General features: G+C 35.7%; 1 protein-coding gene across 4 annotated transcripts; it reads left to right on the top strand.

Moving 5' to 3' along the window:
• The first annotated feature begins 15,618 nt into the window (after positions 1-15,618).
• LOC146999233 (thymidine kinase, cytosolic-like) lies at positions 15,619-61,713 on the top strand. 4 transcript variants are annotated; one of them, XM_085820243.1, is made up of 8 exons: positions 15,628-15,721; positions 15,822-15,864; positions 15,958-15,989; positions 17,926-18,039; positions 30,075-30,168; positions 40,106-40,195; positions 43,806-43,925; positions 61,379-61,713. In XM_085820243.1, exons 3-8 carry the CDS (start codon positions 15,973-15,975, stop codon positions 61,469-61,471), a joined length of 528 nt encoding a protein of 175 aa, XP_085676369.1. In that variant the 5' UTR covers positions 15,628-15,721; positions 15,822-15,864; positions 15,958-15,972; the 3' UTR covers positions 61,472-61,713. The 4 variants fall into 4 exon arrangements, with proteins under 4 accessions (XP_085676356.1, XP_085676351.1, XP_085676369.1 ...); XM_085820235.1 differs by having other exon boundaries at positions 15,648-15,721; positions 15,801-15,864; XM_085820225.1 differs by having other exon boundaries at positions 15,620-15,864.
• The last annotated feature ends 10,376 nt before the right edge of the window (positions 61,714-72,089 follow it).

Raw genomic sequence — 72,089 nt, 5'->3', positions numbered from 1 at the left:
GTAAATTTTTCCTCGTCAAAATTTTTTAGCATATTTAACTTAAATCTGTAATAACTACCAAGCATAATGTGAACATAAAAAGTTATCATATGTTAACTTTAATCTCCGTTATCAATCTCAAGACGGCTAGGGGTAAATCGGGCTTTCACTTTTCATTCAATCGGGATAACTCTTGCATTTTATAAATGCTTTATTGTTACAACAATTATATACATATCATTACGGAACATTCTTAACGTTAATCCTAATCTCTCGCTTCCCGATTCTCGATTGATATCGTGCACCCCCTATCGGCGGCTTTTCTACAATGCCATCTATCGGCTGATAACATTCGGTCACTCTGACCTGACAATTGTCCCGATTGTTCGGAGTACAAATCAATTTTATAATTAATACAATTTTCTACTTCGACTCTTATACACAATACTAAACATACATATTACTAACACACTAAGAAGAATAGACATTATACTAAAATTTGATATGATAATAAACTTACTAAAATATTTTCACATACATAAATTCACATATTTTTATACATTAGCATAATAATCGAAAATTTTCTGTAAATTATTACTAAATACGTAATATATATGAAATAACTCAATTTTTTTTCAGTCCTAAAATGATTCAAAGCAAATGCATTAGCATGACTTTTAGCTAATGTTCAAAAGTTCAAAGTCAATTAATGTTCAAAAGTTCAAAGTTTCTAAAGTTTTCTATCAGCAAACATACGTAGATAAGCACACACACACACAGAAAAACGGAAAGATCTCACCTTAATCACAGGGGAGAGCAGTTCCATCAGTCCTTACGAACAGATCTGATTGGATTCTGTCGAGAAATCAAGCTTGATAACTCGTCAGTATCTTCATCGTCGCCGTCGTCATCATCATCGTCAGAGCTGGGGTCGCACCTCCATGGCTTCAGCTGGCTCACATAAGCAGTGGTAAGTAGCGACTTCAATTCTTCGCTTCTAGTTGAGTTATTATGTAGGTGTCTCTAGGTAATATTTCCGTTATTATAAATGGCCCTCGATATTTCGGCTGTGTTTTGGTAGGTTGACCTGTAGCCTTAGGAGCCCATCTCCTCACAACTATTTCTCCTTGCTCAAATATTAGTGTACGACACCTCTTCCCATCGAATCTCTTTTTCATTTTCACTTGCTGTTCCTCAATTCTTCCTCGCGCTTGCTCTTGGATTTCTCGCGGATCCTTCCATGCATCTGAATCTTCATCTGCTAACTTCCTAAGCATTCCATCATTAAATCTGGGAAAATACCCATATAGCATTTCAAATGGAGTCTTATTCGTAGTTTTGTTTACCATGTTATTAAGATTTCTTTCTGTCTCTTTTATTTTTGAATCCCAATCTCTGTGTTTTTTATCCATCAACTTGTGATTATCATTTTTAAAATTGTTCTGTGTACGCGCTGTACCATGCCATTGGCTTGGTGTTTGGTAGAATTCAAAGTATGATGTATTCCGTTATCTGTATAATACTGCTTAAATTGGTGAGAAGTAAAACAAGGTCCTCTATCACTTATTATTCTTTCCGGTAGTCCAAAATCATTCACAAAATTCTTCAAAGACTGTAAAACATTTTTAGCACTAGTGTTCTTAACTGTAAAAATTCTCTCGAACCTAGTCATGTTATCAATTATCACTAATAGTTCTTGATTACCTCTCGAACTTTTTACGAAAGGACCCAAGTGATCCATTTAAACAATAGCAAACGGTCTTTTACCAGGTTTTATGGGATTTAATAGTCCTTGTTGCTTGCCACCTGTCGCTTTATTCATAAGGCACTCAATGCATGCTGATATGTGTCTTCGTACGTATCATTTCATGCTTGGGAACCAATATAATTCCTTAATTTTGCTAACTGTTCTATCCACAGAAAAGTGACCAAATAAATCATGAAGTTTCACCACTACCACTCTTCCTCATGCTTTTGGAATCACATAGAGTAGTCTCTCCTTTCCATCCACTACGGTTTTCCCAAACAGTCTGTTCTTCTCAAACACGTAATTCATAATTATTTTTTTCTCCTCAGCAGTACGTTCCTCTTGTTTCTTCTTGAAAATTTCGATAATTATTTTCAGGTCTTTGTCAGCATGTTGTATCATTAGTATTTGCTATTCGTCGGTTAGGGACTAGCAAACTTCAAAATTTTCAGCTATTCTCGTCATCGTGTCATCAGCTTCTGATACAGGACCTCTGCTCAAAGCATCAATATGTGACAGTCTTTTTCCTGACCTATGCTTTATCTCAAAATCGTATTCTTGAATCAAACTACACCAACGGGCTATTTGAGGATTTGTAGTCTTCTTAGCATTCATATATATTAGAGCTTGACAGTCAGTAATAATTGTAAATCTTATGGCGATTAAAAACTGCCTTAACCTGTCCAACGTCCATACGATGGCCATTAACTCCACTTTGCTGGAATGATAATTTCTCTCTGCTTCTGTTGTTTTCTTACTGATGCAATAAACAAGATCAAACCTTCTGCACTTGCATCACAATGGACTTCAGTATCTGCATGCGGTTGATAGTGAGCTAATATGGGCTTATCAGTCAGTTGTTTCTTCAATAGTTCGAACGACTTCTTTTGTTCTTGCTTCCACTCGAAGTCTCGACTCTTCTTTGTTAATCTGGTCAATGGTTCGCTCTTTAACGCATACTTTCAAATCGTCTGAAAAATCCAGTCAGGCCCAAAAAGCTTCGCACATCGTGCACATTCTTTGGTTCTGGAAATTCTGTTATGGCTTTTATTTTTCTAGATCCCGGTCTAATACCATCTTCGTTTATAATAAAACCTAAGAAATCTACTTCTCTTTTCCCAAATTCACATTTAGATAATTTCAAGGTTAAATTTGCATTTCGTAGGCATTCTAATACCTCCTTTAATTTGAAAATCATCTCTTCCCGAGATTTTGCAGGAATTACTAAGTATATCACCCATATAACACAACACCTTAGTATTCAACAAGGGGCCTAGGACATACGACATTAGGCGCTGAAACTCAGCACGAGCATTTACTAACCCAAATGTCAACCTTTCGAACTGTCCTGTTTCATCTGGAGTAATGAACGCCGTCTTCAATTTAGCTTCTTCACTTAACGGTATTTGCAAATAGCCATGGGCTAAATCCAGAGTAGGGAAAATTTTGCATCCTTCTAAACATTCTAAAACATCATCTATTCGAGGCAAAGGGAACTTATCCTTTATCATCCGACTAATAAGTCTGCGGTAATCAATTACTAGTCTGTATTCCCCTGTTTTTTTCTTTACTAGTAACACTGGACTAGCGTAAGGCGATCTAGTTTCGGAAACTATCCCATTATCTTTCCATTCCTTAACAATTTCTTTTATTACATTACGTTCAGCTGCATTCGTTATGTATGGGCGAGAAGACACAGGCTTACTCCCGTCAATTTCTTTGATGTGCATTTTATTACGTTCGTGCAACCTAATTCATTTAAATTAAGAGCAAAGCAATCCCTAAATTCCTTTACTAATTTTAAGATATCAGTTCTTTCACTATCTGTAGTTGCCTCATCAAATTTTATATCATCTATCTTTATTTGGTGAATATTTTGAGAAATGGAAAATACATGGTTTTGTTCTTCATCTTTGTTTATATTGGGAGTGTCTACTTCCTTTAATTCCCAATCTTCTGTTATATCTATTACCCTGCTGATACACTGATTTTCTTTAAATCTGATGTTATTGTGTCCTATGTTCATAACTGGGACTGTTACCCTACCATTTGTAACCTCCATTACTGAGTCCGGACTTATATGCTTGCTTTGAAATAAAATCAGTCCATTATTTATATCTGGGGTTACAGAATGCACAAAGTTCATCGTGTTACATTTTATTTCTATTGGTTTCTCAGAATAAAACTTAACGTGTTAACGCTCCGTTTCGTTTATCAATTGCGCGAATGGAATTTTATTAGCATACCATATATTAAACGAACCCCTATTTTCCGATAAGCCAACATCTGATCGTTCAAAATATCTCTCCCAATAATTAGGTCATACGGCTGTACTTCATCATTTACTATAAACAAATTCGCGGTTGTTTGGATTTCGCCGATTTGAAGTGAAACATGAACTTTTTCCAAGGTCGTTGTAGATGCGTGATTTACGCTCCCGATTCCAAACAATTTTTTTGTTTCCGTTTGCACTAGTAATCGTAATTTCGAAAAGACCGAAAATCTTAATAGACTGACAGCGCTTCCAGTATCAATCAAACATTCGATCGGTTCACTGTCGTTAATTATTGCTTTCTTTAAATACTTTAAAACGTCAGATAATCCATCATGATTCATCGCGACACTATTTTGATCTTTCATTTTGTCATTCTTCATTTCTTCGTGACTCTCTGTCTGACGCGGGAGGCATTTGGCATCACAAATCAAGCTAGAATGTTTACGCTTACATGTCATGCAGCGCTCTTTTGATTTACATAAGCGGACCACGTGAAATTTTTGGAAGCATAGAAAACATCTCCCGTTCCATTTTAAACTTTCTAATTTCTGTTCGCGTTCCTTATCACAATTTTCGGAACTGTGAGCAGCCCACCAGCGGCCGAGCGGTAAAGTCGCTGAACACTGGTAGTTCGGTCCGAGGTTCGAATCCCGCTAACGGGCTGGCTGCATGGGTGTTTTCGTGGTTTTTCCCATGTGTAACGTGTATACGAGCCAGTTCCCCTTAGAAAGTCCTCCACGAAGGCAATCCTTCCCTTAGGCAGATAGCCCACGAGACTTTGCCATAATCACACACACACACACGGAACTGTGCTCAGAATTATTGCAAAAAATGCAAATTTTTTGAAATGTGCTCAGTGCGGTTGCGTTAGGAATCGAATCTTGCTGCTTCCCTTTAAACTTCTGAAATCTATTCCCCTTTTCCGAAAATTTATTAACTGACAGTTTATAGTCCACGCTTTTAACGGATTTATTATTTTCCCTAGTTTGTCGAAACAGAAATGTTCGTTCTCACTTTTCTATTTCTCTTCTAAGAAATTTTAATAATTCTATTACATTCCAAGAATCGTCTTTTTCATGCTGTCTATAAAAATCTAGCACAATAGAATCTGGAATACGTTTGATTAGAAGTGGAAACAACAAACTTCCATATAAATTCATTTCGACACCAAGAGTTTGTAAACCCCGTACTTGGATTTCTATCGTATCGTATAACTCCCTTAACTGTTTCAAATACGAAGCTGATTTTACTGCATTTAAATTTAACAAATGGTTAAGATGAGATCTTACAATAATTCCTTTTTTCCCGTATCCTTCTTTAAGCAATTCAAGTGCTAAATCATAATTATTTTCCGATACCAATAGTCCTTGAATACTACTTAAGGCTGGTCCTTTCAAGAAAGCTTTATTTTATTATAAAGCTTTATTTAAAGATTTATTTATTTATATTTATCTACTTTAGATAAGCGTTCGTTACTGTGAATCGCATTATCAAACTGTGACCAAAATTCCTGGAACTTCTCTAAATTACCCTCAAACGGTTCTACACGAAGTTTCGGCAAATTTATTCTTGGTTTGTCTGGTTCACTATTCGAAATAAGTGAAGAATTATTGTTCAACGAAAAATCTCCCTTATTTCTATCTGAATTCTGAAGATAATTCTTGACTTTCGATTTCGCGTAGATTATACGTTCTCTGTATTACTGATTATTCTCGACTTCTGTTTCCAGATCAGATACTTCAGGAATTAAATTCTCAATTTCTAGATCTAATAATTTAAATATCTGATCTGATTTTTTTTTTTTTTTTTTTTTTTTTTTTGTTGTTGTTGATTCATATCACATTCTTCTAATGATTTTGTTATCTACAATATCCTGTTCCAATAGTTCACATATTCTGTTAATTACTTATGTTGTTAACCTTCTTAAAGTTTTACGTTTCGTTTTTGTTTTATCTAAAGCTTTCTTTGTATTCTCATCCATAATATTACCTAATAATATAATTCTATACTTCTAAATTTTGTTAGAATTATTCTACAGTTCGCATGCTTTCAAAACATTAAAAACGAAACTTACCCCTTCTTCGACGTTCTTCGTACGCGAGTCATTCAATGCGTGCTTGCATCAATCCATCCCACTTCTGAAATGTTAACTTTAATCTCCGTTATCAATCTCAAGACGGCTAGGGGTAAGTCGGGCTTTCACTTTTCATTCAATCAGGATAACTCTTGCATTTTATAAATGCTTTATTATTACAATAAATATATACATATATACATATCATTAAGGAACATTCTTGACATTAATCCCATTCTCTTGCTTCCCGATTCTCGATTGATATCGTGCGCCCCCTATCGGCGGCTTTTCTACAATGCCATCTATCGGCTGATAACACATAATCCTTTATTATTTAATTACTAACATAAAAAAAATTGTTTAGGCATGAGTCATTATTCAAGTTGTCATGTTTTGATAAATATGCAGTGTTGAAAGGAAAGTACAGCACAAAGTCCGAAATCCGGACTGTTCGGGACTTCGGCGAGTCTGGATTTGGGATTTTTCCGGATAATAGATCATCAATTTAAATCTGGTAAGATGGCATACAGAAATTATAAAATTAAAAATATGAAATCGTAATTTATGAAATAAAGAACAATTATGATCTAAAGGGTATCGAAATTTACAAAAGAAAGTATGGTGATTTCCTATATGTTTTTACCACCAATCCTCGAATTCCATATCACAGATTATGTTCTTACTGCATTAATATAAATATTAACAAGACATAGTGCACAATAAAAATTAAGCTTTATTTCGGAACTTCGCGCACACTGCCCGACAGCCTGCCTGTTTCGCTCTGCTCGCTACTCGTATAAGAAACTTCTCCTCTAGGGTTGCCACACTTATCGGAGGGCGCAAGGCGCGCTCCTTATCGCCATCACCACAGAGTTCCCCCCCGTTCCTTTAATGGCTATTCAAAGGAACGACATAGTTATGAAATTATCTCAGAGGATCCGTACTGTCGGGTATTTTTTACATGATTACAAAATTAGAATATAAAATTAGAAAAGATCAAAATTCAATTCAATATATAACAAGGTATTGACACATATAATAAACATGAAATAACAAGAAATATGTTAAGATATGAATTTTAAAAAAAAATGTTTTAAATTGTTATGTAAGAAGCAAGTTTCTTAGGGAAGTGAACATGTCTTCCCGATCTGGTGACAGTTTGTGTCTTAGAGAGTTCGTTTGCAGATTTATTCTGAACTGTCTTTAAGTCTTTATTTGTTTTCAGTTCAGGCAAATTAGAGTCCGAAAGCAAATAGGCTGGTTTCACACGGTCTATAGACACAGTAGATTTCAGACCGTTAATATCAATTGTGAAAGTTTTGTTCGTTCTAGAAAGAACTTTATGCGGACCTGTATCTGGTTGGCACAGAGGTGGCTTTACTCGATCGACACGTAAGTATACATGCGTACACGACTTTAAGGTAGCACTTACGTAACACTTTTCTTGGCAATGTGCAGATGTTGCTATTGGATTGGATTGTTGCATTCTATGCCGAAGATTCGTGATAAATTGAGTGTCATACGGAGATATCTTAGATGACGTTATCATATCACTAGGCAGCTTGAGAGTTATGCCGTACACCAGTTCAGCACAAGATGAGTGTAGATCCTCCTTTACGGCTGTCCGAATACCAAGCATAACAACTGGTAGTGTTTCAGTCCAATTATTGGTTTCGTGAGACTTGAGAGAAGATTTTAAATGTCGATGAAATCGTTCAACGATGTCGTTAGACATTGGATGATAGGCTGTTGTTGTGATTCTGTTCGTACCCAAAATGCGCGTAAATTCTGCAAAAAGTGCGGATCTCATTTGAGAACCTTGGTCTGTTGTTATGATCGATGGGCAACCAAAACGAGATATCCAACAGTTGAAGATGGCTCTGCAAATGGTTTCCGTTTTCATATCCGGGATGGGAATGGCTTCAGGCCATCTGGAGAATCTATCTATGAGAGTTAAAAGGTACACATTGCCTTCTGATGGAGGTAACGATCCGACGATATCCATATGGATTTCTGAAAAACGTGCATCAGGAAGAGAGAATGTGCCCAGTGGTGCTTTAGTATGCCTAGTAATTTTCGAATTTTGGCAAGATTCACAGGATTTCACCCAATTTTTGATATGACGTTTCATATCGGGCCATACATAACGAGAACAAATAAGCTTCGTAATAGCTGCAATTCCTGGATGTGACAGATTGTGCAGATGATTAAAGATGAGTCTGCGAAAGGAATTTGGAACAAATGGACGAGGAATGTCCATTGATATGTCACAAAGAATATTACCATCAGAATATTGGCACGGTTTAAATTCCAGTTTCAAAGATGATGTGTTGTTTTTGAGAATGTCTTGTACCTCCGGATCATGCTGTTGAGCTTCCGAAAATTTTTTAAAATCCAAAAATGGAGATTTTGTTATGGAATCAATTTCGATTCTTGAAAGAGCGTCAGCAACGATGTTTTTTGAACCTTGCACATGCCTAATATCAGTAGAGTACTGAGAAATAAAATCTAAACGGCACAATTGTCGAGGTGAACATTTATGAGGGTTCTGTTTAAAAGCGTATATTAACGGTTTTTGATCCGTATAAATTATAAAATTTCTGCCCTCTAACATGTATCGGAATTTCTTAATTGCAGAATAAATTGAAAATAATTCCCTATCGTACGCGAACCATTTCTGTTGACTTTTATTGAGTTTCATAGAGAAAAATGCTATAGGTTCTCATGTTTGTTGAGACAACTGCATAAGTGTGCCGCCTATTGCGACGTCTGAGGCATCTACCCAGATGCTTAGCTGGGCTGCGGGAATAGGGTGTCTCAAAAGGGTAGCCTGAGCAATGGCATTTTTGGCAGCAATAAAGGCTTGTTCAGCATTCTCGTTCCAATTTAATTGTGGGGATGAATCCTGAACACGAGAACGAGATTTCTTTTTATCAATATAGCCTTCTAACAATTTTATTAAAGGAGAAAGAATATGTGCTGCTTTAGGTATGAAACATCTGTAAAAGTTAAACATGCCTAAAAATCGGCGAAGCTGAGTGAGAGTAGTAGGTTGAGGAAAATCTAAAATACATTTGACTTTGTCAGGAAGAGGTACAATTCCGTTTTCACTAAGGTGAAAACCTAAGAAATCAATAGACGTTTGACCAAAGGTGCATTTTGAAACATTTATGAAAGTCCATATTCCTGAAGTTTGGAAAATAAAGCTTTCAAATGCCTGCAATGTTCCTCAGAATCTTTAGAGGCTATGAGCAAGTCATCGACGAAAGCGTAAACACGTTCTAAATCCCGCGTGACTTCATCTATAAAACGTTGAAAAGTCGCGGATGCATTGCATAAGCCGAATTGCATACGGGTACTTTCGAATAAACCGAATGGTGTGCATATGGCGGTTTTGTGGATGTCGGCTGGGTTAATTGGTATTTGATGGTATGCCTTAATCAGGTCAACATGACTAAAAATTTTAGTACCGTGCAATGCAGCAGTAAAATCGGCTAAGCATGGAATAGGGTATTTGTCTTTTATTGTTTGAGCGTTCAATGCTCGATAATCTCCTACAGGTCTCCATTCCAGACTTTTCTTTTTTGGAACCATGTGAAGTGGGGATGCATAATTGCTGCTCGAAGGTCTGAAATGCCCCAATTGCATCACAGTTTGAAATTCTTGTTTTGCTATTTTTAAGCGATCTGGAGCTAACCGACGAGGTTTTGCAACCACAGGTGGACCTTTAGTTATGATATAATGAACGGTATTGTGTTTAACAGGTTGGTTATGATCTGGTAATCTAGTAATTGAAGGAAATTCTTTTAAAATTTTGTGATATGGTGTATCACTAAATACAGTTTTTACTGAATAAATGCTTGCATTTTTCACGCAGCCGACGGTTTTAAACTGCGTTTTTAAATCTTTGAGACATTTGTTTCTGAGATCAGGTACCAATTCAAAGAAATGGAGAAAATCTGCTCCAAGAATGGGTGTACTAACATTTGCTATAAGAAAAGTCCATGTAAACTGTCGTCTTAATTTGAAATCCAAAGAAAGTGTTTTTTGACCATAAACATGAATAGTAGAAGAATTAGCAGCGAAAAGTGTTTGTTGGGACTAATTCCGTTTTTGAGAATTATTTGCTGGAAGTAAGGACACGTCAGAGCCGGTATCGACCAAGAATGAAAGGTTTGTTCTACGGTCATGAATGAACAGGCGACGTAAAACTTTAGGCAAAGAATAAGTCGCCTCTATTCTTTGCTGGTTTCGTTTCCCGGCCATGAACAAGGTTTTGTACATTTGTCATCTCTACACTATGATATCAGCAAACAGAATAATCTCTCCTTTTGGAATTGCTTCATTCCTTATTGCGATCTCCGCGATTTGGCGAGCGACCTCGAGAAAGAGAAATGCGATCAATACGTTTGTTTAATTTTTCTATTTGTTTAAATAATTTATCCTCAAGAGACTGATCGACTGTGCGAGAAACGGCACAAGTCCCTGGGGTTGGATTTACTTCTAAAATTCTGTCGGCAATTTCTGCAGCTTTATCTATAGTTAAATTGGAAACCGCTACCAAAATAGACTGAACAGTCGAAGGCAAACGTTGAAGGAATAATTCTAACATTAAGTTATCAGGAACATTTAAAGATTCTGCTCGACGTTTCATATTTCTAAGCAAATCGGAAGGTTTTCGAGAACCTAATTCCTCTCCAGATAATAATTGGCGAATTTCTTGCTGAGAAGATTCTCCTGAACGATTTATTAACTCAGTTTTGAGCTTTGTATATGGATCAATAGGGTCTGGTTTCATAAGTAAATCCCGTACTAGTGATGCGATATCTGGAGGAAGATGAGAAACTACATAATTATATTTAGTAATGGATTCTGTGATAGGTTTGGGGGTGGCAAGAGCAAAGGTACTTTCACACATAATAAACCATAAAGATGGGTCTGATCGGTTATAAACCGGAATTTGGACGGCATAAACATCAGACATTGTGCAAGGTTTTTAAGCCAAAATAAAAGCAAAAATTTAACTAAAGAAAATGAAATTAAATGATAAGTAGAACACAGAATTATAAAATGATCTATAATTACTACTCATCTGTGATTCGGAGGATGAAAACCGATGTAATCCATTACTTCTGGTTTGGAGATCTTGAGTGATGGCTTGTAGTCAAAACCGAAAGTGCTTGAGAACTGTTCATACGGCCTGATTTAACACAGTCCAGGTTACCATTATGGTGATTTCCTATATGTTTTTACCACCAATCCTCGAATTCCATATCACAGATTATGTTCTTACTGCATTAATATAAATATTAACAAGACATAGTGCACAATAAAAATTAAGCTTTATTTCGGAACTTCGCGCACACTGCCCGACAGCCTGCCTGTTTCGCTCTGCTCGCTACTCGTATAAGAAACTTCTCCTCTAGGGTTGCCACACTTATCGGAGGGCGCAAGGCGCGCTCCTTATCGCCATCAAAGCTTAATATTTATTTGTTTACTTTATTAAACATTTCTTTCAGTGTAAGTTGTTTAAGATGCTTCCACAAAAAATTCAAAAAGTTCCTTTTTCTTTTGTCATATACAGTGGACTTTCCAATGCCGTAATCCTCGCATAATTTTGAGACGGATACGACTTTATCCATTTTTTGCAGCAATTCCACTTTTTGTTTTAAATTTAATCAAAACATGGTTTCGCTTTGTAGATCCTTTGGCAACTCCAGAATTGTAAACTCTTTTTAACATAATCGAAAGTTCAAACTTAGTTGTTATAAAATCGCCATAATAATAACAGTCTGCAAAAGATAATAAGCTGGATTAAATTAGAAGATCAGGGAGCAGCACAGTCTGCTACATTAATTAAAATGCCTTAGAATCAGTAAAGATAATTTTAGTCTAACTTAATAGCATCCATTATACATTATTGGCTGTGTATCACAAGATTGGCGATGAAAACCAAGTTCTTTCGCTAAATTTTGTCTTGCTCCTATTGCGTACTGAATTAAGCTTGAATTGTATTAGTTTAGTTATTTACTATACCTACGTTTATTTCTTGCACATGCTTCAAACTAATCCGAGTTCTGAATAAATAAACTCCTACATATACTTAAGGCTTTATCTAGGGCCGGCGCTCGATACCGCCTGGTGCAGTCTCTACGGCTCTTAAATTCTGCTACAAAGCGCTTTTCTAAATTTTCATCGTGCCTCAACTTTGGATCCCACTGCGTTCCCTAAATCATAAATGCTTCTCATCCCTTAATTTTGCCGCTCGGTGCTTCCCCAAATTCAAAAAATTTCGTCGTCCCTAAATTCTGCTGTCCGATGTCAACATATTCTGTCGCCGCTTCTAGGTTTATGGTGAATAAGAGTTATTCTTAATTAAAATAGCACTGTAATCTTTTGGCCTGTGAGTTTCATTACCAAAATCTATTTTTAGCATATGAAAAGAAATTTTTGTTGAATTTTTCCTCGTCAACATTTCTTAGAGCATTTAAAAAGTCTATAATCATTGCCAAGAGTAATGTTAGCATAAAAGGTTGTCACACACTTGTTATTCGATTACTAATGTAAAAAAAGTTTAGACATCACAGCATGAGTTATTACTGAAGCTGCCATGAGCTATATGTCAAGTAGAAACTCAGCTACAGAGCCAAATTATTAATCTCAGAAATTTATGCTTACATGATTGTTTTTCCATGACGAGGCATTTTATTTAATGCTTAATGGAAATTAAGAATCAGAATTTTTAAGTGAAAATCTCCACATGTTTTATTATGGAAGAAAAATCAAATGCGCATGCGTAAAGCATTAATATAAAAAAATGTTTTTGGCTTTGAGGTCCAGAATTTAGATCATTCCGGATAATGGACGTCTGGATTATGCACTATGTACTGTATAATAAACAATGATTTGCCAGGTTGGCGTCAGATCAACAATGTATCTATCAGGAATGTTTTGGTTTGAGATGTGCGCCAAGCAGTTATGCAGCAACGGAGCCAAATTGCTGATCATAAAATTTATGCTAAATAATTGTTTCTTCAAAAACAAAGTATTTTATTTAATGCCGAAGTGAAATTAAGAATCAGGATTCTCCAGATTGTTTATTATGCGTTGAGGGGTAATCAAATGCGCATGCGTAAAACCTGCGAGAAAAACTTTGTTGATGGTTTTGAGGTCCGGATTTTAGATCATTTCGGATTTTGTACTGTATTCAAAAGTATTCATTTAAAAATATTCCTTTAGATGCATTTCAAAGATAACATACATATAAAAATAAAACTTTTGATTTTTTAAATTTCAGATAATCATTATTTTTGCTACTATAACAAAAGATTTAACTACTATTTTTAGAATTTGAATATTACACAAGAATACCACAATATACTTTCATTTTAAATCAAATGGAAACAAATATATAATTTATGATCAATGAAACTATTTTAAATAAATGCTACTTTAAATAAATCTTATGAAATATATTATCGGCCATTAAACTATCATTCAAAACAATTACATACATAAAGCAAAATCATATATATTTCAGTAACTATTTAGAAACGACAGTACAAAGTCTTTAATCCGGACTCGTCGGGAGTTCAGCGATTCCGGATTATAGATCATCAATTTAAATCTGGTAAGACGGCATGCAGAAAATTATAAAATTAAAAATATGAAACCGTAATTTATGAAATAAAGAGCAATTATGATCTAAAGGGTATCAAAATTTACAAAAAAAAAAGCTTAATATTTATTTGTTTACTTTATTAAACATTTCTTTCAACGCGCGCATGCGTAAAGCATACATTACGCATAGTTGAAATTAGAAAATTGCAACCAGAAAACTATTCGACATGTATTCGTAATATTTATAATGACGAGGAATTTGATTTAAATTATATCAAAGACGGAGTACATCAAGATGAAATACTACATTTAGTAAGGAATTATAAGCCGAATAAAATAAAAACATCTGCCCTGAAGATAAGGATAGTGCTAACAGATCAACTTCCAGTTCATTGCGTGCCGCGACGTCCCCCCCTCCAGCAGAGCAGCGTGAAATTGATAAACAGATTTTGGAATGGTTAGAGAAACAAAGGATATGCCTTTATCCATTTTTTTGCAGTAATTCCACTTTTTGTTTGATGGACATCGAAACATGCTTTCGCTGTGTAGATGCTTTGGCAGCTCCAGAATCGGAAACTCTTTTTGACATAATCAAAAGTTCAAGCTTACTTTTTATAAAATTGCTCTAACTGTCTGCAAAAAAAAAAAAAAAAAAAAAAAAAAAAAACCGGATACAATTAGAAGATTAAGGAACAACGCAATCTGCAACATTACCTGAAATAGATAATTAGATAATTTTAGCCTAGCTTATACAGTCCATTATATATTAAACGTGCATGCGTAAAGGTATTATGAGCATGCATAATGCTCAGAAAGTTTGTAGCTTTGATGTCCGGATTAAAGACTTTATACTGTATAAAGTTTAGGTTACATTTAAAGTTTAATTTTAAATCTATATACCCTCTTTTAAAATATGAATGATCCTTAGAAGGATCAGTAATCATTAGTGGTTGGACCAATAGTTTTTCTTTTTTCCAATCTTCTCATTTCAGAATTAGTTGGATTTGAAATTCTCATCTTTTGTTTCTTAACTGAAAAAACAAATGCATTTTTGATCAGTTAACAGTTTATTTCCAGGTTATAAATTGTTTTTAGTTGAGGTTTCACCATGTGTGTTTGGGAATTGGACAATCTGCAATAAATGTTCAATGACATTTATGTGTTCCATCATCATCTGTCATGCTGTTAATATGCTGAGCAGAATTTAATTTTGAATAAAATGAGTTGTACTTATCAATGACTTCATCTAAAGAAACAGAATTACTTTTGCTTACTTCTAATGAAATACTTGTTACAGGAGTAGCAAAAGTATTTTGTTTAAAGAGCCTGTATAATCACACTGTTGATTTTCTGGGATGACAACAGCATGTATATATTTGCACGTGTTATTTGAAATTGTGTAATCAAAACAAGTGCAGTTATATGCAGAGAAACAACAATAACATTCTCTACAGGAAATTATGCATTTGTCATTACAAGTGTGATTTTTATGAATATTATAAATGATTTTGCCATTGCATGAGTGACTTTTATGAATGTTTGATTCTGAGACTTTTTCCCAGCTGTTACTGGAAAATTTTTTTACAATAATTTATGACACATTTGACACTTTTATGTTGATTTCATTCACCTTCCCTAGTTGAAAAAGTCAGAATTTTTTTTTCCCATCAGTCTTCAGTCTATGATTATTACGACTTCGATATTCATCTAATGACAAAAACACTGTAAAACAGTTATCAACTGCAAATCGAATTGTACCTTTTCATCTGATACCATGTATACCAACAATATGTTTCTGAAGTTGCTTTTCATTTTCGTAATTTTTTTCGGAAATATTGCAAATTATCCTGTCGCCCTCATCACCAGCCTCGGCCTCACGCGTTTGGCGCGCAAAAATGCCGTGGGAAATATATGTATGTGCAGGACCGAGGACGCGCAGGAAGTGTGACGTCATGGGATTTGGCGGCAAACTTGTCTGGTTTTTCGATTGTACTAAATGAACTTGTAGATTGTGTTCAACCATACCGTAAGCACATTTGTTCTATACATTTCAAACATTTAATAACTACTATACTTTATCATTTTCTAACAAAACGGCTTTTTAGTAAAATGCTGGATTTTTGTAGCGACCGACCAAACTTTCCTCTGCGGTCTAACGGACATATACAGGTATAAAAATAATACTTTAAATTGAGAGTATTTGTAAATTTTCAAATTAAAATTTTTTATGCGAAGTAAAAGTTTTTATTATTATTATTGTAGGTTATATTCGGCCCAATGTTCTCTGGTAAAACGTAAGTTAATATATTTGTAAATTTTCTTGTTTATTTTAAAATGTGGAAATACTGTAATTTTGATTTTCACAGATGTAAACATTCACCTGAATTGCCCCTTTTTTATTGACACTTGAAAGAAATTATGTAACTTACTTAGAAAATTCTTAAAAGATATTATATTCAATAACTCAGTTATTAATTTTTCATGTTTCTAAATTTAAATAAGATGATTTTCACTGACCGAAGATCTTCGACTAAAATTAGTAAATCAATTGTAATGACTGTGATGTAAAAGAAATATACCTTCATTTAGCATACAAGTTACAAGATAAATATTCATAAATATACCTTCATTTACAAATTACAAATGTTTACATCCTGAAGTTTCAAATTTTTAGTGTACGAGTAATGGTATTTTACAACATTACCAAAATCTTTTATATGTGTGCAGCTTGATTAAATGCACTTATTGGTATATTAGACAACAGAAGGCACAATCTATTTACTATGAATTTGAATGTTCTTTTTTGACAGAATGAGTTACTTGGAATTCTTTTTTAATTCCTGGTTTATTTTCATGCCATTAATTTCATTTCGTTATGATAAGAATAATTCATAAAATGAAAGTTAAAGTTACAATTAATTTATGGGATTAGTAATTTCTGAAGTAAACTAATTTATAAAGCAGGATTTTGTAAAGTATTGTATTATTATGTTTAATTTTTAAGATAGCTTTGTTATGGGCATATTATGCTATGAGATAATTATTTTTTTCTTCTTAGGGGGGGCAGTTGGAAAATATTTTGCTTTTTAAATCAGGATTCTCAGTTTTATAAAGCAAAAGTTAATAAAGTGAAGTAAGATTGTGTATTTGTATGTATATATACATATGTATGTATATAAAAAAAGAAATTCACCTTTTATGGAATTTCATTTTTTATACTTTTTAAAGAAACTAAGTATAATATTTAATTAAATTCTTCATTAATTCTTAGCAACTTTCTCAATGTTATTTTGTTTATTCTCGGGAGGTCTTTTATTACGTATTTTTCAAATCTTCGTAGCTCTAAGTAACTTCTTTTGTATACGCTTTTTTTGTATAACTTCAAGCTTTTTCGGCAGCCTTTTATTAATAATCTTTCTGGTTATTTCGATTCGGCCCTTATTTTAGGTTTTAAATGCTGCTCTTATTTGTTTTGCTCAGGGTTTTCCCTAGTTATATATGAACATAAGTAGTTTGTTTGGCCTATTTTTAGGCATTTTCCACATTTTAATTTTTCAGGTTCTTGCCTAAAAATTGTTTTTTTCAGCTTTTACTTGAATTCTGAATATGTATTTTTTTGTGTTTCTACTTATGTATTGTAATTTTATTGTATAAGGGTTTGTGAAAGCATGTAGGTCTGAGCATTTGAGAGCCACTGAAAATTTGAGAGTTAATTTAAATTGAAAATGTGTTTCGAAAATAATAGTTTTAAATCTCAAATGTTTCAGAGGAATGAAACATGTATTTGGTACTCCTTAATCAACTTTGTTTAGGGCTTCAAAACACTTTTCCCTTGATAAGTTCTGTTTGAAGCGTTGAACTGAGGAGATTATACATCAATTTTATTTCTTTTTTGGGGGGGGCATTACTTTAAGTACAGTATCAATATTTGTAGTTTATTATTTATTTTTATTAGTACAAACTTTAGGTTTCACTTTCTTTAAGAAACAAATGGTTAGGGCTTTGCTAGGAAAGAAATTGTAAACTTTCATTCAAGCTCTGACTTTTCCTATTCGTTTAATAATTGTATATGTATGTATATATATATCTTAATACTTCATTAAAAATTGGTAAAGTTAAATAATTCTCTTGCACCAATGCTGCAAGGAATGAAATATGAATTTAATAAATACAATATTATAATCTTATAATATACAGAGAGATTGAATTTGTCTTTATATTAATTTCTAGAACTGAACTTATTCGACGCTTGAAGAGATATCAAATTGCAAATCATCAATGCTTAATAATAAAATATTCGCATGATTCAAGATACAGTGACACAGGAATTGCTACTCATGACAGGTAATCAAATTTATGCAAGAAATTAACTGTTAGCTAACTTATATTCTTGAACTGTGGAAAATAATATATTCTACATTTTTATTTATTTATTTATTTATTGCAATTCTTGGAACTTCTTTGTTATAGTGCCCCGAAGCTGAATCGCTAAGCAATCGAAATATCTCGCCAAAACATGTTCTGGAAATATATATTTCAGGGTCCCCATGGGCGATTTTTTGGTGTCATTCCTGTTTACTTGCAACGCCCTCCCAAGTGAAATGGCATCCAAAACATAATTAAAATATGAAAAAATTACAGTCTTTATAAACTGCATTTTAAATCAAAATAAAACAAGGAAATAACATAAAAATGGAAATACATGTTATTTAATCTGTGCAGCACAGAAGAATTTTCTTTTTTAGAAATTTCTATGTCTTCGATGTGTGACACCCAGAATTCCTTAACAGCATCCAAAAACTGTTTAAAATTATCTGAACTAGAATCTGTATACTGCCGTGGCCACATAAATTCACAAAAGTAAAAACTGAAAATACCCTCTGTAGTGCCAGACTGTCAGTGGTATTTCTTTTGAAAATCTTTTTTTTACTGCACCCCACATATCTTCGATAGTGTTAATATGAGCTCTGGTTTCCGGATCCTTAAATGTCTTTACGTGATTTACTGAGAGGTGAACAAAGTCATCATCAATATATTATCACTGAGAGGACAATTGTACAACTTCCAGCAATCGTATATGATGTTGTTCCAGGTAAGATTTCTTCTGTCCTCAACACATAAAAAAAATACCTTCGGTCCCCTTTCTGGTTAATCTTTGGATTATGGTAACTTGGCGATTTTTTGGCTAAAATTTGGCGACCAGCCCTGCTACAGCAACCTGCTGGTTTTGTTTTGGACGCCATTTTGTTTTCACGAAGTAAAGGCATGGTTTTATTTTTTTACTCAACATTTTTTTCCAACAATCTGCTAGCCGAATTACGCTTATGCTAGAACTTTTATGGAACAAAAGTGCTTAATCATGACGAAGATTAGGTGCGAAATTGGGAGAAAGTGCAGAATCGCCCACTGCTTGCTGCGTGTTTAAGATTTGCACATACACGGTATTCATGTACACGTCGACCTACTTTCACTTAAAAAAACATCCCAGAATTGCAAAAAAATGGCATTGCGCACACTCTTGACGTTATCCATGTACACTGCTAAAGTCCTAGCTAGTAACCTTTATTGCCTCACTAAAATGTCGCCAATCTACCTATTACCATATTCCAAAGATTAGCCCCCTTTCTTTCTGTACCACCAAACACCCAGTTTACCACTGGCAGCCATTTTATGGTGTAAAGCACAAAATAAGCAACCATAATTAGGTACTCCTATATTGACCATTTATAATAAACAAGAACAACAGCGCAGGAAAGTGGGATTCCTTGAAAAAGTAGGCATTTATCTTTCATATTTTTTGCTTTTTAAATTTTATTGAATGATTGCTCCGTTATGGAATTCTTAGTACGGTGCCATTTTGAAAACTGTTGTTGCCTATCACTCATTAGCTTGAAAAAAAAAATTATTTTCTAACAAGGCCATGAATGCTGTTCAAATTTGTTAACAAGTTCACAACTTTTCAGTAGAGATATGGATTATTGGAAAGTTTCATATATTGTTTAATCTGGGCAGTGTTGAATTTGTACAATTCTGTGATGATTTTTTAAGTGAAAGCAGATCTCTTTTGTACATGAGAAGAATTGGTGTTTTTCCTGGGTACACAGCAGTCTGCTTCACTTTAATCAACAGAAATTCAGCACTGTAGCGCAGCCTTGTTGTTGGGCACATTGAACACTGCACTGTTGATGTGATAAAAAAAGGCTACATTACACACATTTATTACATTTGGTGCCTGGTGCTCTGTTAAAAGAAAAGAATCCTCCTCTTTTTGTGTGTGTGTGTTTTCTTCTGAAGATATAAGTTTTACATCATCTGGCAAATAGCAAAGGAGGTTGGGAATTTTGTCAGACACAGCCCAGTTAATCACAAGTTGACTGTATCATTAAGTTAGATTAGGTTATTTGAAAACAGCAGTATACACAATGGCTATCTGCATAAAGGGAGGAATTGTGGAGGATTTTCTAAGGCAAACTGGTTTATATACATGTTACACACAAGGAAAACCATAAAAGCTAACTATGCAGCTAGCGCGTTCACCTAGAAACAAACCTAAGCTGAATTCCCGGTATTCAGTGATTTTAGATGCTGGGCCATAAGTAGGGTAGCTGTATCTTGAATATTATAGAATAAATAATAATAACAATATTATGGAAGTGTAACTTCTAGGTTTAAACATCTAATTGAAAATTGCTTATAATTTAAACTAAAGGCTACCCTTGAGAAGTTATACCTAATAGTAGGCAAGTATTGCATAGTATTAATGCACAAGAAAGTCTCATGGTTAAAACTGGACAAAACTTTCAGTCATGACTGGCAGTGGAAATACATATAAAAATAATTATGAACTTTCACTGAATGTCAACAATAAAAACTTCCTGTAACAAGCTGAAGTTGCAAATGTAATTACCACAAAAGAAAAAAAAAAAAAAACTATTTGCATCTACATGTTTTGTTGGATTTCATTTAAATTTATTTCCTGAAATTACATTAACTTAACTGATAAAGGCAACTTGAAAATGATATCAAAAACCAGAAGTATATATATATATTTGCTAAAGAAATATTGATTATATTATCTCCTAATATAAATTTAGTAGAAGCATCAAAAAAGAGTGAACCCATATGTAGGAAGTTTAATTCCGAAAAATTGTGTTTTAAAGTAACTTGAATGTAAATTATTAAAAACGTTTTACGGGGACTTGAAATAAATCATAAATAACAAAATTTCAAACTTTGAAAAAGAAATTAAATTAAAAGCAAGTAATTATCGCTATTGATCGGAAATTAGTTTACTTTTCAAGGGGAACAAACCAACTCCCGTTCAATGAGCAATAATTAATAAATACGAAGGTGTTTCGTCTTTTACTTAAGTAAGAATGGTTATGCCAAACTGGCAAATTAAGTTAGGCCAAATAGCCAAATTTTAAATGAATTGCTTTTCACTCAAAATTTGTATGAGCGAAAATGCTTAATTCAGAATTTCTTTGGTACTCTACTTTGGTTCTCAATCCCATCACTTCACGGAACTATTTGGCCTAACTTAATTTGCCAGTTTGGCATAGCCATTCTTACTTGAATAAAAGACGAAACACCTTTGTATTTATTAATTATTGTTCATTGAACGGGAGTTGGTTTGTTCCCTTTGAAAAGTCAACTAATTTCCGGTCAATAGAGATAATTACTTGCTTTTAATTTAATTTCTTTTTCAAAGTTTGAAATTTTGTTATTCAGGATTTAATTCAAGTCCCCGTAAAACGTTTTTAATAACTTACATTCAAGTTACTTTAAAACGCAATTTTCGTAATTAAACTTCCTACATATGGGTTCACTCTTTTTTTATACTTCTACTAAATTTATATTAGGAGATAATATAATCAATATTTTGTTAGTAAATAAATTATTATTATCTTACTTAGCAGCTATTGCACAAGTATTAGAAAACTTGTTTTCGAACTAAGTGAATTTAAGATCATACAACATTTATATATATATTGTTACGAATTGGGTATTTAAAAAGCTAATGTTAGTTCAATTAGAAATTAAATGGTTTTATTTCTCGCGCAGTGCAGCGCATGACGAATATTAAAAGAAAGCTAAGCCGGAAAATTGAAAATACAAGAGCGCGTGCATTAAATAAATAAATATCTCTTTTTGATTTCGAGAAAATACTGGAAAATTCTAGCGCGTGATTTTAAAATCTTATAAAAGGAGGAAAACATCTCAGTTTGTAGTAGTTGCTTAGTTTGTTGTTGTTTAGAAAACTACTGTTGTTGATTGTAGCAAATTCGCGGATTAGCGTTCTTTAGCTGTTTTGAATTACGTTCTATTGACATTTGAGTAGTTAAAAGAAAACTACTGTGAGATATTGTAATACTGCACGAATATCATAAGAAATTTAAGCATTTTTGTTGTGATAATAATAAATTTTGTTCATTTTTCATCGGACTTGTGCATTTATTTCATAATGAACCCGTACGCACGCAACAATTTTTGGTGTCAGGAGTGGGGTTTGAATGTCAATAACAAGAGCGATGGAAGAGCAATTAAGGCAGTTGATATCAGCCTTTGCCTCGTTTAAAGAAGAAATGAAAGAAGAGATGAAAGCAAATCAGGAAAAGATTGAAGCGGGACTGGAAGAAATGAAAGCGGGACAGGAATTCGTTAAATAGAAAATGAAATCTGTTAAAGAACGAGATGAAAGCAGGTCAAGAGGAAATGAAAAGAGAAATTACCTGCGTAATAGAAAACAAATTCGAGGCTATAGAAGGTAGAATAGACTCGGTCGAAAGTAAGGTTGGAGAAATTGAAGAGTCTCCTCCGTCAAAGAACAAATAGAAAGAAGTGTTTCTGCTGTGGAGGAACGAATTGAAGGAAGCGTTTTTGCCGTCCAACACCAAATAGAACAACAAATTGATGATAGGGTTTCTGCAGTAGCCAAAGAAGTGGATATTTTAAAGAAATTCGTTGCGACGGATTTTCTGATAATTTGAGAAAATTTAAGCATTTTTGTTGTGATAATAATAAATTTTTGTTCATTTTTCATCGGACTTGTGCATTCATTTCATAACGAACCCGTACGCACGCAACAATTTTTGGTGTCAGAAGTGGGATTTGAATGCCAATAACAAGAGCGATGGAAGAACAATTGAGACAGCTCATTAGTGCTTTTGCTGCATTCCAAGAAAAGATGGAAGCTGGCCAAGCATCATTTAAGGAAGAAATGAAATTGGGCCAGGAATCCGTTAAGGAAGAAATGAAATTGGGCCAGGAATCCGTTAAGGACGAAATGAAAGCCGTTCAAGCTGGTCAAGAAGAAATGAAAAGAGAAATTACTTGCATAATAGAAAATAAATTTGAAGCTATGGAAGGCAGAATTGACGCAGTTGAAAATAAAGTTGGACATATTGAAGAAAGAGTTTCTTCGGTGAAAGAAGAAATAGAAGAGTTTCTTCTGTAAAAGAACAAATTGATGAGAGAGTTTCTGCAGTTGCCAAAGAAATGGATACTTTAAAGAAATTCGTAGCGTCGGCAGGGAGCAGGAGTGATGATTTTAAATTCTTACCAATGCCTGCTCGTCCACCTCTGAAGCTATCCACATATGATGGGAAGACCTCCTGGCAGGTGTATAAGACACAATTTTCTATCGTGGCGGATGCGAATGGATGGGATTCCCAAGCTAAGGCCTGTCATCTCGCCGCTTCTCTAAGAGCCGACGCAGCGGATATCCTTCAGACTCTTCCCGAAAACAAAAGGTTAGATTTCGAAGCTCTGTCCGGCGCCTTGGAGTTGCGCTTTGGGGAGAAGTGTTTAAAAGACTACAGCAGGCTCCAATTAAAATCTCGTCAACAGAAGCCTACCGAAACACTTCAGGAGCTCGCCGCGGATGTTGAAAGGCTGTCCCATCTCGCCTTTTCGGAATGCCCGACAGAAACAAGGGAAATCCTGTCCTTGCAATACTTTATTGACGGCATCCGAGATACTGAAATACAGAAAGCTCTACGAATGGCGGATGTAAAAGATTTAAAAAGTGCTCTAGTGTACGCCATGAAATTTGAGGCAGCCCAGCAAGCCACTCGTCGAGACCGCCACCCAGTCAGAGCTGCTCAAGTCCAGGAGCCAGGGGATCAAGTCACCGCTCGACTTGACGATTTAACTAGACAACTGAACGCCTTGAGACGGAATATTGGTGAGAAGAAACCGACCGTTAAGTGCTGGAACTGCGGTGCTGAAGGACACATACGACGAAACTGCAAAACACCCCAGGGTACTGATGTTAAGACTGCTTCTAACAAGCAGCAGGGAAACTAATTAGTGGCCATCTCGCGGGGCGGAGGTTGCCAGATAATGAAAAGCCCCCGTTTAAAGCGCTTCAGATTTCTGCAGTGAGAGGCGGCAGTAATGGACTTTTCATTATAGGACATATTAATGGAGTTCCATGCAATATGACTATAGATACAGGAGCCAACGTCACCATCATCCGAAAAGATTTGGCTCAACAACTAGGAAACAAACTTATCTGGACGCCGCCCTGCGTTACCCTCCAGACTGTGTCTGGTGAGAAGATCGACATCGACGGAAAAGTAAATGTTAACATCACGTTTGGAAGTGCCGCTTACCATCACACGGCATATGTAGCAGAAATCACTGATTCTTGCATACTCGGATTGGACTTTCTAAGGAAATACAATTTTTCCTTGGATTTTAAAAATAACGAATTGCATTCTACATCTGAGGACATAGCGTTATTTCTCGTTAATGATGAAGAATTTAAATCTGTCCATAAAATCATAGCACAAGACTATATTACAATACCGGCAAGAACAGAAATTTTACTTCCTGGATCCATAGCCGAAAATAGAAATTTCCGCTACGGCATCATAGAATATCCCAATAACTGTAATATCCCAAAAGGAGTATTAGTAGCCTCAACACTCGTCGACCTATCCAGAATGGTTATCCCGGTGAGAGTCGCCAATGTAACTGAAAAGTCGAGAGTTATTAAGAAAGGTGAAGTGGTTGCAACATGTACTCCAGTAACCAGCGTTGAAAAAAAGAGTAACATCCCAGAATCCGTGTCCTCAGAGAGCATTACATCGGAGTTATTGCAGAATGCACAATTAAACGATAAAGAGAAAAATGCTGCCGATCGTGTCATTAAAGATCTTCAAGTTGTTTTCTCCCGCTCGTCTTCTGACGTGGGTCGAACTAGTTTGACACAACATAGAATAGATACTGGCGATCATCCCCCGATCAAGCAACATCCAAGACGTCTACCGTTTGCTAAACAGGAAGAGGTGCGAACACTGTTAAAAGATATGGAAGAAGGCGATGTCATCGAGCCTTCAGCGAGTCCATGGGCATCTCCCATCGTTCTCGTCAGAAAGAAAGACGGCTCAACAAGATTTTGCGTTGACTATCGCCGGTTGAATGAGGTTACGAAGAAAGACAGTTACCCTCTTCCTAGAATTGATGACATTCTAGACACTCTTTCTGGAAGCAAGTGGTTCTCAACACTTGATTTAAAGAGTGGGTATTGGCAGGTAGAAATCCATCCTGATGACCGAGAAAAGACGGCATTTACTACGGGACAAGGACTTTGGCAGTTCAAAGTGATGCCGTTTGGACTGTGTAATGCGCCGGCAACATTCGAACGTCTTATGGAGACTGTTTTGAAAGGCCTTTCTTACGAAGCCTGTCTGATATACCTGGACGATATCATCATCGTCGGAAAGAGTTTTGAAGAGCATCTAGAAAATCTTAGAAAGGTGCTTCAGAAACTGAAAGAGGCCAATCTGAAGCTGACTCCCGCTAAATGCAAATTGTTTCGAAAGGAAGTGACTTACCTGGGACATGTCATCTCTGCAGAAGGTGTGCGCACGGATCCTGAAAAGGTATCAGCGGTTAAATCCTGGACGCGTCCCGAAAATGTCCATCAGCTGAGAAGCTTCCTAGGGCTTTGCACCTACTATAGGAGATTCGTGAAGAACTTTTCTTCCATCGCAAGACCACTTCACAAGCTGACAGAGAGCAAGCAAAGATTCTTGTGGACAAAGGAATGCGAGGATGCATTTAACAACTTAAAGGAAGCTTTAACATCTGCTCCAATCCTGACGTATCCTCAGCTCGACAGACCATTTATTCTCGACACCGACGCGAGCAATGAAAGTGTCGGTGCTGTTTTGTCCCAAGAAATAGACGGCCAAGAACGTGTAGTAGCTTACTGGAGCAAGTGCCTGTCTAAACCGGAGAGGAATTACTGTGTCACAAGGAAAGAGTTGCTCGCCATAGTCAAAGCTGTAGAACATTTCCATCATTATCTATACGGGAGAAAATTCCTCCTCCGCACGGACCATGCCTCATTGGCGTGGCTTTTAAATTTCAAAAATCCTGAGGGTCAAATAGCCAGGTGGATACAGAGACTCCAAGAATATGACATCACTATCCGTCATCGTAAGGGATCATCACACGGAAACGCCGACGCCCTGTCTAGAAGACCTTGCCAAGAAAACTGCCGATATTGTTCCAGGGTGGAAGCGAAATACGAACTGCTGACTCCGGTCGCAAGACAAATTACAACATCAACATAGGCTGCTCGAGACCCGTGGAGTGATGATGAAGTCAGGAAAGACCAGCTGGAAGACCGCGACATTAAACCCATACTTGATTTAATAGAGTCATCAAACAGAAAACCTACATGGCAGGACATTTCTATCTGTAGTCCTACAACAAAACAATACTGGGCACTCTGGGATTCACTTCACATTCGAAACGGCGTCTTATACCGGAAATTCGAGTCGGATGATGGGAAGACCTTCCGATGGCAACTGATACTTCCGAGATCCCGGATTCCTGATGTCCTCAAAGAACTACATAACAGCCCTACAGGAGGTCACTTTGGAATTATGAAGACCTTACAGAGAGTTCGTGAGCGCTTTTACTGGAATAATGCAAAGAATGACGTGCAAAAGTGGTGCCGATCTTGCGATGCCTGTGCAGGTCGGAAAGGACCGAGGAAACGCAGCCGAGGCAGACTGCAACGTTACAACGTAGGTGCGCCTTTTGAACGTATCGCCTTTGACATCCTGGGACCTCTGCCACAAACTGCTGATGGCAACAAATACATACTCGTTGTCATTGATTACTTCACCAAGTGGCCTGAAGCTTATCCTATTCCTGATCAAGAGGCAGTCACAGTAGCTGAGGTAATGATACAGCACTGGATTTCCAGGTTCGGAGTGCCTCTTCAGTTATATTCCGATCAGGGAAGGAATTTTGCCTCGGCAGTAATCAAAGAACTATGCAAACTACTTGGCATTGACAAAACTCAAACGACGCCATTGCATCCCCAGTCGGACGGCATGGTAGAGAGGTTCAATCGAACCATCCTTAATAACCTCTCATTAGTGGTTTCCAGAAACCAACAGGACTGGGACAAGAAATTACCACTCTTTTTACTGGCTTACCGCAGTGCTGTCCACGAGACTACCGGCTATTCTCCATCACAGATGCTCTTCGGTCTTGACCTTCATCTGCCTTGTGATCTATTGTTTGGCCGCCCTCCGGATGCTCCTTCATCGTCTGAGGAATATATTCAAGATCTCCAGGCCCGGTTTGAAGTGATGCACAATTTTGCACGAGAGCGAGTCAACTTGGCGACGGAGAAGATGAAGACCCGATACGACACAAGAGCTACTGAACATCAATTCCACGAAGGAGACAAGGTGTGGTTGTGGAATCCGACTCGACGGAAAGGACTTTGTCCGAAATTACAGTCACCTTGGGATGGGCCGTACACAGTCCTAAACAAGCTGAATGACGTCGTGGTTCGGATTCGTAAGTCTTCGAACTCTAAACCTAAAGTCGTTCATTACGACAGGTTAGCTCATTACTATGGCCATAGTACATAATGTAAATAATTGTAAATAGTATAAGACCATGGTCCATTTTTGTTTTTAAATGTGTATTTGATTTGTATTTGATAGCATTTGATTTGTTTTATGTATTGCATTTATTGTTCATGTTTATTATTGTAATGTAATGCTTATTAATGCATTTATGCCACAGTTGTAAGTTTTGCTTCCTGTCCAGGGATTGTACTGCCCGGGACGTGCAGTCCTTGGGAAGGGGGCAGTGTTACGAATTGGGTATTTAAAAAGCTAATGTTAGTTCAATTAGAAATTAAATGGTTTTATTTCTCGCGCAGTGCAGCGCATGACGAATATTAAAAGAAAGCTAAGCCGGAAAATTGAAAATACAAGAGCGCGTGCATTAAATAAATAAATATCTCTTTTTGATTTCGAGAAAATACTGGAAAATTCTAGCGCATGATTTTAAAATCTTATAAAAGGAGGAAAACATCTCAGTTTGTAGTAGTTGCTTAGTTTGTTGTTGTTTAGAAAACTACTGTTGTTGATTGTAGCGAATTCGCGGATTAGCGTTCTTTAGCTGTTTTGAATTACGTTCTATTGACATTTGAGTATTTAAAAGAAAACTACTGTGAGATATTGTAATACTGCACGAATATCATAAGAAATTTAAGCATTTTTGTTGTGATAATAATAAATTTTTGTTCATTTTTCATCGGACTTGTGCATTCATTTCATAACGAACCCGTACGCACGCAACATATGGGTTCACTCTTTTTTTATACTTCTACTAAATTTATATTAGGAGATAATATAATCAATATTTTGTTAGTAAATAAATTATTATTATCTTACTTAGCAGCTATTGCACAAGTATTAGAAAACTTGTTTTCGAACTAAGTGAATTTAAGATCATACAACATTTATATATATATATATATACAGTCAAAAGTCGTTAATTCGGACACCCATAATCCGGAATGATCTATAATACGGACCTCAAAGCTAACATCTTTCTGCGCATGCGCATAGGCGTTTTACGCGTGCGCGCAAGACATTTACGACTGCGCAAGCGCAGAATATGTTTTCGCGTGCGCGTTTAATGTATAACGGACGGTATAAGCTAAAATTATCTAATTATCTATTTCAGTTAATGTTGATGATTGTGTTGTTCCTTAATCTTCGAATTGGATCCGGCTTATTATTTTTTTTGCAGACTGTAAGAGCAATTTTATAAAAGTAAGCTTGAACTTTCGATTATGTCAAATAGAATTTCCGATGCTGGAGCTCCCAAAGGATCTAGAAAATGAAAGTAGGTTTCGATGTCCATCAAACAAAAAACAAATTGCTACAAAAAATGGATAAAGGCATATCCTTTGTTTATCTAACTGTTCCAAAATCCGTTTATCAATTTCACGCTGCTCTGCTGGAGGGGGAGATGTCGCGGCACGCAATGAACTGGAAGTTGATCTGTCAGCACTATCCTTATCTTCAGGGCAGATGTTTTTATTTTATTCGGCTTATAATTCCTTACTAAATGTAGTATTTCATCTTGATGCACTCCGTCTTTGATATGATTTAAATCAAATTCCTCGTCATTATAAATATCACGAATACAAATCAAATAGTTTTCTGGTTGCAATTTTCTAATTTCGGCTATGTGTAAGGTATGCTTTACGCATGCGCGCGTTGAAAGAAATGTTTAATAAAGTAAACAAATAAATATTAAGCTTCTTTTTTTGTAAATTTTGATACCCTTTAGATCATAATTGCTCATTATTTTATAAATTACGGTTTCATATTTTTAATTTTATAATTTCTGCATGCCATCTTACCGGATTTAAACTGATGATCTATAATCTGGAATCGCCGAAGTCCCGACGAGTCCGGATTAAAGACTTTTGACTGTATATATATATATATATAGCCAATTCCAATAAAAAAGGAGTGTACAACTAGATGTTATAGCAGTTCCATATACAAAATTTCAATGTTGTATGGATAATCATTTTTGAATTATTCAAGATACATACATCCATACAAACATCATGAAAAAAATCCTTTTCAAATCCATTTCGGAAAAAAGAGTCCTTTAGTTTGTCTGTACATACAGATGTCAAAAAAAAAAAAAAAAAAAAAAAAAAAAAAAAAAAAAAAAAAAATCATCTAAATGGATTTCGGAATGGTCAAAATGAATATTTCGACAAGAAATTATACTCGAAAGTTTTCACAATTACAATACTTCCTTTACCTCATTTTCAAGGAAGTATAGAGCTAAGTTTATTTATTGCAGAACAATGGAAAAGCTACTATCATAAATAATCGGTATGAAACAAAATTGTCCAGGTGGAAAAGAAAATTAAGTGGTATAACATTATACAGTATTAAAAAGAATTGTATTAATATTGCTGATGGTGAATGTGACTATTATATTATTAGGCAATAATATTACGTATAAGTTCATTATAATACATTGTATATATTGATATTCTCCATTGTTTTTCCTTTTTTCAGACAAATATTAGATGCCGTGTCGACCACAGTACTGTCTGATCTGAGAAATGCTGCAATGAATTATAGTGTAATTGGCATCGATGAGGGGCAGTTTGTAAGTAAAACATTTGTTTGGCTTATGTTCACATTTCTTCATTGTTATGTAATATATTTTTTCACAAAATCATGTTTATTTTATATGTGACTTTTATAAAATTATGCATTTAAGAACACAGATCTACTCAAACAAACAATACTTCCTTTTTGTAGCAGCCTTAGAAGGGGAATTGATGCACTTGTGAGTTACAAAGTTTCTGATTCTGCATATACATATTACATATTGTTCAGGTTTCTTCAGCTTATTCATATTTTTCTTTTAAAGTATAAAAGTTTGATACTTTTGTATTATCCCATCAACCATGTGAAGGTCACTAGGAAGTGTGATTTAGCACTAATTATGGATAAGTGTGATGTAACAACACACTCATATCCGCTGTTTTGTTGATGATAGATTTTTAATAGATTTTTGATATTCAGTATTTTGTTTTTATCAACAGGGGTAAAAATTAACTGTTGTCTTACATTCTAAAATGTAAATTATTAATATTTGAGATTACCTTCCACAGATCAGCAAACAGTGGATTATTTTCAAATTTATGAGTTTCTATCATTGATAAAATATGGTACTTTATATGAAAATAGATAAAGAGTGGTAGTGCAGCATCTGCGACTTCACTATAGTTTATTTACATCTGACTGAAATAATTAACATTTGTTAAATGGAGTAAAGCACAACTGGATATGACCCTTGTATTAATGAATTGGAGCAGTTACCTGCAGGAAGTTTTATACTCTTAACATTTTAAACAGAACTTCCAGTAAAACCAGATGTCTGAAAACCATTAGAAATTAGAAAAAGTTTTCTCACAAAGTGCGAAAATCAATCTGGTCGAATGCTGATTGTTTATTAACACTTTACCTACTGATAGCCTATAATCAGCTTTTTTCTGATGCTTGCCAACTGATAACCTATTAATCGGTTTTTTGTTAAAGGTGCTTTTAATTGGTTGCTGTAGAGATGTACAGTCACTTGTTATTTAGTGTGAGGTACAGCTAGTTGCATTGCTGTGTAAGCTCCCACTCTTTTATATAATTTTTTAAAAATATCGTATGCAATGAACAAAAGAATAGTACTGGAGCATTTTATTTAGATGGTCTATTAAATTGTAGTGACAGTTATTCAGGAAGTGAGCCAGTGGTGACAAAAGTGATGCCAGCGATATAATAATTCGGAAGTGAGGTTCAGATATACTAAGATGCAGTGATTCAGAAAATGCTGAAATAAGTTTTGTCAATGATGCAAATAACATTGAAGATAGCGATAATATATGGTCGACGAACAACAAAGCAATAATTTTGAAACCTATCGAAGTCAGCCTCAGCATAAAAATTATGTTAAGTTTTCCAGAAAGTGTGATGAATAGTGTCAATTTATTCGTTGGAAATGACCTTTTTTCGAGTACCATAATTTTGGGTAGATAAGCCGTGGCTTATACGTGTTTAACCCTTTGCGACACGCATATTTAAAATATATTTTAATCTTTAAAAAAATGCCTTAGAATAAGTCAGATGGACTTACTTAAGTGCATTTAAGGCATGAAAAAAAATCTGTGCTTTTATTTTTTACGGGGGAAGGTGGGATACCGTTTGTCCCACCATGCAACTAGCACATGTCTTATAGCATATTGGTGTACAGCAGGGGAAAAAAATTATATGTGAAATGAATAAACAAAATAAAGCATGCATTCTAAAATATTCATAATAAACACACTAAAATGCATTTTGTACTTATTGCATATATGCATGACTTGTAAAATTTTGCATATGCACATTTTGCATATATATATTTAATATTTTTAAATTTTAGGAACGAAAGAAAATATTTTCTTGAATATTATTTTAAGATTAAAATTTGATACACGTGCATATGATACTAAATAAAATATTAAAATTGGCACTTGATTCAAAAACATTTATATATGATTAAAATTGAAAAAAAAGTCATTTTTCATGAAACTTTGAAAAACATGTTGTTTCATTCTTTTGCAAGCATACAGGCACTTCACATGTTTCACGCATCCAAAATGTTCGTCGTTCTTCTTTCGATGTGCTGCAATATGCACATCTTCTCCTGCTCATTCTCTTTGGCATGTGACTTACATTTTTTAGTCTCTTTTCTGGTTGTACGAACGGGTTTTTAGTTTTTATTTGAACTGGGGATTTCAGTTTTCTTTTCAGCTCTTTTTTGCCTGCAAGTGCCATTAGACCTTCTAAAACTGAGAGTAGAAAATCTTTAATTGTGTTTACATCATGATCGGGTTCGTGAACAAACTTAAATAGAATAAATGCGTTTAAAAAGTAAAAAAAAAATCATGTGCCACCATTTCTTGCTTTTGCGGTCTATTTCATACAGTCCTTTCAGTTGATCAATCAGTCGACACATCCCATATTCTTATTGTATGAAATAATGCTGTTTGGGCACAGTACTTTTTTTGTCTTTCCATCTCGTTCTTTTCTATTAATTTCTTTCATTTCAGTTGCCTTTTCCAAGCAAGACAGGATAGAAACGGATCTTTTATCCTTCCATTTTATGCAATAAATTGAATCATCGCTAACTGAAAAGTCTATAACATAAATTTGTGGGTAGATACTTCTGATTCATATTTACAGTGCCACATGCATAGATGGGTCTGTGTCTTTAAAAAGCGAAACAAATTATAACTACTTTTCTTTCTTCTTCAGCAATAACTTCAACCTCAGTTATTCTCTCCTGGATTTCAATTTCATCTGAAGCATTTGAGTCGCAATCGGATGGCAATTCAGCAAAAAGATCCAAAGCTTCCTGAGTTGTTAATTTTTTTCTAGACATTTTAGCACATCAGAGCATACAACGGATGTAAAAGCACGCGCAATCACGAAAAAAGTAGATGCAAAAAAGAAAAGGAAAAAAAATCGTGAGTGCTGCCATCTATTGAGTGGAAATTCAAGTGTGTGGTGGGACAAATTTTAACCCACTTATTTCAACTGCAAAATTAATGTTGTAAAATATTGAATCCAATTAAGATTTTTGAAAATAAAATACCTCTGAATATTAAAAAGAATCATACATATCATAAATTGCATACCAAAATTTTTAAAATATTGAAAAATGCGAGATACATTGATATCACTTTCGTGATCCTATTTTGAATATTTTTTGCTTATAAACTTAAGCCCTGGTATAGTAGTGACATCTGTTGAAGGTATTCGTGTTCATTTTTGTTTACTGTTACAACTTTGCTAAATCGAGACAAGCAGATGAATAAAACAGAATTAAAGTTCTTACCTTAATAAAGTGTAATCCAAGCTGCGGAGGTAAGGAACACAATTATTATATTAGCAAACACAAAATAACATATTTATTTGGTATATGAAGAAAAAAAATATAGCGATGATTACAAGCGTTGTTTACTGTCCATTGCATAACGCGAGAAGTGAGTCATACAAGGAGAGAATGTTTCTCCTCTTTTTTTTTTTTTTTTTTTTTTTTTTTTTTTTTTTTTTTTCCCCTTTTGATCAAGTCCAATCACAGTTAGCGGCGGTGAGGGGGGAACTAACGTCGGAGTTGTACAGCCTCATCGCTGTCGTTATGAATTGCTCCACAATCTCCCACTCGATGAGCTGTTCTGTCCACAGTAAGCCCGATTCCTTTTAATAAAAACTCCAGCTGTTGTCTGGGCAAAGATTTTGTGAACATGTCTGCATACATCATTTTACTGTTGCAGTGTATTAATTTAACAATCCCTTGATTTTGTAGATTACATACGTAGTGATATTTCACATCGATGTGTTTGGTGTAACTGCTTCCTTTCTCTTTTCTGGAAAGATTTATGCATGATATATTGTCCTCGAATACGATGTTCGCTTGCTGTTGAGCGAAACCTAAATGTCCTATCAGTTGTCTAATCCATTGTAGCTCCTGCAATGTTAAGGCTAGAGCGATGTATTCGGCTTCTGTCGAAGATAGGGCGACACAATTTTGTTTCTTGCTTCCCCATGATACCGTACTGTTTCCTATTTGAAATATATATCCGGATGTGGATTTTCTGTCAGAGGTATCTCCTGCCCAATCAGCGTCACTGTAAGCTTTGATGACTGGTGCACCATTGGATTTTAGATGTAATTTGTAATTAATTGTAGCTCTTAAATATCGTATGATTTTAATGATACCGTTCCAGTCCGATGTTGATGGATTTTCTACTTTTCTGCTAAGTATTCCAACAGAATTTGCAATGTCAGGTCTCGATACTATTGCTAAATATAAAAGTGCTCCCACTGTTTCCCTATACTTCCGATTATCGGGAAAAACGTCATCCTGGTTGTTTTGGTTCTTCGTAAAATTCATAGTCATGGGTGTATAGCTTAGTTTCTTTGGTGTCTCACCGTCGAATTTTTCGATCATACTCTTAATCTTGTTAGCTTTATGAAGTTTAAAGCTTCCGTTTTTTACTCTTTCGATTTGAATTCCTAGATATGTAGACACTTCTCCAAGATTTCGAATATCGAAATATTCTTTGAGAATTCGTTCAACTTCTTGAATTGATTCACACTTGTCGCTCGCGACTAATATGTCATCAACGTAAACGATTATGTAAGTTCTTGCATTTTTCTCGATTAGTGTGAAGGAATATGGATCAGCCTTTTCTTGAACGTATCCTTGTTTGCGCAGGATTTCAGCTATCTTGTGATTCCAGTTTCTGGCTGCCTGTTTTAGTCCGTAGATACTTTTATTCAGTTTACAGACTTTATTTGCTTCTGAAGCAGAGATGTAGCCTTCTGGTTGCTTCATATATATATCTTCTTTCAGATCTCCATATAGAAACGCTGTTTTTACATCGAAGTGATTTACGTGCATTTTCTTTTGAGCTGCTATTGCCAAAATAGTCCTTATTGTTGTATACTTTACGACTGGTGCGAATGTTTCATCGTAGTCGTGCCCAAATTTTTGGCAATATCCTTTAGCTACTAAACGAGCTTTATGTCTGATAATATTTCCTGAAGCGTCAGATTTTGTTTTAAATGTCCATTTGCTTCCAATTGCTTTCTCTTCTTTTGGAAGATCGACTAGTTCCCATGTTTTGTTCCTCTTCAGTGCTTCCATTTCTTCTTTCGTAGCTTTTAACTACAGTTCCTTTTCTTTGGTAGGAAAAGTTTGAAGTTCTTCCCACTCTTTTTAGGAACTTTGATTTCTTCATTCTTAGCCATGTATGAGAATCTGTTTGGTGGGATTCCTTTACTCGTTCTGTGGGATCTTCTCGGTAATAGGGGAATTTCTTCTGTTTCAATTATTTCCTCTGTAATATCATTTGGACGTGGTTCTGTCGATTTATTTTCTTTAAAAGGCCATTCTATTTCCTCATGCTGATCATTTAATTGACAAGGCATTTCTTCTTTTTTGTTTTCATCGAATATCTGATCGAATTCTGATCACGACGTTGTTTGCATGTGGCATGTAAATTCTATATCCTTTAGTACGGTCACTATATCCAACAAAAATTCCTTTTTCTGCTCTTTCGTCTAGTTTGCTTCTTTTCTGCTTTGGAACTCCACAATAAGCTGTGCTGCCGAAAACTCTGATATGGCTTAGATTCAGCTTCTTATTATTCCATAGTTCATACGGTGTTTTTTCAACTGATCTTGATGGTAGCCTGTTTTGTAGATAGGTGGCTGTCATTACGGCTTCACCCCAAAATTCTCTGAGTCCTGAATCGAGTAGCAGGCATCTTGTCATTTCCATTAAGTATCAATTTTTTCTTTCTGCTCTACCGTTCTGTTGCGGTGAATATGCTACGGAGGTTTGATGTTCGATTCCCTCTTCCTTTAGATAGTCTTCAATCTCTTTGCTTGTATATTCTCCTCCATTGTCTGTTCTTAAGACTTTTGGCTTCTTTCCAAATTTGTTCTTCGTCATGGTTACAAATTGTTTTAACTTGGAGATAGCTTCATCTTTTGTAGCTAGCAGGTAGATCGTTGTGTATCTCGAATGATCGTCGATGAATGTTATGAAGTATTTCTTTCCTCCTAGTGATGTTGTACCGATTGGTCCACAAATATCTGAGTGTATCAAGTCTAGAACTGATTTCGTTCTATAGTTGTTTAGCTTGGGATACGGCAATTCAGTCATTATTTTGCCTCTGATACAGCATTTGCATTCTTTTTCCTTTTTGGCTTTTCCGTCAATTCTTATTCCGGTTGCCAGGTCATCATTCTTTAGCCTCTTGATTGCTTCATAATTTCTATGTCCTAGCCTTCTATGCCAAAGATCTATACTATTTTCTCTTCTTTCTGCAGTTGCAATTTTGGCTTTTCTTCTTTGCGATTCAACTACGGTATATAAATTTCCTTCTGCTTTAGCAATTCCTATGGTTTTATTTTTCTTCTTTATTCTGCAAATATCTTCTTCAAATTCAACTGTGAATCCTTTCTTTGTAATTTTTCTTAAGGATATCAATCCTCCTTCTAGGTCAGGAACGTACAGAACGAACAGAAGAATGTTCCTCCTTGTGTTTTTTTTTTTTTTTTTTTTTTTTTTTGTTGTTGTTGTTGTTGTTGTTGTTGTTGTTTGTTTGTTTGTTTTTTTGATCAAGTCCAATCACAGTTAGCGGGGGTGAAGGGGGAAACTAACGTCGGAGTTGTACAGCCTCATCGCTGTCGTTATGAATTGCTCCACAACATCTACTGAGAAAAACAATAACTAAAATAGATTATTTTTTAAAGATTAGAAAATTTCTAACGGAATTTGCTAACTGAGAAAATAAATTTTAATTAGGTGGGTCATATATTGACCCATCATGCCGCAAAGGGTTAAAAGTTAAAAATTTAGGTCTGCACAGTATCTGAGGGAATTTCATTTTTCCTCTGTCCTTAAAACTTTGCTAGTTCAGATCATAAGTAAAGCACAAGTGAAATGTTAAGAATTCGCTGCAATATTCTAACCTCAGATTGTGCTAAAGCAGTGCAATAATTTAAACTCCTGTAATTAAGGTGGGTTATGCTGTCTGTAAAAACACCAGAATGCATGTACTTTCTCTTAAACTTCATGGTTGTTCCCACGTTTTCCTGTGACTTTTTTGTTTTAATGGAAACAGCTATGTTTACTTGCCAAAGGCTGTGCTCATTCTTAGACATTTTTACTACTTTGTAGCTTGCTTTTTATTTGCCTTATCATTCATGCTTTAAAAATAGTACTATGGCTCCTACTCGAAGAAAACATTATACAGCTGCTTTTAAGATTTCGGCAGGGAAAAAAGCGATCAAAATTGGAAATCACGCTATATCTAAAGAATTTCAAGTTGACAAGCGATGCATTCGGTGGTGGAAATCCGAACAAGAAGAATTAGAGAAAATCCCTTAGAATGAAAGATCTTGTCAAACTGGTGTCATAGCCTGGCCTGTTTTGGAAGACAATTTAGAGAAATGAACAATAGAGCAGAGAGAAGGTAGATTTCCAGTATCAACAGTTAGAATTTCCCTTCAAGCAAAGGTAACTGTTCGATAAATGGGCATTAAAAATTTTGTTGGGGACCTAATTGGTGTTTCAGGTTCATGAAGGGAAAGAAATTATTTGTCAAGATCAAAACAACAGTTGGACAAAAGCTTCCTGTGGACTGGCTTGAAAAAAAAGATAGCTATTTTAGAGTACATATCTAAGAAAATTAATGAACAAAATTTGAAAAGAGGGCAAATAATTAATATGTATGAAGTGCTCGTTACCTTCGACTGTCTTCGAAGCAGAAATGTTCATTCAATAGGTGAAAAAACTATTTCAGTGCTTACAACAGGGAATGGAAAGACTTCTTTTACTTGTGTTTTGGGTTGTGCCACCAATGGAGAGAAGTTAACCCCTTTGATCATTTTCAAAAGGAAAATAATTCCGAAAGGAAACTTCCCTAAAGGAGGTATTATTTGTGCCAACAAAAAAGGATGGATGTGCAAAGAAGTGATGTTGTTTTGGCTGACAGAAATTTATCCAAAAAGGAAAGGTACCTTTTTCCAACACTGAAGACTCCTTGTTCTGGATTCATTGAGATCCCATTTAGCAGATGCAGTAAGATCTGAAGCAAAAAAACTTGGCACTGATGTCTCAGTGATACCAGGTAGGCTTGCAAAACTTTTACAGCTGCTGGATCTCACTATCGATAGAATTTTCAAGCATATACTACAAAAGCAGTGGGAGGAATGGATGCAAAGCGGACTCCATTCCTTCACAAATTCCGAACGAATGAGGAAAGCTTCATATGAGGAGGCTGCCTTATGGGTCAATAAAGTATGGGAATCAGTCGGAGCTGATACGATTGTATCAGCTTTCATTAAATTGGAAATTATTCAAAAAGATAATGAAAGTGAAGATAGTGACATTGAAAGAAGTGATTTAGAACAGAATGATGAAATTGATCTTGATGGTCATTTGTTAAATTTATTTAAATCTGACATTGATGAGTCAGATTTTGTATCAATAAATGTAGTTTAATTTAATTAGAAAATTCTGTTTGTTTATCTAATTTACGTATTCGTTTTCATAATACGGTAATTTATGGTGATAAACGAAGTTTACCAAACCTGTAAAAATAACATCTATTAGAAATCATCAGAGTTCGCTCTCGGCAAGTTCCAGGTAAGATGTTTTTTCCTTATTTATCTATATATTCCTGATTGTATTCATGTTGTAAATGTTCTGAAATGTTATCGATGATGATTACCTCAATATAGCAGGGAATTGCTGAATAAATGAATATTAAATGCCATGTTTCGGAATGCTTTGCTGCATCGTATATGGCGGTGCGGCTTATCCGATGAACTTTTGGGGGGGGGATAATTATCATGTGTGCGGCGTATATGCCAGGGCAGCTTATCTACACGAAATTACTGTACTTGATGAGGGAATCCAATAGATATCATCAGGTTGTGAAAAAAATATAAAATTCCATCAAGAGCGAAAAAATGGAAAGATATAATGGTACTGAAGTTTTTAGGGCTAATAAATAGTTCTAATGGGACAAATAGAGGAAGACATTCTCTACAACTATTGATCCATTGATTGAAGTATAGAAACTCCATTGTTCTCACAAGGAACAGATTTGTGCATATAATGCAGGGCTAGCATTTGTCACAATTCACTTAGGCTTGCTAAGATCCAGCCTGTCATTGACTATTTAAAGCAAAAATTTAGTGATGGTTATAAATCCTGTCAGCAATTCTTCTGATGAATGAATAATTCTGTGGAGAGGTAGCTTTTCAATTAAAACATGTAATCCCTCAAAAATTATGGAATACATGTGAGAAGCTGTCACAGGATACCTATGTAACTTTCACGTGTATGATGCTGATGGCAAAAAATTAAATGACTTTGTTTTAACGGTTATTGAACCATGTAAGAACATATGGCATCAGATTTATCAAGATTACGCCCCGGCTGATTTGGGTAAAATTCAGATTTTCATTGTGGCAGAATACATTAGGACTATTTGCTTGAGTGAAAGGAGCATTCATTGAAAACTTTCTTAGGAAAAGTGCTTGTATTTACATTATTCATGGAGAAAGCAACAAAAATGCCTGCGCTGTCAACCTATTCTTTTGGACTGAAATCTGGATCATACAGTCAGAGCTTCATCAATCTTATCCACATACTGCTGAGCTATAGTTGAATAATGTGGGCTGTAATATGTATGTCTTCCTTTTCAGAATACATATGTGATTTACTATATTGCGGCTGCATATGGACTGTGATACCGCCATATTATTCCTTTAATATTCATCTTTAGTAATTAATCTTGAATAAATTTGTATTTTGATAATTTGCAAGTTAAAATTTTTGATAAGCAAATAAAAATAAGTTTCTTAAATTCCTTAACACTGATCTTTTAATTACGTTTCAGCTCAATTAGTTTTAATTTTCTTTTTTCTTCTGTGATTTATTCCCCCTCCCCCCAAATAATTTTTTTTTTTTTTTCTAGTTTCCTGATACTGTTTCATTTGCAGAAGAAATGGCAAATAACGGGAAAATTATTATAATTGCAGCTCTAGATGGAACATACCAACGAAAAGTATTTTTTCTTTTCCATTTTATATCCTGTTTCTCACTCAATTATATATTCAGAATTTTTAATATAAAATTCATAACTGATATATAATGTTAGACTATAAATATATTTTTACCGAGAAAGGCATAAAACACTTTAATGTTTTATGCCTTTCTCGGTGCTAATTATATATCTTTTCTAAATTAGATTCTTTATTTTACAAATTCTAGCCATTTGACCTTCATACTGTAAGACTTCTAGCTCTTCTGTATTTTGCGATAACACACCTGAAATGAATTTATGCATAATACCTGTCAAAATTATTAGCTGCTCTGATTGGTGCAATGATTAACTATACTGGTTACCATATTGTTAGGCCTGAACTTGAATTTCAGAATGCATGGATGTCTGTAAGTGTATAATGCCTGTGTGGCATGGATAATAGCGAGTTACAAACCCTCTTGAGTGATTTGGTGTTAGGGAAAGAAGGATGGGAGATGCATCGATATAGTGTACTCTGCTTCAAAATGGGGCCAGAGCGATAAAGTTAGTGCAGTTTCAATGAATGATGAAATTCTCATATATTCCCTGTTTAAATGATCAGCTATTACTGATCATCTAGAACAGAAAAAAAAAAAAAAAAAGGAAGCAGAATCAACCAGTTTATATTCTTGAAGGTAACACGCCGTGCCAAAACTCTCTGTGTGTGTGTGTGTGTATTTAATTATGGCAAAGCACACTAGGGCTATCTGCTTAAGGGGAGGGATGCCTTCGTGGAAGACTTTCTTAGGGAAACTGGCTCGTATACACGTTACACATGGGGAAAACCACGAAAACACCCATGCAGCCAGCCCGTTCGCGGGATTCGAACCTTGGACCGAACTACCAGTGTTCAGCGACTTCTGCCAAAACTCTGAATTTTACAACTGTGGCATGACTTTGTAATCCAGTATTACAGACTGGATTTGTATAAACAATGTCAGAAATCTCTAAGCTGCATGCTTGTAATGACTGCATTAAAAAATACAGTCAAAAGTTTTTAATCCGGAATGATCTATAATCCGGACCTCAAAGCTACAAACTTTCTGTTCATGCGTAAATGCATAATACATTCACGCATGCGCGTAATACGTTTATGCATGCGCATTTAATGTATAATAGACGGTATAAGCTAAGCTAAAATTATCTAATTATCTATTTCAGTTAATGTTGCAGATTGCGTTGTTCCTTAATCTTCTAATTGGATTTGGCTTATTATTTCTTGCAGACTGTTAGAGCAATTTTATAAACGTAAGCTTGAAATTTCGATTATGTCAAAAAGAATTTCTGATTCTGGAGAGTCCAAAGGATCTACAAAACGAAAGCATGTTTCGATGTCCATCAAACAAGAAGTGGAATTGCTGCAAAAAATGGATATTATATATATCCAATATTAAGCTTTTTTTGTAAATTTTGATACCCTTTAAATCATAATTGCTCTTTATTTCATAAATTATGGCTTCAGATTTTTAATTTTATAATTTCTGCATGCCATCTTACCAGATTTAAATTGATGATCTATAATCCGGAATCGCCGGACTCCCGACGAGTCCGGATTAAAGACTTTTGCCTGTACGCAAGTTAAATCTGTGAGGAGATTAAGTCCCGACGAGTCCGGATTAAAGACTTTTGCCTGTACGCAAGTTAAATCTGTGAGGAGATTTAGAAGGTAAAATTTAGTGCTTTTATTAAGTTGCTGTAAGAGAGTGTGTCACTTTGTTGTTGGTGAGGAAATCAGCTTTTTCATAACCAGTCTGTTGATTTAATAATGCTTTGAAATGATCGGGATGAAACCCACTGAAAGCATTTTGTATTTTTCTAGACTCCTGTTTACACAAATCCGAACAATTTTGATTTCAAGATAATGCTAGAAAAGAAGACCCTAATAAGAAAAAACTTGCTTTTTTATAAGCAGCATAATAGAGTAAGTTTTTGGAGAGTTACAAATATTGCATTAAATTTGCTTTCAAAACGAGTGATGTAATTTCCAAAAGGAAAGTAAAAAATAATTAAAAGGTTACAAGAAATACCTCTACCAGCTCCTTAATCCTGTTCAATAAGAAACCATATATGTCGACATGAAGCCTAACATAATAATCCCATGTTTTCCAACTAAAATAAAATGAAATAGTTTTTATACACTTAAAAACCATGCTAAAACATTATCAGCTGGCTGGATCAGGGTGATCTGATAAGCATGGCTAACTTGCATAAATGTTTTAGCACCTTTATGCAAGTTAACCATTTTTCACAGATGTAAAAGGATGCTGTGGGATTAAGACACAAAGGTGTGTTGTGCATTTATGAGATCATTATATATCATGAAAAATACAGCCTTTGTCAATATGCTAGGATACTCTCATGAAGATCTAAGTGACTGACTACAAAATAATAATTTTTTAATCGAATGGTGGGCACCTGCCACTGCAAAAATGTGCCAGCATCTTTAGTAATTCATTGATATAAGGAGAGCCTGACACCCTTATAAAATTCTTTTTATGCCTTGAAGAATGCAGCCTTCTTCAAGTTGCTGGAATACCCACATGAAGATCTAAATCAATAGTCCTAGACTTCAATAAAGGTGCTAGCATTCTTAAGAATTTCAGTTCTTATGTGAAGGTTTAGGGTGAATAGTTGCCAACTTGGCCAAATGTGCTAGCATGTTTTACAAGTTTGCTATTGCTTATCAAGATATAATGCATGCCTGGCACAAGTTCAGTTTACATTATGAGGAATGCAGCTTTCATCAAGAGGCTGGGACACCCATATAAAAATTCTTTCCTTCAGCAAATAGTCACTGACATGCATAATCGTACCTGCACCCTTATGAAGTTCAATTAACCTAGAGAAAGCTAAATCCATAAGTATCGTAACTTTATGATAGTTTGTTTTGGCAAAATCACCATCCTAAATGTGCCAGCACTTTTATACAAGTGAGCCTCAGCCAAGGATGCCCTGTCATAAAGGTGCTTATACCAATGTAAAGGTACCATTATAATGTTCAGTTTATAACTTGACAAATATAACTTTTGTCAAGGTGCTTTTACCTTTATATTAAAAAATCTTTATTTGTAAAATCCCATCATAAAGATAACTTGGAGAAAACGCCTCTTGTCGAGGAGCTGGCACTTTTATGTCAGAGCACCCTTGTGATGGCTTTTGTCTTAGCAAACACTTACCGATTTGCATAAAAGTGCTGTGATCTTTTGTGATGAGACAGACCTACAGCCACTGGCACCTCAGGAATTTTCCCAAATTCCCAATAGCCCTATGTGCCCTTCATTGTCAAGGTTTCAGGGCTTCATCAGCTGGTTGTTGTTTTGTGTAGGGTTGCTATATCTCCATCCGAGTGAATAATTTGACTTTTACAGTCCTTTTATCTGGATTCCGATTGACAAAGCCGACCATAGCAAGACTTTAATGTGGAAACAAAGTCTATCTTTTTTTTTTAACTCAGTTTTAACTTTCTCTTTTTATTCTCCAACATGTTTCCCTAATTACACATCAGTATAATTCCAAGAAACATATTTTCACAAGTTCAGCTACATATTTCAGTTTTCCATCTGCATGAATTAATTACTTCATTCTCCTTCAGGGTTTTGGTGATATTATTGATTTGATCCCATTAGCAGAAAGTGTCATCAAGCTGACAGCAGTTTGCATGTTATGTTTCCAAGATGCATCGTTCACGAAGAGAATTGGATCTGAAACACAGGTATGTTTCTTACATCTGACACAATTTTTCCTCAAAACAATTCAGTGACCCCCTTCTTCAATGTACACTGCTCAAAACAGGGGATATTGTGAGTTTGGTATTAAATAACCATACAATCAACAACTTTTTCAACAAAAGTGAAATCAAAAATGTTAAAGAGGAAAATTTTAACATTTACAAAGTTGGGAATATGGAAATTTTGTCTGTAAAAATTATGCATTTTAGATAAGGTGTAAAAAGCGATCTCATCATTCCTTCTGTAGGAGATTAAATACAATCAGCGTGCGTTTAATGTTTTCTAACTGTGAATTTTAACATTTACAAAGTTGGGAATATGGAAATTTTGTCTGTAAAAATTACGCATTTTAGATAAGGTGTAAAAAGCGATCTCATCATTCCTTCTGTAGGAGATTAAATACAATCAGCATGCGTTTAATGTTTTGTAACTGTGAATACAATGTTACAGCAAGACGATTTTGCTGAATCAGTCACCTGGAGGTCCATTGGTCGTTTAGAGGCAGGTCAGATACCATCCAATCTAGCAAAGTGTCATTTTCAGACTATGGAACTGATTTTTGGAAACTGGAAATGTTCGCCGATGAGTGGGACAAGATCGTAAGCCTGCAACAGCACAAAATGAGGATTGGTATTTAATACTAATGACCAGAAGAAACGACACTATGAGCACCACTTTCTTACAACAGCATCTCTAGAAGGCTACTGGTACCAGAGTTTTGACTCAAACTGTTGAAAACAGACTCAGACGTGTGGATTTGTATGCCCGCAAACCTACGGTTTCTGTTTCATTTACATAGGACCACCATGCTGCTTGCAGAAGGGGTGGGTACAGGAGCATCTTCGATGGGGATGAGATGAGGGGAGCAATGTACTCTTCATGAACGAGCCCCGCTTTGGTGTACAATCTGACAATAGGCAGATTCTCATCTGAAGAGAACCTGATACATAGAATACTCCCACATTTGTGGATGAAAGCGTCCAATTTGGCAGAGATAGAGTGATGGTCTGGGCTGATATTACTATCAATGGCTGCACCGACCTGCACATTATCAGGAATAGAGCACTAACGGCTCAGCGATATAGGGATAAGATCCTCAGGTCCTGTTGTGGTCTTTATGCTGCAGCAGTCGTGTATGAATTCATTCTTATGGATGATAACGTCAGGCCACATCATGCTTATCTAGTGGATAATTCCCTTTTTGACGAAGGAATCCTTCGAATGGATTGGCTAGCATGTTCATTAGATATGACCCCAATAGGATATGTTTGGGACATTCTAGATAAAAGGATTGCTAGTCACTTATCAATCCCCAGAAACAATTCAGTGCTTTTAAAGCTCCTTTGTACAGGGGTGGGAGAGATTAGCCCAATCCCTCATTGATTCCATGCCTTGTAGGTGTGTGACATTGCGTATGTCAGGGTAAACCATATCCCTTATTGAAACTCATTTGTGAGAAATCACATTTTTGGTTTGTTTCTATAATAAGCACAAATTGTGAATTTTTTATTTATCAACAAATATGATAAATATAATTTAACACTAGAAGCGCCAGAGCAGTCATTTTGACTGCTTTTGTCATTTCACCTTGGATTCCTAAAAAACCCTTCACCTTAAGAAGTCACAGATTGTTTTATTTTCATAGAAAAAAACCTTGAAAAATTGTTTGTTCTAAATATGAATTGAATAAAATTAAAATTAACGAAGATATTATTAGTTATACCTAAAAGTGCCACAAGCAGTCATATCGACTGCCAGTAATGCTGGGTAGATTTATCTTGTTATCTTGCTCAGAAAACAAGTTTTCTTCGAAAAACATTTGACGTACACATTCCTTTCATTCAATGATTATTTACAACAGAATATACTTCTTTTCTGCTCAACAAACACCTTTCTTCGTGAACTGCGACATCTAATTCACAAACTACAGCTGGGAAATATGGAACTCGAAATGTGCTGAAAGAATTGCTGGGTTCAACATCTTATGCAAAAAGAAATTTCAGGGACAATGTGTCAAGTGCTTGGAGGTTGTTTATGGATGGATTGATGTTATGCCATATTAAAAAGTGCACGGAAGCTGAGGCAGTTTTGATCAATGAAGAAATTTGGACAATATCTTTAGAAGAGTTTGATGCTTTTATTGTATTATTTATGCAAGAGGAAAATATGGTTGCAAAGATATGGATGATGATTTTTGTGGAATAATACATTGGGTCTTTCTTTTTTTCGAGAAACATTGTCTCTCAATCGTTTTCGAGATATGAAATATCTAAGATTTGACTTGAAGTCAACTAGGACTCAGCGCTTAGAAAGTGATGTTTTGCACTTTTTCAGAAATTTGGAAAACATTTATATAGAACTGCACGATTTTCTGTTTAAGCCATAAAATCTAATTGTGGATGAACAGTTATTTCTATTGAAAGCCAATGTAAGTTTATACAGCATATGCCGAATAAACCAGAAAAATTCATTATCGAATTTTGGATGCTGGTCAATGTAGACTCAAATTTATGTGCAATGCTTTTCTTTATCTTGGAAAAGATACATCGAGAAGTGAAACTGAAAGTTTTCCTAAAAATGTAGTAATGCATCTTCTAAGCCATTATCTGAATTCAGGTAGAAATCTGACTGCAGACAATTATATTTCTTGACTATCGTTAGCTAAAAGACTTATAATGAAAAACACAAATTTTGTGGGCACAGTAAGAAAACATTAAAAAGAAATTCCGTATGAAGTAAGAAAATCCAAAACCCTGCTATTTGAAACAGTTTTGCTAACGAATGGTGAAACTACACTGTGGATCTATCAGGGAAAAAGGGAATGTCTTACTACTAAGTACCTTGCATGTAAGTGTAAATGCAGACTCACAAAGTAAAAAGAAACTTTCAGAAACAGTAGAATTCTTCAACAAAACCACATGTGGAGTTGATATCCTTGACCAGATGACATACTGTTTGGGACTGCTTTACATAGATGGCCTGTGCATGTTTTCTATAATATGCTGGATTTAGCAGAAACGGATGCCTACATTGTCTAGCATAAATTGAGTGATAAAAATATTACAAGGCACAGCTTACTATTTCAATTAGCAGAGGAGTTAAGAGAGCATCATTTAAACAGAACAAAAAGGACAAGATTGCCCCAGGAAATTTCCAACTCTAGCAGTAGACTCTTGAAGAAAAGACATCAATGCTAGATTAAACTTTGTAACAACAAAACCAGTGATGTGTGTAAAAAATGTTCATATTGTATGTGTGGAAAATTCACTTCCCAGTATCGAAAACGTTGCGTTGTGTAAAAATTGCAAAAAGCTACAAAATGCATTTTATTAAGGGTAAGATGAAATTTATACTAAAATATCTATTTTTTATAAAAGTAATCTGTTGTTCTTTAAGTTCTTAAACAACTGTAATTAATATTCTTAAATGCAATGAAAAGCATTTGCATTTTGATATATACATTTAATTCGCTGAGCAGTCAATTTCACTGCTGTTGGCACTTTCTAGGTAGAGAGAAAATCCAGTCCAATTTCCTAAACAGTTAATGCATTTTTGTACTGTTATAGGAAACCTCCAAAAATGTGAACATTTATTTTCATATTCAGAATACAATAAGCCCTGTCTTGACCACTTCTGAAAGAGACCAGTATTTCTGGGATTGTACATTAGCACTGAATTTCACCTCTGTAAGAGGGCCACCACCGTTATCTATGCATGATCATCTTAGAGAGAATTATAATTTTTCTTCATACCTAGTCCTTTTCTGTAAAAGCTAGGGGTTATCACTGCTTCTGGTCTGAGCAACTGTCGTGTCGAGCAAGGAAAATACACCGACGGGAAAAAATAAATCCCAACATTGAAAAATTATTGTATTGAAATTTGGACAATGCATTTGTCTAGTTAACATGTTTAATTGAATGAACTTTCAAGATCATAGGTTAATTTAAGCTCAAGAAAATGCATTTCAAATGTGAAATGCTGTTACGTTAATAGCTGGTGTAACCTCCAGAATTTGTGTCATACAGGTGCCGAATGTCACTTTGTAGTATGGAGTTCCATGTTTGTTGTACTTGTTCTGTCAATCCTGGGATGGTCAGTGCTGGCTGTGGATGATGCTGGAGTTGTCATCCAATGATATCCCATGCACGCTTAATTGGAGACAGATTTGGTGATCTTGCAGGCCAAAGTAACATGTCGACACTGTAGAGCATGTTGCGTTATAACAGCAGTATGAGGGTGAGCATTATCCTGTTGGAAAGTGAGGACCAGGAGACTGTGGACGTCCTGAAGACTTTAATTAATGATCTACCCGGCCCTGAAGAAAACCATCCAGGTTATCATGCCATGGCTCCCGGAGACAGACCCCCCATGAAGAGGTTTTTCGCTTGGTTTCCTGGAAACAGGTCACCAAAAGATAACATCAAGCTCCTTGATGCCTGTAACAAGGGCCTTGATGTTAAGAAGATCGCCATCAAGGCAGTTATCCCTGGAGATGGAGGTAATACCTTGGTGCTGGGAGTAGAACATGAACTTATGGATTATCTGGAGGCCCAGAATTTCAAACTTTCTTGTGGTGCCCGTGGCTGTGTACAGTTGAAGGAACCAAGGCAACAGGAGAAATCAATTCCTTCGCCCAGGGATCCTCCAAAGAAACAGTTGACGGAAGAAAGGGAGACTGAAAAGGAGTCGGAACCAGAGCTTTCTTTGGAGGCTCTGGAGAAGACATCTGAATAGGTCTCCCTTGTCACTACTTCCTTTGAAGTAGTATGCTAAGGATGCGGCTTTTAACTAAGTCTCTCCTAAAATCCTTCAGGGTAAGTTCTTTTCTTTCATTTAACCTGTTTTAATGGTTAAGGTTAGTCAGTTAAACCTGCAACATAGCAGAGCAGCTTCATACAATTTAGCTGCTCAATTAGGTAAGCAAGACACTTTTGTTGCCTTAATTCAAGAACCTTGGGTGTACAAGGGTAAAATCCTTGGTAGGCCCATGAACGCGCACTTCTTTTCGACAGAGGGACCTGATAAAAGACCTAGAACTAGCATTTACATTTCTAAAAATATAAAGGCTATGAAATTATCCCAATTTACATCAGAGGACTTAACTGCTATTGTAATTAAGGACATAAACAGTTCACTGAGAGGAAACATTTGTTTTTGCTCGGTTTACATGGCTTATGACCTTAACATTCCTCAAGAATTTATAGATCTTGTGAGCTTCTGTGAAATAAACAATATTCCTATGGTTATTGGTGGTGATGTTAACGCTCACCACCTGTCATGGGGCAGTTCTGATACTAATCCTAGAGGAGAAAAACTCATGGAATTTATAATGAATACCAACCTAACTTGGGTAAATAGGAGAAATCGCCCCACCTTTGTTAACAGAAGAAGAGAAGAAGTCATTGACCTTACATTAACTTCTTCTGATATTTATAACCTTATTGAGAATTGGCATGTAAGTGACAATCCCTCACTTTCTGACCATCGCCTTATACAATTTTGTATTAGAGATGAAATTCCAGCTGAATATTTCAGAAACATTAAAAACACAAATTGGGACCTTTATAAGGATTTCCTGGTTCTAATGTCATTAACCTTCAGGTTTTAGACAATAATTGTACAGTCGAGGAGCTTGATATTCAAGCAAACAATTTGACAAATATCATTATTGAATCTTATCATGCATCATGCCCTCTCAAACGAAGGAAGTACTCTCCTAGCAAGAGAGTTTGGTGGACCAAGGAGCTTGAAAGCCTCCGCCTAGAGGTTCGGAGAGCGCACAGGAAAGCTGTCAGAAATAAATCTGAAGTTAACTGGTCTAACTTCAAAATTCTACAAAGGAAATTTAAAAGGGAAATCAGGAAAACTAAATACAACTCATGGAGATCGTTCTGCACAGATATTCTGTCCTACCATGAGACTGCCAGAGTACATAAGATTCTTAAAAGATCTCAGGAGTCTCAACTCTCATCGGTTATGCGACCTGATGGCAGTTATACTATAAACCTTTACCTTTACCTTAATACCTTTGGATACACTTTCGACCATGTTGAATTTTCATCTGGGGGACAGAAGTGTCACCTCTGACCCCCAGGAAAATCCATTGGAACTATTTCATAATCCATTAGATCTGGATTTTGCTAAGACAATTGTGAATTTTGAAAAGGCTAAAGCGGCCCTTGATGTATTTCTTCCCTTTAAATCTCCAGGGAATGATGGCATTTACCCAATTCTGCTTCAGAAAGGCTGGGATATTTTTGGTCACATTCTCGTGGACGTATTCAGGTCCAGTTTGATTTTAGGATATGTTCCTAAGGTTTGGAGAACTTCACGAAGTGTGTTTCTTCCTAAACCAGGAAAAGATACATATGAGAAACCAAACTCTTTTAGAATGATCACGCTAACATCCTTCCAGCTTAAGCTGTTGGAGCGATTGATTTTCTGGCACCTCCAGTCTGATCTGAAACATACCTTTGGCTTAGACCAACACGGTTTTAGGCCTGGCTTTTCCACTGAGTCGGCCTTACACCAACTGGTGTGGAGAATAGAAAAAACAATTATAGACGGACACTTTGCCATTGAAATTTTACTGGATATTGTAGGAGCCTTTGATAACATCGGTTTTGAGAAAATACATAAGGCCTTTACTGGAAGTCATATTCACCCTATGATAACTAGATGGGTCATCTTCATGATTAAAAACAGGAATATCTGTGTTAGTCTCGCTGACTATGAAGTAAAGAGAGATATTACTAAAGGGTGTCCGCAGGCTGGTATTCTTTCTCTGTTCCTGTGGAACCTGGTTTTCGACTCACTCTTAGTACTTCTACGGGAGGAACCTGGCATGTCACAGGCTTATGCAGATGACCTTATTGTGTTATTACAGGGTTTCGATATCGGAACCCTACATAATCAAGCTCAGCAGATCTTAAATAAAGTTTCACACTGGGGTGATACAAATGGCCTTTCTTTCTCTGCTGAAAAATCTGAGGTCATAGTTTTCATGTGGAGAAGGAAATGGAAACTGGCAGATTTATATCTGGGTCACCAGATTATTAGGCGTAAGGAATGCGTTAAATACCTAGGATGTTACCTGGATAGTAAACTTACATGGATCACCCATATAAAAGAAAAGGCACAAACGGCCACAAATGTTCTAGTACTTTGTAGGCGAATCGTTGGTAAACAATGGGGCCTTAACCCAAAATCTACTCTATGGATTTATACTGCCATTGTCCGGCCAATGCTTTCTTACGGATGCGTGGTCTGGATTAATGTTATTAACAAAAGCACGTATTTAAACATTTTACAAAAGGTGCAAAGACTTGCTTGCCTAAGCATTAGTGGGGCTTTAAGTAGTACCCCTACTGCTGCATTAGAATTATTACTGCAAATTCCACCCTTGAAATTATTCTTGGCGGAGAAGCAATTAAAGCCATGTATAGATTGAATAAAAATGGCACATGGTGCCAAAGGACAGGTTTTGGTCATAAAAGCCACCTGAAAAGCCACATTGACATATGTCTGGACTTGGGCAATGAGATCCCTATAATCTATATGCCCAAAGATGCAATTACTAAAACAATAGTTCCAGATAAACTATTCTCAACTCATATACCAAAAAGGAATGAGATAGAATCTCTAATTGACCTAATTCCAACAGGCTCAATTGAATGTTACACAGATGGATCAAAATCCAACTTCACTGGAGCTGGAGCTATTATTAGGACCAAGGGATCTGAAGAAGATTTCATCTATACCTTGGTAAATTTACAACTGTTTTCCAAGCCGAGGTTCTGGCGATCAATATGGTCGCCAGGGAGCTCTTACCTAAAAATACAGTTGATAAGTATATATATATTCTCTCTGACAGCCAATCAGCCATCCTTGCCCTGGCTAATCGTGTCAAGTTACAAAACTGTGTTTTGAACTGTACTCAAGATCTCAATTCTCTGGCTCAGGCCCATAATACCATTAGTTTAGTCTGGGTCCCAGGTCATTGTGATTTTGCTGGAAATGAACTAGCTGATAAAGTAGCTAAAGATGCTTCGCAACTACCCATGTCTGGCCCAGAACCATTTTACCCAGTTTCATATCAAACGGTTAAAAAAGAAGTAAGAAGCTGGATAAAGAACAAACATGATGATATATGGTCTAAACTTCCAGACTGTGCTCATTCTAAATTGGTGCTCAGTACACTTAACTTTTCAGGTAAACTCATACACCTCAGTAGAACTAACTTATGCCAGGTAATTCAAATTGTTACTGGACATGCTTATCTAGCTAAGCATCTCCACAAATGTGGTCTTGTCGAATCTCCTCTCTGCCCAGCTTGTGGAGAAGAAGAGGAAACACCTTTTCACTTTCTGGGACGATGTCCGGTGTTCTCTGTCCCTAGAAACAAATTCCTTGGGTTTCCCTATATTACCTTTGATCAAGCCCTTTTATACAAAGGGCTCTCTGGCATAATAGGGTTTCTGATGTATACTAAACACCTACAGGTAAGGTGAATATGAAACCACAAGAAACAAGCATTGAGATGCCCTATGAGTTCCTTTTTTTTTTTTGAAAAGAAACTATGCAGGGATTTCCCTCTCATAGCTGTGTTTTGGAATATAATGATATCAAATCTTTATACACTACCTGGCCATTTGGCTTGAGAATGCACCTCTGCCCTCCTTATTTATTTATTTATTTATTTGACTCTCCATCGCACTCTTGTTTGGTCAAGAATTTGCGTTTGGTGGTTTGGGAGGGATTGAATCAGTTTTCCATCCAATAGGGAAGTTTTTACGATCCAGCCGACACCTTGAACTTAGAGATGGGATCTTTTGCTGATACTATAGATTTGGTGTCAGTTTGAGATCTTGTTTCAGTTTATTATTTACCTTTTACGGGAGTTACCATTTAAATCCCTTAATTTAAATGATCAAATGGCGGAAGAGTAATGGGCAATTTTGCCTAAACTCCTTTCCTTCTTTTCATAAGAAGGAAGCGCCCTATTGTTATGTTATGTTATGTTATCCTGTTGGAAAACTTCCCCTTGCATGCTGTTCGTAAATAGCAGCACTTCAGGTTGAATTACCAGACTGACATACACATTTGCAATCAGTGTGTTTAAGATAACCATGAGAGTACTCCTGCTGTCATAAGAAATTGCTCCCCAGACCATGACTCCAGGTGTAGGTCCAGTGTGTCTAGCCACAGACAGTTTGGTTGCAGGCATTCCCCTGTCCTCTTTCTGACCAACATATGGCTATCACTGGCACCAAGGCAGAATCTGCTTTCATCATAAAACACAATAGAGCTCCACTCTGTCCTCCAATGAGCTTTGGTTTGACACCACTGGAGTCGCAAACAGCAATGGAGTCAGTGGAATGCATTCTACAGAGCGCCTGGCTCAGAGCTGTCCTTGAAGTAACCGATTTGTAACAGTTCGTTATATCACTGTGGTACCAAGTGCAGCTCGAATTTCTGCTGCTAACGCAGTACAGTGCGCCATACACCGGTCTTCCCTCTCAGTAGTTCCATGTGGCCGCCCTGAACCTGGTCTTCTTGAAGCTGTTCCATCATTTGCCCCCAGGTGTTTCCAACAATCATGCAGAGTGGATTCATTCCGGCCAAGTCTTCCTGCAATATCATGGAAAGAAAATCCTCCTTCTCATAGCCCTATTACTATTACACGACCTCATTCAAACTGGTTGAGCTGTTGATAATGGCTTCTTCTTCTTAAAGGCATTCTTAGCTAACATCAACTCAATCCATCATATTTCAAAGATAAATAACACTCATGAACTTTACAGCACGCATTTAAAGCAAACCTGATTTGCAAGTTCTGAGTGGCGTTACTAGTGCCACACTTAAGCACGAAATTTGAATTGATGTCATCTTTCAGGTGTATAAACACGCCTACCAAATTTTGTTTATCTAACACAAGTCTTTCTTGGTTTTAGGAAATTTTTTTCCATCCGTGTAGATTAGAAATTATTATACGATCGATTTAATAAAATTTGAAACTGAAGCAGTGGGTACGGCTGAAAAATTAGCTTCGTTTTTCTATGCATTGTTCTACATAAATTTTACTAGATGCAAATCAGAGTGATGCTGAACCATATAATTTTTTTTAAGTAAGTATTTTACTTTATGGTGGAATGTGTAAAAATATTTACAAAATACAGCTAAATCAAAATCAGCTTCGCAAAATGCACTGAAAGCATTTGGAGATGCAACGTTAAAACCTGCAGGAGAAAAAAGGCATTCATATCGGAAATGGGTTCTATGGTTTTCCGCTCTCATTTCTAAAAGCATTCCAATTTATTTACTTTTGAGTGGAAGAATTTCTACCCCTTATATGGTGTAGGTTTCAGTTAAAAATGTGTAAAACTTTTGTTTACTGATGGTTATTTTTTCTTAGATGTTATAGTCTATTACTTTAAAATAGGAACTTCAAGGTTATTTTCTGTTACCCAGTTTGACTTGTAACAACAGCTTTTGGAAATGCTTGAGTCCCCCCCCACACTTCATTATCGTTTAGCATGTTTCAATTATGTACTAAATCAATATTACACAGCAGAATGCTGAATTATACAGCTATTTGAAATTAATTGTAAGGTATCATCATCAGCTAATTCTCAAAGGGAACAAAGATGAATCCAAATCTTATTTTTTTCATCATATAAGAACATTTATAAGTTGATATGTCAAATAACTCAATCCAACAAGCAGACAAAAATTAAAGTAGAGGAGGTGATCAGGCTATGCTCAGGAAGGTACTAAGAAATTCTGCCCCTCCCTTGAGAATTGTACCTTCGCAGTATAATTTTAATAGCAATTCAAAATACTACAACAACTGAAAATCAACACTAGAAAAATAGCTCACCCCGTAGAATAGTAACATGACTGTAAGAGAAAAACTATTGTAATGTAAGCATATTACTATCTAGTTTGTATATAAAAATAATATTGTAAAGCAGTTTAAAATGACATTGAAAATCCAGTCAATGTGTAAATGAATTACAAGTTTACTTTGATTATCTCAGTAAAAGTATTGTAAATATGAATTCAGATAATGTTTAAATGTATAGATAACTGTCATGATTTTATGTAACTATCACATGTAACTTCTACAAGACAATGTTTGTAATTAACATACTGTAGCGATTTTAGCTGTAGCAATTATTATTGGTAGCGTAATTAAAAATAAGGTAAGTGTTAAATTTCACAAATTGAATTTTAAGGTAAGTTCAACTGCTTATCATAACAAAGTAGTTTGCTTAGCAAAGTAGTCCATTTCCAATAGGAAACGATAATCACTTGAGTTCAAACAGAGGTAGCGGAGAAAAAGTCCGGCTACGCTTCTTTGAGGGTTTCTTTTTCCGCTCTTGACAGAGCTTAGTAGCGACTCGGGACGAGCCGTAAAATACACAAGAGAGAAAGGGGCTCTCTAAAGCTTACTAGCGACTCGGGAAGAGCCGTAAAATACAAGAGAAAGGCTCTCTCTTCTCTACGCAACGACTGCGTATTCTTCAGACTAAAAAAAAACTCTCTAATTATTTTCACTCACTGTTTTTATGTCCAGGTTTTCTGGGCGTGTCTTGTGCATCTGCTGCAGTGATTCGCTAAACGTCTTTTTCGGAGCATCTCTCCATTGGTTAACAGGCGATGATTTGTTCTCAGATACTGTCTTGGCAGCCTGAGAAACTGAAATTTTCCGTGGGAAAATTCAGAACGTCTTTTTGGGAGGTCTATCTAAATTATTTCGAGAAACAGGCAGTTGGCGACAGTCTATCGCATACACACAATGGACACTCCACAACCCGTGAGAACTTGTATGAAAGTTTTCTCCTTTCGTAAAAACAATATGCTTTCCGCACTTTGTTGAGGGTCACGTTCGACCTCAAGAATTTGTAAGTGTCATCAGGATGGTCATCTGGCGCCCATTTGAAGTCTCCTTTTCCCAGACTTCATGGGAGCCCGTGGGAAAATAGCTGACGACGTTACAGCTATAGATTCCTTCCCCCTTCGGAAGAACTTTTCTCGAGTTGAAACGAAGAGGAAAGTTCTCCTCATCATTTCACTAATTTAAAAAATGACACGAAATAAACTGTTCTTTCGATAACACTTTCAAACACACCTTTACAGGAACACAGCTACATTGGTTAATAATAGTACTAGTAATGTCACTATTGAAAAGTTCACATATAAGTCAATAAGGCATTAACTTTAGAGGCGAGAATTAATGGAATATTTAAAATCAGAATCACACACACATATATATATATACACATACACATCACAAATATTCTTAACAAAGGGACAAAATAACTGATGATATATTCTTATATTACACTTTTACTGTATACAAAATACTTATTCAGATAAGAAACTGGCATGATCACCTCTTTACACTCTATGTTTCGCCCGATTCGAAACGACTCAGCCCATCAGCATTTTTATTCAATTTGCCTGGGCGGTAAACTACCTCAAAATTGCAAGGCTGCAACTGTACTATAAAGCTAAGGAACACAATAAATCCTAAGTAATTCTAAAAGGATCAACACTCAATATACAAATACAAAGTACTACAATAAACAAAAAAATATTGTACTCAAAACAAGTTGTCGGCTCCTATTGGTACCTAATTCAGATAAAATCTCAATTTATTTGGTTCGTTTTCGCACCCATGAGCTTTCATTATGTCTGTGGGTTTTCCCACTTACGGCTAAATATTTTGTGTTTCTATCTTGAAAACTACTTTGCCAGTGATCTGTTCGATTTCGATGTTCAGTTTCAGATTTCCGAACAGCACATCGTGAATGGAAACGCTCCGGGGGTCTTCCTGCACTTCTTTCTTTTCGAGTTCTTTCTTCCGGGATTCCAGACAAAAATTCGTCCTCACGGACCAGCGTTTTTTTTCTTAGAAATGTTTCACTTTCTTCGTAAATCTAAAGAAGTCCATGCACTTCGTGGGTTAATGACCGCTTTTGTTATCTTGATTTGTCCATTTCTTGACCTGTTCTCCGAACGGTGAGGACACTTCACCCTTTCTTTGCCTCGGACGTTAGCTGACTGGACGGGGAAAATTTCACCCTCCTCCTCATCATTCATTCGCCCCACGGGGCGCTCAACTTCTTTGTTCTCTGGACTTTGGCTAGGGGAATTTTCTTTCCTGCTGCAAGCTTTCGTTTGACTGCGAGTCATAACAGCATTGATTTTATGGAACTGCATTTTATTCTGTTCTATCAATCGGGCTGTTCGATTTCCCAGCAGATAATATTCTTGATTCAGGTCGGAGTTAATCACTGCGGCTTTAGTAATGACTTTCCCAAAGTCCTCTCCCTCTAATTCACTTCGAGCCAAGGGTAAACACCAGGGATGTAAATCTAGCGGCTGCTTAACCCACACTGTCTCTCCTAGAAGCATCTGATGTGTTACTTGGTCCCATCCGATCAGATCGATAGTGGAGCCAGTATCTCGGAGTACAGGCCTTTCTCGATTATTTACTCTCGCTATACTCATATAGGGAGCTAGCCATGTATCTGGAGATTCTGAAGTGCCTAGTTTGTTTACAACTTCAGCGGCCTCTTGTCTTTTTAACCGAGGACACTGAGGTTGGAGATGACTATCTGAATTACATTCATAACATCTAGGTATTCTCCGTTTTTCGAAAACACTTCACTTCCATTTCTCCGCAGTTTTTTCTTTTGAAACATTATCATGGCGACGTACTCGATCTGAAAATTCTTCTTTAATATTTGAATCCTGTTCGGTATTTTTAGTAAAACCTGTTGGTTTTTTTACGGACTTTCGTACTGCTTCATATTCATCTAATTTCTTCACTAGTTCGGCAGAAGATATTATACTCGGCCACTCATCCACGAAGTGTTCGCGAATTTCGCTGTTTACTCGACGTTTAATTTGATCTGTCAACATTAAGTCTTTTAGCGCATCGAAATCTCGCACGTCTACTCCGTTTAACCATTCATCTAGATAGTTTTTTAACTCAAAGGCAAAGTCTTTATATAAACTACCCGCACGACGCTGGTGTTGAACAAATTTGACGCGGAACGCCTCTGGGTTCAACTTAAACCGCTGCAAAAGAATTTTCTTTACGTAAGAGTAATTATCTAGCTCCTGTTCCGGCTCTCGTAGAATAACAGACACAATGTCCATTGGCAATAGAGCCATCAAATGTGACACCCAGTCTCCTTCCTCTACCTTCGCTTTGCGAGCCTGACGCTCAAACATCGCTAAGTAAAGCGAAATATCCGATGATTCGGGATTATATCTCTGCATTAAATTTTGCAAATCTCTCATAGATCTCGGAATATTATTTTGAGAATTTTCTCTGCCATTATTGGCGTTTGTCAACCTTAGACGTTCTAATTCAAATTCTCTCTCCCTTTCCCTTTCAAGTTTACGCTCTTCGGCTTCTTCGAGTCTATGTTGTTCGATTCACGCTTCGATAATCGACTCTAGTGTTGCCTCGACGAATTTTTCGTCATACTGAGGGCTCTGTACAATGAGGTTTTTAAGATCTTGTATTTTTGCATTTGGGGGAACTCCTAGACCTAATTCTACAGACAGATTTATGAGGTCTTGCTTTCTACCCTTGCCAAGATATGACATTTTGCCAGTGACAAAATTTTAAAATGATACAATAAAATAAAACTAAAGGTACCAGTTTGTCTACTCTGAAAGTTTCACACTATCCAGAAATACTACAGTAAAACAACATAGCAATGCAATTTATGGTATGTATGACATAAAATACGTACCATTAGCAACATAGGGAAAAAAATTAAAGTAAATTAAGCATTTCTTAAATAATCTGTTGCAGCTTAACACATAACCATACTTAATGAAGTATATAAAAAAAATTTGCTAAATACTTATTGGCAAAAGAATATTAGTCACAAAGAGCAATACTTATTGACTCAATTTACAACTGATGCGTGCTTTCTAAAGGTTGAAAATACTATTATAAAATTCTCTACTCATCAAAAACAAAACATTTACGAGTAACCATTTAAACATATAATTTCGATACACGAAAAACAAACTCCATTAAAATGCCTCTTTAAAAAGATAATGCCATATCAACTTACCCATTGCAGACAAAAAAATAACAGCTCTTCTTTCCTTTCTTTTCTATTTGCACACGCGATTCAATGACCGAAGAAGGAAATTAATTGAACAATAGTCGACTGGGCGATTCTTCTTTCACTAAACACCAAAAGCACTTTCACTGCACAGAGGGTGGTAAACACCAAACGCGAATTCACAACACTTCACTCTTGTCTGGACTTCTTGTGTCTTGTCTTTACACCCGAGGGAGAATTTTACTTCACACTCTTTCCCAGGCACTTCCGGAACTAGTCTTTGTAGTAGTTGATTCTTCAGGAACGCTTCTCATCGATGATCCTTTTTCAGCTGCTGGTTAAACTCTCCAATCTTTACTGCGAAAGAATTCTTTTCCACTGCTAGAATCGGCTGATTCTGAATGAAGATAAGAACCGGGACGGTTCTCCAAAACAATCACGTCTTTGTTTGTCTATTGGATTTTTACAATCCCACCGCTGCCACCAATTAACACATACCTTCTAGCTGTAGCAATTATTATTGGTAGCGTAATTAAAAATAAGGTAAGTGTTAAATTTCACAAATTGAATTTTAAGGTAAGTTCAACTGCTTATCATAACAAAGTAGTTTGCTTAGCAAAGTAGTCCATTTCCAATAGGAAACGATAATCACTTGAGTTCAAACAGAGGTAGCGGAGAAAAAGTCTGGCTACGCTTCTTTGAGGGTTTCTTTTTCCGCTCTTGACAGAGCTTAGTAGCGACTCGGGACGAGCCGTAAAATACACAAGAGAGAAAGGGGCTCTCTAAAGCTTACTAGCGACTCGGGAAGAGCCGTAAAATACAAGAGAAAGGCTCTCTCTTCTCTACGCAACGACTGCGTATTCTTCAGACTAAAAAAAAACTCTCTAATTATTTTCACTCACTGTTTTTATGTCCAGGTGTTCTGGGCGTGTCTTGTGCGTCTGCTGCAGTGATTCGCTAAACGTCTTTTTCGGAGCATCTCTCCATTGGTTAACAGGCGATGATTTGTTCTCAGATACTGTCTTGGCAGCCTGAGAAACTGAAATTTTCCGTGGGAAAATTCAGAACGTCTTTTTGGGAGGTCTATCTAAATTATTTCGAGAAACAGGCAGTTGGCGACAGTCTATCGCATACACACAATGGACACTCCACAACCCGTGAGAACTTGTATGAAAGTTTTCTCCTTTCGTAAAAACAATATGCTTTCCGCACTTTGTTGGGGGTCACGTTCGACCTCAAGAATTTGTGAGTGTCATCAGGGTGGTCATCTGGCGCCCATTTGAAGTCTCCTTTTCCCAGACTTCGTGGGAGCCTGTGACAAAATAGCTGACGACGTTACAATACCTATGCTTATACACAGGTCTTGTATGCCCATGTAGTATTTATATTTATATTTTTACACAAAAGAAATATTCCCTTCTGCCAGGATGACTATTAGCAGTGTAAGACTTTTACAACAAAGTCAGGTCAGTGGTTATCTCGGGCGTCGCTCAGTGGATGAATCCAAAATCTTATTTTTTTCATCATATAAGAACATTTGTAAGTTGATATGTCAAATGGCTCAGTGGATTGGGCAGCACTATACAAAAAAAGGCCTGCAATGAATTTCATGAGTTAATGCTGCCATATGATTTTAATTGTTTTAATAACGACAGCTGAATCAATTAACAGCGTTTAGAGAATTATAAACTAATATGCTTTTGCATTTCCTTAATATATTTCTACATATTGAATATGGGTTTAATTAATACTTGGAAAACTAACATTGTTAGTTAGTCAAATATAACTTTAAACAATAATTCAAGACAAAACCTTGGAACAAATTCAAAATGAATTATGTTTTCAGAATTATGAGTAAGTTTGTAACATATGTTATTGATCTAAATCAACTTTCAGCTGCATGTGAAGAAACCTGACAAAGCATGCTACTGAAGGCTGACTCTTGAACAAATTCAAAATAAATTATGTTTTCAGAATTATGAGTAAGTTTGTAACATATGTTATTGATCTAAATCAACTTTCAGCTGCATGTGAAGAAACCTGACAAAGCATGCTACTGAAGGCTGACTTGAACAACATCCATAAATGACATGGAGAAAATAAATGCTGTGTGGTAATGGGGACATGAGTTACAATCACAAATGAAGGAGAGGGAGGCTGGAAACACCTTTGAAGTGCCTAGTTTAAATTAAGACTATAGTAGGATAGGTTTATGTAAAACTTCAGTCATTTCCTTTATGTGGGTGCTTATAACACAAATGTACCTAGTAAAATTGTAATTGTCTTTGAATTCAGGAGTTAAACCTTTAACTAAACTGTGTTTATTGCCATTTCAGGTTGAAATTATTGGAGGAACTGATAAGTACATGGCAGTATGCCGAAGTTGCTATGAGCTTAATTCTTCAATACCAACAAAAAAAGACAGTTGAACCTATATGTGATATCGGTAATAGTTCAGAGAAGGAAAACAAACCATGTTAATATTGAACAAAATGTGTTTTTCAGACAGAAGACAATAAGATTGAATAATATTTTTGTTATATATGAAGTACTTCCAGTATTTATGTGTACTTTGCAACAACTTTCTAAGTGTATCTTTGTAAATATGCTGTAAGCACAGTTTTTAGAATTGAATCATCTTTTGTGTATTTTATTAAAACATTTAATCTAAGCTTCAAGTTTGGTTTTATTTTTTAAATACAGTTGTGTCTAAATAGCAGCCCACCAGCGGCCGAGTGGTAAAGGCGCTGAACACTGGTAGTTCGGTCCGAGGTTCGAATTCCGCGAACGGGCTGGCTGCAGGGGAGTTTTCGTGGTTTTCCCCATGTGTAACGTGTATACGAGCCAGTTTCCCTTAGAAAGTCCTCCACGAAGGCATCCCTTCCCTTAGGCAGATAGCCCTCGAGGCTTTGCCATAATCGCACACACTTACACACACACTCTAAATAGCAATACTATCCATTCCAGAATGCCATTCAGTACTTACAAGTGTTAATGCAGCAAATTTAGCGCAATCTAGCAATTTTTTTTTCTGATGAAAAGTTACTGATTCTTATTTATACTTTATCGATTTAAACTAGAAAATTTAGTTACTAAATAAGAATTATATGATATATTACAAAATAAAACTTTTTGTTTAAAATCCTTCTGACATTTTTTATTCTGTTGTGCCCTGCGCACTTCCTTTCAATCTCTTTTTATTTAAAAATTAGCTAATTGCACAAACTCAGCAAGGTGCACCAGCTGTCTACCTAACACTTATCATTGTTTCATTAGCAATTTTGCTGTGATTTCTTCCACTGCTGGCAAATACCAAAAGCGCATAATTTGAAATTGATTTTAAGGCAAAAAATGCAATTTCTTTATAAAAACTCTTAGAACTAAGACAAAAAGAATACATAATAAAATGGTAATTTTGCTTAATTGAAGGACTGCTATTGTGACCTGAAGAATGGTTATGCACATGGTTTCAAGCATTTGGGACATTCTGAAATCTGACATCTTCTACAGAGTGGTTGTAATAATGCATAAGTACCTGCCTTTCATTGTGTCAAAGGCTGTTTCCCATAGTTTATTATAACAATAAAGTTTAATCCATTTCCAACCTCATGCAAAATATTTCAAAAGTATAAAAAGCGTCACCAACATATGAAATATTGGCAGCTTACTAAAGTAAACTGAAGGGGAAAATTTAAAAGTACAACATTTTAAATCAGACAACTTCCGAAAAGCTCAAAACAAATTCGTGAAAGAAAAGATAGCTTTTCACACTTATCTACTTAACTCGGAGAAAAATGTTAGAACAGTAATTAAAGGTCTTAAAGCAGACATACCAATTGATGAAATTCAAACTGAAACAGAAAATCTTAATATCCCTGTTGTTAAATGTTGACAACTTCATTTTGGATATGAAGATCTCAGTTGTAGCATACAGGTCTGCCTGGCCCCACTCAGTGATTTAACTGCCAAAGATACAGCCATGCTTCAGTCAACCCAGATGTGTGAGATGTCGACTCACTCGAGTCTTATGAATGCCCGATTAAAGGCAAAAAAGAGATAGCCACTAAATGTGTCCTCTGTGTTGGTTCCCATGTGGCCAACAGTATCAATTGCCCCTGGAGACCTGGAAATAAAGCTAATATTCCATCCAATGAAGAATATAAAACCTCATGCTATAAATATTTCTCAAACTGCGACAAAATCTCAAAGTGACAAAACTAATAATGTAAAAGGAAAATTATACACCATGTGGTGTCCGCACCTTCAAGAAACTAAAAGTCGAGAACAAGAACTAAAAAATAATATAGCATCCTGAGAAAATTTTAAGAAGATAATTTTCAAACTGAAAGATCTTTATAAAAACTTTAAGAATGTCCAAAATTAACTTCGCCCTAGCAGCACTTGAGCTTTTCATCCCTTCGCTTGTTTCTCAACGTATTCACAATGCTCAATAGCTGAACAGACTTAGTCAGCAACAAATGCTACATTTTATGTGATTGCCAGTACGATGAAAATAAAATATCCTGGATATGCACATATGTTTTATCTTAGTTCTTTTCCCTGCATTATATTGGGATTTTTGGAAGATTTTTTGCATTTTTACGAGCTATTTTTACATTACTACTGTGGTTTATCGGGATCTTGATCGAAATTAAAGCTGGCGCAGCATCAAACATCCCTAGTGCACAAAGTTATTGGAAGCCAGAACTGAGACTGGAATGCCCTTAGTTGTAGTGATATGTGTGTATGCGAGTGATGATGTGTTTTGTATATAATAAAGTAGCATTTAATTAAATACAGTCAAAAGTCGTTAATCCGGACATCCATAAACCAGACCTCAAAGGTACAAACTTTCTGCGCATGCGTCAATGCATAATGCGTTCACGCATGCTCGTAATACTTTTGCGCATGCGCATAATACGTTTACACATGCGCGTTTAATGTATAACGGACGGTATAGGTTAAGCTAAAATTATCTAATTATCTATTTCAGTTAATGTTGCAGATTGCATTGTTCTTTAATCTTCGATTTGGATCCGGCTTATTATTTTTTGCAGACCGTTGGAACAATTTTATAAAAGTAAGCTTGAACTTTCAATTATGTCAAATAGAATTTCCGATGCTGGAGCTACCAAAGGATCAACAAAGCGAAAGTATGTTTCAATGTCCGTCAAACAAAAAGTGGAATTGCTGCAAAAAATGGATAAAGGCATATCCTATGTTTCTCTAACCATTCCGAAATCTGTTTATCAATTTCACGCTGCTGTGGGGGAAGGGGGGATGTTGCGGCGCGCAATGAACTCGACGTTGATCTCTCAGCATTATCCTTATCTTTAGAGGATGTTTTTATTTTATTCGGCTTATAATTCCTTACTAAATGTAGTATTTCATCTCGATGTACTCCATCTTTGATATGATTTAAATCAAATTCCTCGTCATTATAAATATCACGAGTACACATCAAATAGTTTTCTGGTTGCAATTTTCTAATTTCGACTATGCGTAATGTATGCTTTATGCATGCGCGCGTTGAAAGAATGTTAAATGTAAAATACATTTTATACTAAGAATTTTTAATGTGCTATTTTTGTTATAAAGGAAATATATATACCAAAAGTTATATAATTAAAAACCTGCGTGGCTATTTCTAGGGAAGTTGCCTCTCCAGTGAACTTACCTTTGGATTCAGGCACAAGTGCCTCTAATCCTCTAGTCCTCACCACCATATATTTTTTTCTCCGGGAGGATTCCCTCCAAGCTGTATACATGTTAGGTTAAGTTTTTTTAACATGGCAAACCATAAAGTTTAATTGCTTAACCTTTAACTGCTGCGAGCGGTCTCTCAGACGGCGAGACATTTTCCATTAAATGCTTCCACCCCTTAGAATAATTAATGGGTATTGCCATTCCTAGTACCATCCTAAATCAGTTGTCCAAGGTCACATACCAAGTTGCATTTGGGTAGCTATATTTCTTCTTTCATTTTTTTAAATTTTTCCCCCCTCAGCGGTCTGTGGGACCGATCACAGCAGATACGATTCAAATTTCGGCTGATAAAGTTCACTTTTCATTGTTGTTACATATTTTGCTTTTTTATAAATATTCTTGAAATGGCTTCAAATGCGTGTAGAAAACGTTCTAAATATCTTACCTAAGACCAAATTGAATACATAGTTCGAAATTGGTCTAATTTAGAGTTTTCTGATGAAAGTTCCCATGATGAAATTATTGAGAGCGACCACGACACAACTTCAGAAATATCTGCCGATGAAAATGAAAATCCGTGTTCTCCTTCTACAAGACATCTTTTTATTGAAAAAAAATGAATTCAAATGGTCTATTCAAGAGCCCAACAAGGGTGTTTGAACTCGTAGTCACAATATTATTCTTCGTTCAATCTATTGAACTGCTCGTCGAACCCGACGTTGACCTATGGCAATATTCTTCAGAAACGTGGATATCTGTGCAACAAATGCATTCGTATTATTTCAATCTTATCCGATTGGCTCCGAAAATGAAATGAAAAGATTTCATTGGCAATTCAATTGGTGCAGTGTCATGTAAAACGGAGAATAACTTCATCATTTTTACCTAAAGAACTCAAATTTACAATAAAAAGAGTTTTCGGAATAAATGATGATGAAGGAAACATTGCGAAAATTTTGAAAAAATGTTCATACTATTCTTTAGATAAGCAATTGTTGGCAAATGAATATATGATGAAATAGCATAGTTTGTCACAATAGAAAACATTTCACAAGAGTAAAACTATATACATACCAAAGTCTATAGCGCTTTGTAAAGTAATGCAGTAAGATGAAAAGTAATAAAATAAAATTAAACTTGGCTAAGTAAGTAAAGAATGAAAATATATCTACAATTACCACCGACTGTTGTGGTGAATAGTACGGTGTCTTTTGTGGTGTTGTTCTACTGTGTAATCATTATTTCCTTTTTTTAATAATATTTTCTAGATGATTGTTGCACTACGTAAAGAAGTTATGAGATAATTTTAAAATTCCTGCATCTGTTGGTTTGATTTTCAAGTTGTTATGTAAGGTGCTATTCCGCACAAACCAGGGTGCAATTGTAATTATTCGAATTGCCTTGTTTTGAATATTTTGAATTTTTGTGCAGTGAGATCTTGCAGTAGCAGCCCAAGCTGGAGATGCATAAAGAAGAATAGGACGTATTGCCTGAAGATAAATTACTCTTTTTGTTGCTATACTAAGCTTAGAATTTTTCCTATGAGCGTCTAAATACTTCCTATTGCTTGATTAGCTTTTTTGCATGTATTTTCAACATGATCTTTGAATGCGAGATTTTGGTCGAGATAAACTCCTAAATACTTGATGTATTTTTCATTGGAGATAGAGATGTTATTTATGATAATACTATTGAGATGTCTTCTAGGATTCTTTTGAAAATAAACTAGTTGATTTGCTTTCGTTAATTTTACATGCACTGAACCATGGGAAAATATAATCTATTGCATTTTGTAGGTTTTGAGCAACTCTTTGAGAGTTGATGGATTTGCTGAGAATGGCAATGTCGTCTGCATAGCAGGCGATAATGGCATTGTAGTGGCCCAGTTATTGCATGAGAAATAATTATTTTTTATTTCATATATTTGTTCATGTGTTTAATTATTTTATAAAATTAACTTTAATATTTTGTTAATATTCATATTTATATTTAAATTTCTTTATGCTGAATGGCAACTAGTTCTAGTTCTGATTCATGATTGCTAGGTTTTGGTTTCAAAACGTTGCTCGTAGCGTAGCATTTCGATAGCCGGAAAATAAAATGCAATAACTTAGCTATTTGTTTATAATTCATGCTGTTACTAGTCATAAATTAATTTTAAACATTAGTAGCCAAGGCTACATCGTGGTGACCCTGATTAATTTTCGAAATGTCAACAAATGACTCTTCTGAAACTGCTATGAAAGATACGATGCAGTCACCGGAGCTTCATAAGGTGAGTGTAAAAATACCTCCTTTTTGGATTGATAAACCGGAAAAATGGTTTTTTCAAGTTGAAGCTCAGTTCAAAATTAGTAATATCGTTTCAGAAGAAACGAAATTTAATTATTTAGTTTCACAGCTTGAACCTAAGTTCGTCGAAAATATTTGGGACATTGTAACGAACGATAGTGCCACAAAATATTCGGATGCTAAAATTAGGTTATTACATTTATTCAAAGAAAGTGAAAATGTCCGGATTAAACGTTTGATTACTGGTATCGAACTTGGAGACATGAAACCAAGCCAACTTTTGCAGAAGTTGAGATCAGTTGCTACTACAGATGTGTCTGAAAATCTAATCAAAACTTTATGGCTGGAGAAGCTACCTGACTCCATAAAAAATATATTATTAGTTAGTGATGAAGATGTAACTAAGTTAGCGTCTATGGCAGATAAAATTAGTGATATGAATCGGAAACCAGAAGTATTTAGTACTAATGCTCCTTCCGTTCCCGCAAATGATTTGTTACAAAGAATTACCTTTCTTGAACAAAAAATTGATCAAATAACCATTCGCTCAAGACGCAGGGACTCGGATTTACGTAATTCACGTTCACGATCTCGAAGCCGATCTCGTAAACGATATGACCCTACTGGCAAATTTTGTTTTTATCACTTTCGTTTTGGAGCAAAATGCATTCCAGAGAAATGCAAGCCTCCGTGTGCTTGGGTAAAAAACGATTTCAAAAACCAGGAAAACTCGAATCTGCAGTAGGTTCAGCGGCAAACGCTGCTGCAGAAAATATGAAGGATTGTCGCAAATTTCGTTTATTCGTTCGTGACCGAAGATCAAATTTACACTTTCTTATTGATAGCGGAGCTGACGTAAGCATAATTCCTGCTACTTCACAGAATAAATGTAAAACTGAATATAAACTGTATGCAGCTAATGGCACAGATATTTCCACTTATGGCATAAAAACGCTAACTCTTGATTTGGGATTACGTCGTGATTTTCAGTTTCCATTCATAATTGCTGATGTCACAAAAGGTATTTTAGGAGCTGACTTTCTTCACAAATATAAATTGCTTATCGATATAAATAAGAAAAAATTAATTGATGGCGTAACACAGCTTTGTGTCCAGTGTGATGTCGCTGCTATTTCCAGTGATTACTCAGTAACCACATTAAATAAATCCATAAAAATTTTCGATTTACTGTCGAAATATCCCGAAATTTCTAAACCTAACCTTTTTCCTACACAAATTAAACATGGTGTTACACATTTTATTACGACTGATGGTCAACCCGTTTATTCAAAGGCACGACAGCTCGATCCAAAACGCTTAGCTATAGCTAAAGAGGAATTTAAATTTATGCTTGACAATGGAATAATTCGTCCATCAAACTCCCAGTGGTCAAGCCCCTTGCACCTTGTTACGAAAAAGGATGGTTCGTATCGTCCTTGCGGAGACTACCGACGATTGAATGCTCAGACGATACCTGATCGATACCCAATTCCTCGCATTGAAGATTTTCATCATATTTTAAGAGGTACAAATATTTTTTCTAAAATTGATTTATTCAAAGCTTATTTTCAAATTCCCATTGCAGAAGAAGACAAATGTAAAACGGCTATCATCACTCCTTTCGGTTTATACGAATTTAATGTAATGAGTTTCGGTTTAAAAAATGCTCCTGGAACGTTCCAAAGATTTATTCACGAAGTCTTTAGAGGATTAGAATTCGTACCCATGAAGAACACGAAAATCACCTTAAATTAGTTTTCGAAAGATTACATACATTTGGGTTAAGAATTAATGTTTCAAAATCTGTGTTTGCTGTTCCACAAATTGAGTTTCTAGGCTACCTAATTACACTTAAGGGTTCCTTTGCCAGAAAGAGTTCAAGCTATTACTAACTACAAACGACCAGAAACAATTCATGAACTTAGAACTTTTCTTGGAATACTTAACTTTTATCGTCGTTATATAAAGGATGCAGCGAAGAATCAAGCATTGTTACATGCGTATCTCAAAGGAGCTAAAAAGAGGGACAAACGTAAAATCGAATGGACTGAAGAAGCTGAAAAACAGTTTGAAACGTGCAAGAATGACCTGGTGAACACGGCACTGTTGTCTTTTCCCAATTCTGAATTACCTCTGGCGTTATTTACAGATGCTTCAGATATGGCGATTGGCTCAGTGTTGCAACAATATGAAAACTCCTCATGGAAGCCAATAGCATTTTTTTCTAAAAAATTAAGTGATACTCAGCAAAAATATAGCACCTATGATAGAGAACTATTAAGCATATATCTTTCAGTTAGACACTTTAAGCATTATCTAGAAGGAAGAGTATTTACAATTTATACAGATCACAAGTCCTTAACATTCGCCTTTCGTCAAAAACGTGACAAAGCAACACCTAGACAGGCTCGCCAACTTCAATACATCTCCCAGTTTTCGACTGATATCAAATATGTAAAAGGTGAGAATAATATTGTGGCGGATACATTATCTAGAGTTAATGAAATTTCATCGATAGATTATGATAAAATAGCTGATGAACAAACTCAAGATGAAGAACTGAAGAGTTTGCAAACCACTACTTCCTTGAATTTCAACCAATGTTCTCTACCTTCGGGGAAATATTTGTGGTGTGATACATCAACTAAACATGTTCGGCCGTATATTCCTCAGGCTTTCAGACAACACGTCTTTCAACGAATTCATGGTTTATCACACCCAGGAATAAAATCGACTATGAAATTAATGACATCAAAATTCATTTGGCCTAACATAAAAAAAGATGTACAGTTGTGGACAAGAACCTGCATTCCTTGCCAAAAAGCTAAAATCAGTCGGCACACCAAAACAAAATTAGGTGAGTTTGAAGTACCATCAGGAAGATTTTCTGTCATCCATATCGATCTCATAGGACCACTTCCACCATCTAAAGGGAATATTTATTGTCTTACTTGCATAGATAGATTTTCGAATTGGATGGAAGCAATTCCTTTAGAAAATATTTCCGCTGAGAACGTCGCAAGAGCCTTTTATAGCAACTGGATTGCGCGTTTCGGAACGCCAAGTAAACTCATTAGTGATCGTGGATCCCAATTTAAAAGTGATACATTACGAGCTTTGTCCAAAATCTGTGGCATCAATTTACAACACACTACTGCCTACCACCCCTCGTTTAATGGCAAAGTTGAGCGCCTTCATCGAACATTAAAAACAGCATTCAAAGCCCACAACAACATATCTTGGACGGACACGTTACCAACAGTACTTTTGGGTTTGCGTACTGCTATTCAAGAAGATACCAATCATTCTATCGCGCAAGTAGTTTATGGCCAGAGTCTCAGACTTCCTGGAGAGTTTTTCAGCGAACCAAGTATCCAGACAGCATCGGAGACTTTTGCTAATAAACTCCAGAAACAGATGGAAGTTGTTGGACCGAGACTAATTCGTAAAAATTCATCTGAACAGATATTTGTCCATAAAGACTTAAAAACTTGTTCTCATGTGTTTCAGCGAATAGATCGGGTAAAAAAACCTTTGGAACCTCCTTATGAAAGACCATTTCCTGTTATTGATCGCAAGGACAAATATTTTACTATTAGCATAAAAGGAAAACATGTTAATGTATCCCTGGATCGCTTGAAACCAGCATATATTTTAGCTGAGGAAAATTCTCAATTGATACAACCTCACTATGTAGTGGCCCAGTTATTGCATGAGAAATAATTATTTTTTATTTCATATATTTGTTCATGTGTTTAATTATTTTATAAAATTAACTTTAATATTTTGTTAATATTCATATTTATATTTAAATTTCTTTATGCTGAATGGCAACTAGTTCTAGTTCTGATTCATGATTGCTAGGTTTTGGTTTCAAAACGTTGCTCGTAGCGTCGCATTTCGACAGCCGGAAAATAAAATGCAATAACTTAGCTATTTGTTTATAATTCATGCTGTTCCTAGTCATAAATTAATTTTAAACATTAGTAGCCAAGGCTACATCGTGGTGACCCTGATTAATTTTCGAAATGTCAACAAATGACTCTTCTGAAACTGCTATGAAAGATACGATGCAGTCACCGGAGCTTCATAAGGCGAGTGTAAAAATACCTCCTTTTTGGATTGATAAACCGGAAATATGGTTTTTTCAAGTTGAAGCTCATTTTAAAATTAGTAATATCGTTTCAGAAGAAACGAAATTTAATTATTTAGTTTCACAGCTTGAACCTAAGTTCGTCGAAAATATTTGGGACATTGTAACGAACGATAGTGCCACAAAATATTCGGATGCTAAAATTAGGTTATTACATTTATTCAAAGAAAGTGAAAATGTCCGGATTAAACGTTTGATTACTGGTATCGAACTTGGAGACATGAAACCAAGCCAACTTTTGCAGAAGTTGAGATCAGTTGCTACTACAGATGTGTCTGAAAATCTAATCAAAACTTTATGGCTGGAGAAGCTACCTGACTCCATAAAAAATATATTATTAGTTAGTGATGAAGATGTAACTAAGTTAGCGTCTATGGCAGATAAAATTAGTGATATGAATCGGAAACCAGAAGTATTTAGTACTAATGCTCCTTCCGTTCCCGCAAATGATTTGTTACAAAGAATTACCTTTCTTGAACAAAAAATTGATCAAATAACCATTCGCTCAAGACGCAGGGACTCGGATTTACGTAATTCACGTTCACGATCTCGAAGCCGATCTCGTAAACGATATGACCCTACTGGCAAATTTTGTTTTTATCACTTTCGTTTTGGAGCAAAATGCATTCCAGAGAAATGCAAGCCTCCGTGTGCTTGGGTAAAAAACGATTTCAAAAACCAGGAAAACTCGAATCTGCAGTAGGTTCAGCGGCAAACGCTGCTGCAGAAAATATGAAGGATTGTCGCAAATTTCGTTTATTCGTTCGTGACCGAAGATCAAATTTGCACTTTCTTATTGATAGCGGAGCTGACGTAAGCATAATTCCTGCTACTTCACAGAATAAATGTAAAACTGAATATAAACTGTATGCAGCTAATGGCACAGATATTTCCAC

The sequence above is a fragment of the Stegodyphus dumicola genome, chromosome 1 (assembly GCF_044657685.1).
Source record: "Stegodyphus dumicola isolate Sdum_Otavi_A_Nest chromosome 1, ASM4465768v1".
NCBI lineage: Eukaryota > Metazoa > Arthropoda > Arachnida > Araneae > Eresidae > Stegodyphus > Stegodyphus dumicola.
This window is presented reverse-complemented; position numbering and strand designations above follow the sequence as displayed.

What these genes read in the sequence shown, in the direction of transcription:
- LOC146999233 (XM_085820225.1), top strand. Translation starts at nt 15,805, where the DNA reads ATGCTGGATTTTTGTAGCGACCGACCAAACTTTCCTCTGCGGTCTAAC. An exon ending in CCAATGTTCTCTGGTAAAAC is followed by an intron (nt 15,990 to 17,925) that starts GTAAGTTAATAT and finishes ATTAATTTCTAG; the next exon opens with AACTGAACTTATTCGACGCT. An exon ending in GAATTGGATCTGAAACACAG is followed by an intron (nt 43,926 to 61,378) that starts GTATGTTTCTTA and finishes TTGCCATTTCAG; the next exon opens with GTTGAAATTATTGGAGGAAC.